The sequence below is a fragment of the Topomyia yanbarensis genome, chromosome 1, assembly GCF_030247195.1.
Source record: "Topomyia yanbarensis strain Yona2022 chromosome 1, ASM3024719v1, whole genome shotgun sequence".
Taxonomy (NCBI): Eukaryota; Metazoa; Arthropoda; class Insecta; order Diptera; family Culicidae; genus Topomyia; species Topomyia yanbarensis.
Genome location: NC_080670.1, coordinates 39860283 through 39915498, shown reverse-complemented (window position 1 = coordinate 39915498; position 55216 = coordinate 39860283). Strand labels below are relative to the sequence as shown.

Genomic DNA, 55216 nt, shown 5'->3' with positions numbered 1-55216 from the left:
TCCAACTAAAAAGCGGTCCAGTTGAAAAGTGTCCAACCAGCGAATCACGACTGTACTGAATTGAACAAGAAGTAATAGAGCGAGGCGGTGGTGAGGGTTTTTTGCAGAGCCGCATGCTCTCGTTCTCCACTTCTAGAACGCAATACGAGCTGCGGACGGGAGAGTTGCCAAATTATAAGCATTAAGCATTGACATGTATTTGGTATCCAAAGAGACGCTATATCAAAACTACGCGAATGAGTTTTGTCAGGTACGATGAGTATCGAAAAGGATTTCGATTCTGTAGAAGTAAGCAGTGAAATAAGACAAAAAAATCAAACTTTCAGATTCTTGAAAGGTTGTTCCCAACGTATGAATACCCCAGCACAAATATAATCGTTCGAAATTGTTTCTTCCACCTTGTAAGTCCACATGAGAAAGCATCGCCTAGTATGAAAAGGTTTCTACCTGAGGCACGCGTCTTGAGCCGGGAGTGTCCCGTGGAGGCCAGGAAACCGCTTCTAACGATGATCTGTAGAATTTTTTTTGATGCGCAGATCGAAACACCGGACACTTACACCTACCTTTCAAAAATGCAACAAAAAATCAAATTTTTGAAAATGATTTCCGGGAGGTTAAACACATACATAGAGTTCTTCGGAATGTTTTACAGGCGCGAAAGTCGATTTCTTTTTTGCTCAAATAATTTATTTACTCTTATAATATATACTTCCACTGTTAATTGTTGTTTCTGCTCGTATGTGTGTTTGAGTGGTTCTCTTTTATTTGGTTCATTGGTTTGCTTTATTGCAATACAGCCTATCAACCCCACCTATAATCGATTCATGATTTGCTACAGTCACACTGTCGTTTTATTATTTTTTGTGATTGGTTTGAGTCAAAGAAATTAGCTAAATTTATTCAAAAAACTCATTAACAGTCGAGACTAGGGGTAATAATTCTCAATATTTTGTTTTGTTGTCGGATAATTTAGAGCTACTTTATCAGGCTCCGAATGAAACAATGGAATCGTTGTAGAAGCAAATATTTTGCATATTTGCTGGCCGTTTTTCAGATATTAGAAATCTCACTTAGCGGTTCAAATGCAACTATTAATAATAGAATAAACAGTTCGTACTCGCTCTGTCTTATTTTTTCAATGCATACTTGTTTTTTTTCTTCTTGATGATCTATAATGTAAAGAACGTGTGCCTGTGATCGATTTGTCAGCTTGAATCATTTTCTTATTCAATCAAATAGCATAATTACATGCTGTTTTTCACCTTAATTGAAACTGTTTTCCGACTGCAAGCAGTAACAACATACAGAATGGTTATCGTGTGTATAAATATATCCTTTTCACTATTTTTATTATTTATTACTGCTATGCTACGAAACAAATCGCAATATATATGAAATTAATATAGGAGAACAAAAAAAACAAAAACAATAAATTACACCTATTTACAGTTGATAACATTGCCAATCAGTGGGACTCCACACTTATTATTCTTCTGCTACACTAGAAAACTTCGTATGAAGCGTGAATCGACTGGCTTGTCTGCTTCAAAAACGAATCTAAATATTGATGAAAATAAACATCTTTCAATGGACTAGATAAGAAGGAAGGGAAAAATGATAAGATAAACATAGGAATGAAAGGACAGTAAGACAATGGGAATTATAAACGAATTAACGAAGTTTTCGTTACTAACTCGATTGTTCGTTATTGCTGTCGGTGCGAATGTGATCTGTTGCTCGCAATCAACTTGAACTAGATTTGACAAGTATGTCTGTGAAATTTCATTTTTTGTATCCAAATAAATATGCAGATATAATTTTAAGCTCACTGCGTGCAGCGATATGACCTTTTCAGCTAACATTATTTCTGAGCATATTTCTATTTTTAGGTGTTAAAGAGAGGGATAACCAGGAACAATGTCTGTCTTAATACGTGTAAATATATATATTTCGTTTTTTGCTGGAATTTAAAATATATGCTTATATACAAATACACTATTTGCTTATACTTTTTCAATTCGTTCTGCAATCACACACCTTCGATTAACCCCCTTTCTTTACGCCATCATTCCAAAGACCATTTAGGCTTATCTGGATTATCAGTGACTGAATAGCTTGTGCTTAACTAACTATGTTCAATATCTCCGGAGAGATGTCACCGAGAAAAAACTCTACGACATAAAAATATAGCAACCAAACATTCGAAGCCCGCGTATTGCTGTGTCAGCAATAGACAAATTAGCTTCTGTTCAATTAAATCGAAATGTTACTTACCTACCACGTGTTCAGAATAATCCTGCGGAATGGTAATATTAGCGAGAGCAACGCTGGATTTCGGCAGGAAGAGACCTTCGCCGTTGTGTTTTCTTCTGATCCATCTGTGTATCGTCGAACATTGCATATTGCGAGTCTGGAAACAAAAGAGATAACAAAAATAATTTTAGAAATCATTCGAGATAATCTTTAATTCGCTTTAACACTGTGCTTCCACGGTGTGATGTCGTGTACTTTTGTTTGGCTAGTTCTATCGAATATTTTCCTGTCAGCGTGTTTAAGTGGTCGTTATCTGAGAGGCTCAGTGCAAGAATGAACTAATTTTTAGCCGGACTCGCTAAGTTCTTCGATACTTATGATTATAGAATGAAAACCGTACGACCAAATTGCTTAAATTGGATTGTCTATTTTACCCTACATCCCGTTAAAGTAGGAAGTTAATATTTAGCGAAAATCCATCCCACATATGTGTACAAAAACACCAATGCGAGCAGTGACACTTGTGAAAAATAGTCTATTAAGTAAGCTATTTATAAGAGCACCATAAAAATTTATCAAGAGAATCCTACAAGCTTTAGGAGTATGCCGAAAATAAAACTTTTTTTTTTTAGAATTTCAAGGAAATTCTTGGAGTTTCAGACAATTTATACGAAACTCAGTCTTACTCTGTTACCATTTTTAAAACATGACACATCCGCATCGTTCCACTTATGCCAGACTGCGTATTTTTCCGTGTATTTGATCCTCTCCTGATAGCAGTTTCCAGCTGTGCATATCAACACTGAAACAACGAAGCAGAGCTATAGATTGTTTAGTACCTTACGATTTGGCACTGCCACGAGAAACTTGGCCCTGGACCCACTGTTCTATCATCGATGCGTTGCAATATTTCTTATGGGGGGAAGCCCGTTTGGCATAAAGTCATTTGGCATAACGTCATTTAGCATAAAGTCGTTTGGCATAAAGCCACTTGGCATAACCATAACGAGAGTTGAGTGGTCGTTTGTCATAAAGCCATTTGGCATAAAGGTCATTTAGCATAATCGACTAAAACAAAACTGAAGATAGATTCCCATTTGGCATAATGCCCATTTGGCATAAAGCCATTTGGCATAATAACCATTTGGCATAAAGCCATTTGGCATAATGGTAATTAAACTTAATTACTCAGGTGTAGACCTGTAGGTCAATAACTGAAATAATAGGTCACCAAATCGGCAAAATTCTGGGATGCAGTTTCTCGAAATATCATTGCCCGAAATGAACTATACCAATTATCCGAATTTTCCGTAAATTCAATAAAACTACACTGCCCATGATCGCAAATCAGTCCCATAAAGACAGGAAATCCCATAGAAAACGGACAAATATGCAATCATGGGCAGTACTGCCATTCCACATTGCACTTTTTGAGAAGACCTATTATGCAGCCAACATTTTTTTAGTTTTTCTTTTTTCTTTGAACATGAACATTTTAATTTCATTGGTTTTAAATGCAACTAAGAATTTCTAAGCATTCACATTCTCCTGAATATTGTCAATTCTTCGAAAATATTTTTGATTTCGATTATAACTTACATTGACATTTTGCCTTCTTTTATACATATATAGTAAATTGTCATTAGCTTTTGATTATTTTGTTTTGAGTTTTTTTTTCTTTTAAATATGAACTATTCTTGAGATTTTTCCTTCTTTTGAATTTAGGCTGCAAACAAAAGTAAGGCATCGAAAGAACAAAAATTTGGAAAGCAAGATACCAATACCGTTGAAGATACTTTATATCACGAAGTAAATTTCATATTATATAAATAGTACAGTCGTGATTCGCTGGTTGGGCCACAGCCTTGTCCAACTAACGAATTTGATTCGCTAGTTGGACCGACTGACAAATGTCAAAAACTCTCCAAAGAAGATGTTGTCAGTGTGAATGCATCTGTTCACATCTCTAAATATTGTCAGTTTGATTGTCAAAGTTAATTTGACATGAGATTTTGACGTTCAGATGCTTTTTAGTTGGACAACGGTCCAACTAGCGGAGGTCCAACTAAAAAGCGGTCCAGTTGAAAAGTGTCCAACCAGCGAATCACGACTGTAGTTTAGTTTAAAATGGTAGCAATCCAAATATTCGTAAATTCGCCATACAAAAAATATTTCGTTTTCGCAAATCCCTCCAATTTCCTTGGCCTGGTCTGTAGTTTGAAACTAACAGACTATCATATGAATAATAAATTACAATTACAGATTCCTTGTTGAATGACATTTCACGAATATAGGGGGCAGGCATAACGTAGTTGGTAAATCGATTGCCTTGTACGCAGTTCATCTGGGATTTTTCTAACCCGAAGAGTTGAATGAACTTAAGATTAAAACCCCTATAATCAAAATAAAAAAATCACGATTATGTTAACTTTCATATAAGATGACCAATATTGTTCTAAATACAAAAGTTCTCAAAGCACTCAAAGCAATTTCATGCTTACTCTAGTTTTCTATGTAATCAATCTAACACTGAAATATTATTTTTCTCACTGAAGTTGATTCCTTCTTTCAAACATGAGCAGTTCTTGGAATCGCACTAAGTGCACATTTTGACGAAGGTTGATATCAACATTGCATTTAAACCAACACAAGCAACCAGCAGCTCGGAAAATACTTAAAAAGTACACATGTTCCTAGCGAATGTTCAAGCTTTACTGGAACTTGAAACTATCGGATAGGGAATCGGGTTATTTGGCATAACAGAAATTCGGCATAATTATTTTTAACTTCGGAAAACGGTCATTTGGCATAGATTTGACAAAGTGATAACACTGAAAGTCATTTAACATAGCGGACATTTGGCATAATTATTTGCATCTTCAGGTAATGGTCATCCGGTTCGTTCCCATCGTATGCAAACGTATCACTTCTCCACATCATGAAAACTCCTAAGCCCTAACTTCTCCACATCATGAAAACTATAAGCCCGAACTTTTTCGCCAGCGAATTGTTGCTTTTCATAACAGTGTTTCAATAACTGAAATAATAAGCAAAAATATACACATCAATTCGTCCCCAGCCACCCTCACTCTGACTAAGCTACCGACCGTTACGCTGTTGCAACAGCTTCATCTATCTATCTATCTGGTTTCGATCTTTTTTCCCACCATCAGCTACCGCCGGGCAGCTTGTCCAATAATAAAACTTTTCCGGTGGTGATCGTGAAGAGAAGGAGGAGAAGATAGAATGGTCACATTTATGCCTAGCACCATTCCATGTAGCATTTAAGTGGGCGTTCAATTTCCGCACTGTGCTGGAAGCCCAACTATTCGGGATTTTTTTTTTACGAGTATCGCTTATAAAATCCGATCTGTCGTTGTTTTTTTGTTATTTTATTACATTTTCCCCCCTACTGTCGAGCCCGGGCAGGCATGTTTGACAAGCTTCCTTCTTTATAACATGTAAAAATTACTACACAGCCAGCCCTATTAAGGTACTCTGACCCAGACGATAATTAATAGCATGATCATTACCAGGTTTTACCAAATTTAAGAAATGACAATTTATTGATGGATTTACACTTACTACTATCGGTTTCTTCACTGATCTAGTGTTTAAGGCGTACCTAGAGCAATGCGACTTTGCCGCATAACCGAGCTTGACGATCCAAGCGGTGCAAAGTCGCTGAGGATGCGCTGGGCGAGGTTGCCGTCGACCGGTTGCGGAAGCGGCGGCCCCTCGTAAGCACATCTGTGATTCGCTCATTTGACCGGATTATTCAAACATAGGGGCTATTAATTTGTTGTTTAATTAGTTTGGGTTTACGACAAGTTTAATTATAAATATATACTATTGGCAAACAAACTCCTCTGTTTCATTTGAATATGCAGCGAAAAAGATACGAAGTGGCACAAAGCCTCTGAGAATCCGCCGGTTTTCGTCAAAGACCTCTCACTAGCAAACCTGTGATCAACACGATTGTCTGGCATACTCAATCATAGATGCAGGTTCAGCGCTCACAGCTTTCTGGAAGTTTGAATGACAGATAACCATTTTGCCGAATCAAAGCCTATTTTATTTATTGTCATGCCAAACGAACTATTATCAAATAACGCATTCCCAACTTTCTTACCTATCGACATGTGTGGCGTGTTAGTTCGTATAGAGTGAAAAACGTGGCGTGGTGGTATACCGCTGGCATAACCAATTGAGATACCGATAGTTATCCGGCACTCATTAGCTCAGTACACTCAATCGCAGTTCTGCTCTCTCCACAATATATTTATATTCATTTAGTGGAAAACGGTTGGAGAGCTCATACGTGCTGTGTAATTCAAAATGTCCGATGAAGAGGATTTTCTTGGATTCGAAGAAGAGACTGTAGAGCCATTGCCAGAAATTCTGAAAAGTTCAAAGAATAAAGATGTGCTAAGCTACCGAGGATTTGTGTACTATTCTAACAGAAAACCGGTACGTATATTAGCTTGAAATATTTTTTCATCTATTGGTCACATGATCACATGCCGTTACATTTTCATCAAGGTTATGAACACATCACGTGGTCTTACAAAGTTTTTCATTGTATTCACAGGTGGATAGTATATATTACTTGGAGCGTAAAGGTAGAAGTCACTCGACCGGGAGCGTAGGTCGGAAGTGTCGATCCCGAGTGGTTACGAAAAAATGTGATGGAATACATAAATTAGTTTCCAAAACAGAACATAACCACGAATATGATCCAATCCACGTGTTACAAATCAAATACAGATCTGCATTAAAAAGAAAAGCAACGGAAGATCATAGTGGACCGGCAAAAATGATACGATTAGTTTCTGCTACTTTTCCAAACGAAGTTCAACAACGTATTTCCCCGAATGCGCAACGGAAAATAGTGAAGCGCGCTCGAGCCGGCTCACACAAAAAATATGAGGAGCCAAAAACGTTGAAGGAATTTGTCGTCCCGCAAGAGCTTACTGTTTCGATAGATAGCGATAAATTTCTATTAGCCGATACCGGTTTGGACAAGGACAGAGTGCTCATATTTACAACGAACGAACATTTAAAAAAATTAGCTTCTACAAAGTACTGGGTGATAGATAGCACTTTGGACAGCGTACCGGGTTTATTTCGTCAGTTATTTACCATTCATGGTAGTTGTGCACCTTCCAATGAACACACTTTCCCTATGGTGTACGCCCTAATGACTTCCAAGACTGAAGCACTATATAGGATACTGTTTGCTACAATTGTGGAAGCAGCCGAAAAGATAGGCATCGATTTAAATCCAGAGGTAATACTCTCGGATTTTGAAAAGGCCATTATAAATTCAATTATAAATTCAATTCGCGGCTGAATTTCCAGAAGCCAAACATAACGGGAGCTTCTTCCATTGGTGTCAAAACCTCTGGAAGAATGTACAAAGTAGCGGACTGACAAATAGTAGTACTCTATTTTTTGAGTATTTTAAACGGGTGCAGTCTCTTGCCTTTTTGCCAGCGGTAAAAATCGTAAGAGCTTTCGATGAATTGAAAGCGTCAGCACCCAAAGAGTCAAATTCTTTTTTCCGATACGTAGAAGAAAACTACGTGAAAGGCAGAGTTCGGCGTGTTACATTTGAGGGACGCGAAATTCGAACGGAACCACTTTATCCGCCTCAGTTGTGGTCGATATATGACAATATTCTCAGCAACATTCCCCGTACCACCAATCAAATTGAAAGTTGGCATAGCCGATGGAATACTGCTGTTGGGCGTCGTATTGGTATATACAATATAATAAAAGAATTGCGTGTAGAGGAGAAATATACAGCAGGGCAGATTAGTAGCTACCTCTCTTGCAACACTAGTAAAAAACGCAAAGTTACTAGTCAGAAAATTGACGAGAACATCAAAAAGATAGTGCACAATATGGATTCCTACACGAACTTGGGATCAAGAGCTCAGTGATGATAATATTGATAAACTATTAAATTATTAAACATTAAATTGATCAACAATAAAATATTTTTTGAAAGATAATTTTATTAACAACATTATTTCACTGAATCAAAACCCCTAAAAATTTGAACGAGTATTTTCATGCTTTATGCGGAATGGGTCTTATGCCGAACGACCATTATGCCAAATGACCATTATGCCAAACGACCACTATGCCAAACGGCCTTAATAGCATTCAATGCCCTGTACATTTTATGCCAAATGGCCATTATGCCAAATGACCATTATGCCAAATGACCACTATCAAATTAGTTCTTATGCCATATGGGCATTATGCCAAACGACTTTATGCCAAACGACGTTATGCCAAGTGACTTTATGCCAAACAGGGTAGCCCCTTTCTTATGGACTATTGTTTAATTATTAATGAACTTAATACAGCAGAATCCTTATGAAAGTGTACTCTATACACTAGGGGCCATATCGCAATCGTGTATCTATTATATTATATAATGACCGGAATGATCGACAAACAACTCTCCACATACGTATATCGAAGATAGAGGTTTCGAACTCCATAGGATCGAACAAAATTGTTCCCTATCTACATTATTTATTATGTATGTACTAACAAAAACATATCGTATTAAGAAAAAAGTTACTCACCAACAAGAAGGAGAAAACGTCCGGCTCATCACAGCATTTCGCCGGATACAACGACCTCCGCCTGCTCCGGTTTTTCCTAGGAACACCGACCGCCGTACAGATTTATAACCGTTTTTTTGATCCGCTTCACATCTCTAGCATTGGTGCGACAGCATCCCCCAACAAATTTAACGCCCAACTCGATCCACTGTGGTACGTACGTTTCCAGTGGAATACAATCTGCTTGGCCGGTCCACGAGCCTCCGTTCCACACTTCGCCGGAGTTCGGATACACTATCAATGGTATGTTTTCCTCGTCGACTCGCAGATCATTCACTGCCTTCAGCAGCGACAGTGTGTGCTGCGGGTGGACGCAATTTATTCCCACTGCCAGCAGATTGGGATTTTTCAGCAGCCGAGCCTTATTCCATAAACCGATGGCTGTTTCGGCGAAATTTTCACCGTGTGCAGTACTCATACCGTCCTTGCAATGCAAGGAAATCCAGAACCGCACCGTAGGATGCTCGGCTGTCATCAGATCAAGTAAAGCTTCAGCCTCACCGCGGCATGGAATGGTTTCAAGGGCAAGAGCATCGACGCCAGTCTCAAGAATGGCATTAATTCTAGGTCGATGCCATTTCTGGATGCGAGCGAGTGGAACGGTGTCAACGTAATTGCCGGTATACTCGGAACCGTCGTGCAGATGTGCTCCGTACGGTCCAATCGAGCCGACTACCCAGGGAATTTTGTGGGATATGTTTTCCAGCTTTTCGGCGAGATAACGGGAACGAGCTATTTTGGCCAGCTCGACGGACGATTTGATTAGTTTGATGCTGTCCTCTTCGTTCATATCGAGATAGTCCATGAAGCCCTCAATCGATGCTTGATAAGTGTTGGTGAGAATACAATCGGCGCCTGCCTTTAGAAAATCCAGATGCGTTTCGATGACCGCGTTTGGATTGGTTGCATTAAAACGGGAACTCCATAGAGGATCACTATCAATTACTTGCCCAACATGGGTCGCCAGTTGCGTAGAGAAACCTCCATCGATGACGATAATTCGTTTAGATCCAAGCTTCAGAGAGCGAGATTTGTCTCGCACGGGTAGTGTGAAGGGAGCGGAACTGAACGGATCATCTTCCAATGTGTCGGGTATATTTTCCGGAGAGAACTGGGTCTGTACATTTGTGGTAACTGTACTCACGGATGTTGCCTGTGTGCCTGACATGGGTTGTACCAGCGGTAGCGACGGCTGCCGAGATCTTGATTCCGGAGGTGTTTTAAGGCTTCCTTGTGATCCTTGCTGACGGATTTTGTCAAACTCTTCACCAAAGATGTGGTCCTCTGTCATTTGAGCGAAAGGAGTTGGATCGCCAAAAGGATTCCACGTTTGCTGATTGTTTTGTGTTGGATTTAATTGAGGATTGGAGGAGCGTGATTCAAATGTCGCCGGAATTGAATGAAGGTTCTGTTCCGAACCGTTACCACTTGGAACCGCATCCGGTGGTTGGTAATTGTTTGAGGCATCGTACGGCGCTAGGAATTGTGAAGTTTCTGTGGTGTATGCTTTGTTGAATGCTGAAGTATCACTCATGTTCCGTCGATGACCAACAACAGTGTGTTTAGATGGTAAATACATTCCCGTTACGCTAGGACCATTCCCAGCACCGTACGATGTTCCGGACTGTGAAGAAACAGATGCGTGAATAGGTGACTGAAGAACTGATGACGTTGACGATTCTCTAGTCGCAGAAGAACTGGAACGATCAGCGTGAGCCAGGGAGAGAGCTTCGGCTGCTTCTGCTTCCCGAAACGGGTCAGGAAAGGTTGGTTGAAACAGGTTACTACCAGGTATTTCTTGTCCCGGAGGAGGAAAGTTTGCAGTGAAGCTAGCCACAAATGCCTCTGGCTGGCCAATTTGTTCCTGTTGACTGACTGCTGACACTATGCCTGGTGTCGGCGAGGAGAGAATATTCTTCGGTGATGGATTTAGTGGTAGACCCAAAGAAAAACTATTGTTGACTGTTGACTGAGATGCCTTCGGACGCTGACGAGGAGCGACCGAAGTGCCTCCCTCAGCAAGAGGAGCTGCAGATTTTGTGGTTTTGCTGTTATTGCCCGGAATTGCCGGAACACGTTTCGATTCATTTTCGAACGGTGGAACGGTCAAAGATTCTATTGCTGGTACGGCAGACTTTGTCAAATTACGCACTGGGTTTGTTTTTCCTGCAATCCTAAAAGCTATGTCACAAACCTGGTAAATATTCGGACGCCTATCTGCGTCTGGTTCCAGCATGTATCGAATCAACTGATGCATTTCCTTGGAATACTTGGAGTTATCTGGAATACTGAATTGACCACTTTGAATAGCCAAAGCACTTTCGCCGAAAGGAAGTGTGAAGAAACAAAGCTTGTATAGCAAACATCCGAGCGCCCAAATATCGGCTTTAACTGTGATATCGCTCCCGGTAAATAAGTCTATCATTTCCGGTGCACGATAGGAGAGGGTCGTGTACTTTTGTATTTCTTCCTCCACCAATGTTCTACCGTGAGTATTGGGATTTAACACTCGAGCGGTAGCTGATCCGAAATCGCATAGCACAAAGTTTCCGATGTCATTTTGTAGAATGTTCTCAATTTTTAGGTCACGGTGAATAATTGGAGTTTGACACTGGTGCAGCCGAGCAACCGCCTCCGCTACATCACAGAAAATCTGCAGAACATCCTGCTCGCTGAATCCATTTGGTATACGAGCATTCATTAACGTCAGAAGATTTGTCTTGCAGTAAGGCATCAGTAGCAGTATTTCGTGTACCCCGTTACCCTTTGGGTTGATACTGTGGTCAATATATCCGATGATGTTTTTGTGACCACTAAGATTGCTCGCAATCTTAATCTCCCGACTACAAACACCCAGGTCATGTTCGTTGTTCACGTACAGCCGCTTTAAGGCGTATCTCTGTCCATTCGGCCCTTTGACTAGGAATACCACAGCAAAACCACCTTCGGCCAACACTTCCTCCACAGTAACCACATTATCCTTGCTGAGCTTAAAGGTTTTTCCTACAAAACTGTTGGTTTCCTTACTCGGTGTAGCTTCATTCTTGGTTTCGAACTTGGAGATCAATTTTTTCATTGCTCCCTGATTTTTATTTTTCTCGTAAGTTAACCGCTAACGTTTTTGTTATCTCAATCGCTTTTTCGCTACTTTGCCACTCCAGGCAGTTGAACTGTTTCACAAGTTTGTTTTCTTCTTCGGATGATTGCCTTTTCTTTCAGCTGACCTTGTTTCTTGAAAAAACGCAATGTTTGGTAAAATCTACTTCACAAGCTTCCTACGTATGTTCAAACATTGAACCACATTTTTCGACACTTCCGATATATCGTGCGAATTTGGATCCTTGGAATTGCAAAACAATAGATGACTCACTCCTTTTCTATTGATAACACTTTTGGTCTCTTATCGGAATCGACTTTTCTGACGCACCAGAATTCGATGAATAAAATAAGTGCGACACTTTTTTTTCCAAATCACACTAATGCCTGATGCTGGAATTAGCTCTCTTGCAGCAGCACGTCAAAGTTCCTTAGTAAATAAGTACTTTCCTTGAATACCATGGGTTATTACGCACGACAACAACGTGAATTAGCTACGGGGAGAACACTCCCGAAAATTCACCATCAATAAAAAGTCAATCATCTATCAGCAAAACTTGTGATACTATCGAAGCTGGTTGACAGCGAACTGGAAGAAAAAATGACAGAGCTTATGAAAACTCCGACAATGTCGGACTCAGACGTCCCAATCAAACACAGTTATGCCAACCGAAAAATGAGCCCGAATTACGATAGACGTCTGTCAAAATTTCAGCCAATGCAAACCGATTTTAACTTGGAAGCCAGCTAGAATTATGACCCACTTTCTGGATTGAATGTACTGGAGCCATACAAAAATCAGCTAGGATTTCTGAAAGATTTCCAACGACCACGGACTCAATCTGTTGTTGCATTTGAGCTCCAATCCATACTGACTGCATTCAGGATTCCGAATCAAATTTCGATATGGTTTGACCGGGAACAACCGATTGAATTAGAATCGGTTGTTGCAATTTGGCTGGAATCTATTCAGAATTGCGGAATAGGTTTCACTGGGTATTGTCAATAATAGCAGAACACTGTAAATAAACAGTGTGATAAGAAACCAAAGGCAAGAAACAAACTGTTCACAAAAAAGCTACTGCAGTGTATGCAGCTATAGTTAGTGCTCTTCAACGAATAACTCCGAAAACCTAAGAATTTCATGGATGGAATAACGAAGCGACCGGACAATGTCAGCAATAGTGCAGCTAGTGGCAGTAGTTTTCTCACCAACGGCTATGGGACCCAGTTTATGACGGTGGCTCCTCCGCTCTTGAATTGCGAAGACGAGCTCATCTGGCTTGATCTGAGCAATCCTGCTTTCCACAAGCCCGTCTACAACAGTTCGATTAACGAATCGAAAAGTTTGGGGAAAGATGCCAAGAACCTTATCATACAGTCCTTCCGGCAGGCTCTGAGCATACATGATCAGAACGAATTGATGCGGGAGCTAGAGAAGGACCCGGAATTGGTCTACAACGTGGGATTAACACCGGATAAGGTAATAAATGAATTGAGTTGTGATGAATGTTAAGAACGAGCAACATTTTAATATTTCGTTTTTTTTTGCAGCTCCCCGATTTGGTAGAATACAATCCATTGATTGCGATTGAAATTCTTCTTAAACTGATCCACTCAACGGAAATTACGGAATACTTCAGCGTACTTGTGAATATGGAAATGTCTCTGCATTCGATGGAAGTTGTCAATCGGCTAACCACATCCGTTGAACTTCCCACCGAATTTGTTCATCTATACATCAGCAACTGCATTTCTTCGTGCGAAGCGATCAAGGATCGTTACCTGCAGAATCGGCTTGTACGGTTGGTCTGTGTCTTCTTACAAAGTTTGATCAGAAATCACATAATCGAAACGAGTGAGTTGTGTATCGAGCTGGAAGCGTTCTGCGTCGAGTTCAGTCGCATACGGGAAGCAGCTGCTCTGTATCGGTTGTTGAAACAACTGGAGTCAGATTCCAACACTACAACAAATAAAATCAAATAGTTTGAAAAATTTACACAGGATTTATTGTCAATATTAAGTATGGCACTTTGTATTGTAATTTAATTATTTTGTTACAATAAAGGTTTGTTTTTATACCTTTTATATTTTCCTACCCTTCACTTGTATCGACATTCGATCATTGTAATCATGATCAAAAAACGCGAATTTGTAGATACGGGTATCAGTGAAATATAAAATAAACTGATATATAATATCAGTGGAATATAATTTGTATTTTTATCGTTCAAAAACTTTTATTTTACACACTCCTAAATGTACCACTTTCCGCCGGTCCAATGTATGCGGTTCAAAATCGTATTCGACTTCTACCAAAGTCCCTTTGGTAATATATTTGATTTGTTTCTCGGCTGGATCTAAATATAAAATGTGCTCTAACCGAATTGATGGATCATTTTTGTCCGGCTCCCAGTAGCTAATAGCGATTCGGCCGAAAATTTTAACTACAGAATCGATTTTTACAGGAGTCTTTCTGCCAACTAAGCCCAGCTGACGTTCATGAAGCCAGAGAGTTTGTCTGGAAATTTTTTCGTTTAAAATCATGTACAACCGAGACAATTGACAACCCTTACGAAACTTCACTTTGGGTGTTGGTGGTTTTGGGTAAACCAAGTCGCGATTAGTATAAAGTTCGGAAGAATGCTGGTTACTTTCTGGAACTTGCTGAATTATAATATCATCGACGTCCTCGATTTCATAATCCTTTGGAGACTTGCCTGAATTTTCAATTTCTACTGGTGGACTTGACTTAAAGGTTTCATTTAAAGATGACCATTTTTCGCTTGACGAAATCCGGTTTGCTGCAATCGTTTTCTTGGGTGATTTGAATGATTCATTCAATCTTTTCCAAGCGGATCCCTGCTGATTAATTGGTGTCTTCGGAAACCTCTTCTCCAAGTTGTTTTCGTCAAATGTTTTTAACCTGTGAGATTTCTCTGAAGTTGGCTCACGTTCAGTAGCATTTGATATTACAAATACATCGTCAGTTATCCTTCGAATGCAACGGTGTGTTCTAGGACTGCAGAAATCCAACCTTGTCACTTTCGTACGTTTACAGCGGATGGATTCGCAATCCGATTTATTGAAGGATTCAGTTTCGAGGATTTCTTCCCTCTTCATACCAGATGGTTCGCCATCGGAAACGTCTTCGATGTCCGATAGAAGGTGCTTAGAGGATGTTTCTTCTTCTATTTGCAGTGACGGTGCACAAGATTCCAATGTCACTTCTTTGCTTCTGTTAGTGAGAGTAATCGTTTTCTCATCGTCCGAAGCGTCTTCGATCGTCGATTCATCATCTAGCAAGGATCCCTGAAATACAACGCATTAAGCACTAATTGTAAAATAATATGAGCATAGCTTATACCTGAATAGAACGGAACAGTTTCTTGCTACAAGTAGAATTCTCGTCGAGTTTGGAGGTATCGTTTTCTATAATTCTTTTCCGCTGAGCGAGGGCTCGCGATGCGCTACTTGTTGCCCGAAGTGGAATTTTGCGCGTTGATTTCCTATAGCTTGGTGTTGAGATGAGCGAATCGAACGATTTCCAACTTTTGTTCATTATTTCGATTTAAAATTTGGCCTTTTGAAATCAAACGACGATTTTGGGTGTTTTCGAGATATTTCATGACAGACTTGGATTGGACGACGAAAAGTTCAAAACAAAATTCGATCCTAAAATTTGAAATAGGCCTAACGGTCGGACACCCAGTAAAGTTCAGCCGGAATTCTGGCTGGTTTTTAATTTGTATTTCGATTCCAGTGACACAACGTACTGTCCTGTCACCAAATTTTCTGGTAGAGACCGTTCTGCCATATTGCTGTCAGTCTTGGATTAGCCGCCCTGTCATATTTCTGCGCGTATCTTTCCGGTCAAACCATTAGGAATTCGATCGGAATCCTAAATGGAGTCAGTATGGATTCCAACTCAAATGCAACAACCGATTCTGAAACCGATTGAGTCGGAATCGGTTGTTGCATTTAAGTTGGAATCCATACTGACTCCATTCAGAAATCCGAACCGGTTCCGGAATGTGTTTAACTGGGCTGTCGGGTTAGCTGAACTAGGGCGAACTCGGTTTCGCTCGCGTTTTCTGGCAAATTGTGACAGGAACCGAGCAAAACTCGGAAATAAACCGTGCAAAGATCTTGGCAATTCCTATCTGGTAGAATTTTAGCACGAATCGAGTAAAACATCTGACTAAGTTGTGGCAGGAAGCGTACAGAAATCCTGGCCGTACGTTCCTGGCTGGATTCTGGCTAAAAGTGAGCAGCATCGTTTAGTTTAACCACTTCTGTTAGAAACGGTTGTTGCATTTGAGCGAATTCTCGCACAAATCGCGCGAAATGCTGGCAAGAAACTATGCCAGAACCAATTTCGCTTTGCTCAACTTTTGCTAACTTTCTGCTTGTTACGGTGACTGGGATCGGTTGTTGCATTTGAGTTGGGGTTAGAATCCGTACTGATTCCATTCATGAGTCCGAATAAAATTCCGAATGATTTTACCGGGAGCCGGAATACTAATTAAAACCAACCAGAATTCCGGCTGAACTTTACTGGGATACTGCTCGTCGATTTCCAACAGGGATGCCAGGTGCGCAGATAAATATTAAACAAATTTTGTTTCAGAGGTTTTCAATATGCGTGACGAACGACATTTTTTTAGTCACGCAAATAAAAATAAAGTAAAATTAAAAAAAAGATTTTCAATATTCTGCACAGATTACTAATACTGTTCAGATTCCACAGATTTCTGTTTTAATGCACAGTTTTTGTTATAATCGTTATAATGCTGATTTCTCAATTTTAGTCCTCGTGCTCAAGATTGAGACAAACTTGTGCATTTTTTCAACAGATTTTTACGTATGAGTTACATCACACCAAAGCAGGCATCAAAAACTTTGATTAGTTTCGATAAGGTCTTGAGCGTTTTTTCAAAACGTCATATCTGCAATGAGTTACTCTCTTTGTTTACTTTCTCTTCTGTTAATAATTCGGTCACTTTAACATTTATCCCTTAGCTCTTTGCATAATATGCTAGTTAAAACCACCGTCTTTCGATCTGTACTGTAAAATAAGTGAAAAGTGTTATAGTGACGCCGTAAAAATCGAAAGAGAAAGTATAAACAGAGAGTAACTCATTGCAGATATGACGTTTTGAAAAAACGCTCAAGAGGTAAGCAAAGTTTTTGACAATTCTTGAGCGTTTTTTCAAAACGTCATATCTGCAATGAGTTACTCTCTTTGTTTACTTTCTCTTTCGATTTTTACGGCGTCACTATAACACTTTTCACTTATTTTACAGTACAGATCGAAAGACGGTGGTTTTAACTAGCATATTATGCAAAGAGTTGAGAGATAAATGTTAAAATGACCGAATTATTAACAGAAGAGAAAGTAAACAAAGAGAGTAACTCATTGCAGATATGACGTTTTGAAAAAACGCTCAAGAATTGCTGCATTATTGATGTTACCATGACCGTGTTTTGTAGAAAGCCTTTAATTGTTCTCAAAAAGGACAATAAATGTTGTTAGCAGTTACTTTATTGAACTTCATTTGTTCATTATCATATACCTACTATCCTGTCTTTATGTGTTTAAACCTGCTGCGTATGATGGGGGTATGTGCTTAGAATTTCTTAGTATATGAGCACGAAATTGCTACTCAGATTCCTGTTCTAGATATATAATCGAAGCACAGTATGTTTTATGTGCTGCAAGCAATTCATTTATAACACACTATATGTTGATAAACTACGGTATAATTATACAATATTATTAAGCTTCCTTCCACTTCACTTTACTTCCAATACATTCTTGTTGATTCCATGTAGATCTCCTTGAATATTGGACGGACCTACCATTTTCTGCATTATACGTTTATTAAACATCTTGAAAATTGTTCTTCGCTTAAAAATGGATTTATTAGACTATCATTATGGTCCGTGGACTATTATCTCTTTTATAAAACGCAGTGGAATTTTGCTGATGTATAACTAGGCTTCAAATGTTAGCTTTAGTGGCTAATAGAATTGTAATTCATACTAGTGGCTGGTGATTGATTGGAATTTAGACAGGTTTGGTACATCAAAAACGTAAAATATAATTAATATTTTTAACTTAGTATCACCACTGTTGTAAACATAAAATGCACTAATACACTAATCCTTTAGACATCATCAAAGAATCCTCGCGGTGCATTGCCTCCGCTTCTGTTGCCTCGTCCGTCGTCGTCATCATCGCCGAATTCGCTATATCCTTTGAAACCAACGGTAACGTTGGTGCTAACTCCGAACCGTTCGTTGATCTCATCCGTCAAAGACCGGTTCAGATCAGTCCCCCCTCGTCCATTGGTACTGTAGTCAAGACGATCGCCATGTCGCACTAGATCATCGTTCGGGCCAACCGTACCGGTAGCTGTATCCAAATTCCTTGACTTGTACTTGGCAATTATGTTGCCGACGCCACCACCTCCATTTCCGCTGCTGTTACTACCAATTCCCGAATCTCTTCCCAAATTGCTGAGAATATTATCCCGCCGACGGGCAATCGCATCCTCGGCCCGCTGACGCTTTCGTTTCTCCCGTACGATCAAGTCTTTACCTTCCTGGACCAATTCTGTGGCGATGGTTTCATTGAGCATAAATTGCTGGAAGCCAAGAGCATTAAGAGCACGACTTCCTAGTGAGAACCAGGTGGCCAAACAGAAGGCAAGCATTACCATTGGAAAGTAGATGTTAAATCCGTCGGAAATAATCCCCAGCACGTCCATATGACCCATAATCTGAGTATAGTGGGTCTCCTGAATTCGTTCCTTAATTATATGTGAATCCATGTGAATCATACCGAGAAAGTTCAAACACATGGGTGGTGTCAGACGACAAAGTAACATTCCACTGAATATCAGACTGTATTCATTTGTTTGATGATGTGCTGCCAAGTAGTATAGATTCAGAAATTTGATACGAAACACAGTTGAATAGGCACAGTAGCATAAATAGCAAAGGGTCATCATCGAGAAAAGTTCGATCGTAACAAAATCATAACTTCCTTTCGCTATCTCCAGCACGTTGGCAAAGATTGACAACACAGGTTCCCGATTGAAAAAGGTCAGCTCGCTCCAGACGACGGTAAACGATAAAAACCCAGTGATTATAGCCAATGCCTTGAGAAAAGGAGCCTTCATAACACATTCCCAGTACCATTCTAGTGTTGGGCTATACATTGCTCTGGTCAGACCAGATCGACTCCTGGGAAACTCCATTTTGAAGCGATGATCCAACGATACAGCGTTTTTAGCAACGTCTTCCAGATGAAGAACTTTGTTCACCTGAACATTCCAGAGCGCTTCTGTTCGCTGGAAAGTTTGTAGAGATTTAATAACCTGCCGATGAAGCCTAACTAAAGCTTTCTCTGACGGAACAGCGACCGGAGATCCATCATCTCGGCTGATACGACGTGCTCGTTCCATTAATTCGGTTGGGACTTTCCGTAAAATAGTTTCCACAGCCGGTCGAAGCTCGTGTCGTGCAGGAATAGCTCGACTAGCTGAGAGCAAGCTTTCCAGAACATCATCCACATGCTCTTCAGCTTCCGCTTTCTCGGTACTCAGTTTAGACAATTTGAAGTAGGCATACTGCAGAGTAAAACCAGGCTTTGAATTGTTCCATAGTCCTCGGGGAACTTCTACCAGAGCGTAACCCAAAAGCAACACCAACAGGAACAAGCCCCACGTGTTCGATGCGGACGAAGCAATTGCCTTCAACTTCTGCCAATCCAGAGAGATTCCGGGTTGCAACGCGAGATAGATCAACAAAATACCACAGATAAACAGGTACGATCCATAGTAAATTGCGTTGTCGACCAGGGCGGATTTTAGTTTACCTTTGATAGTGAAATCACCCGCCTTCAGGTAGGACTGCATCAGTGGCATTATTAACCAGGTTAAAAACTGCGACGACCAGTAAATGATGCGCCAGAGATTCGGAAACACTTCCTCTTCCACCATTCCCCATGGGCGCTGGCAGGTACTCTCGTTGCCTCCATTAGCAGCCACCGTTGCAGATTTTGAAGTTGTATTGTGTTCCAAGATGCATTGCCGGTAGACGGTCTAGCAAACGAAATACGGAAGAGAATCGAAAATATAAATGAATATTTTACACTAACAACAGCTACCAATTTTTCAAAAATTACATCTACAACAATCCTAAAACTGACAAAAGTATTATACTCACCGAAGTGACGTCCAATGGAATAGTGAAAACGATCAGAAAGGAAAAGCTCCATGCAGTCAGCACCGAAAAGGTCACAACTGGATGTTGGCGCTGGATGCACCCATATCGGTACAGGGAAATTGATGCTAGTAGTAATGCTAAACAAATGGAAAATACCAAGAGGTAAGCCATTTTCTTTAGTGTCGTGTACTATCGATTAAGTATCGGGCTAGATATTTAGAACTTCTCAGCAACGGCTGTACGGGCTCTTGTTTCCTGTAATTGCCGGTGAGCTTCTTGTTGCATCTTCTCGAGCTTCTCTAGGCTGAACGACTTCAGCGGCAGAAGCTGCGGTTTGCACAGCTGGAAATCCTTCTTTTTCTCGTAGAATAATTTACCACTAGTGGGCAGAATCAGCGTAATTGGTTGAGTAGTAATGTTCAAACGCTTTTGCGGCAGCTGGTGGTGCAATTGGTTTTCTTCGTTCGGTGTTGTTGCACTTTCAGTTTCTGGCGTCAATGACATTGCGACTCATTACGCGACGCTAGAAGAATCCTATAAATTCATTATGTAGGTACTGCGTACAGTAGGAGCTTATTGATTTTTTCAGATCGGGCATAATGCAAAATAGAAAAATATAAGAACTTATTTACCTTTACCTAACGGTTTATAATTTTAGATGCATAGTTTTTCCTATTGCCAGAATTCGCGATATAAGTGACAATAGCAGAAAACACACATAACTGACAAAAAACAATTTCACAGAATTTTCAATCAGCCGAATACGATGAATACAGTTGCGAAAATTCCTGTTTTCTTTTTTATCTGTCATGACATTAATGATAAAAGTCAGTCCACACATAGGCACCGTAGTTAAAGAGGATCGAAAGGAAGTAGAAACTTTGTCGAGGGATAGGAAGTATACAAATCCAGTTGTCCACGAGATATTCTGGTTGCAGTTAAAAACTGGAAAATCCATTCTCGACAAACATATGATTACGGCCTAAAAGCCAACTGTCAAAATCCACTTTGAATAGAAATTCCGGACAAACCGTTACACGCCAATCACATATGTTGGTAGTAAACGAAAGAGAAAAGTGTTCTCTTTCATATTGCCCATCCTATGAATTTTAAGACTCTAGCGCGTGAGATTTTTGACAGCTAGTTTTCCTCACTCACTAATACTCATGCAGAATTTTGACAACAAAATATGTCGTGTCATTTTTTATCGATTAGCATTGGAAATTTCAATTAAGATTAGTAGATTAGTTAAAGATAAGTAATATCTATTGTTGGTTTTATCATAGAACGCAAAACGGATGAAATCGTCCTCTTGCGGAATCGGTTTGGAGCTTCAAAGAGGCATTGCCACTCTACTTTAGTCGCATGTAAAAATCACTTCTCGTTTCTAAAAAATGTTCGCCAGTAGGCAACAACTGAGTGAATTGTTCGGCAGTATTTCTGGAGACCCACTTCCTTGCTGGAACTATGGCCCTTAAAATCCTTTATCGCAATAGGCAGCCAGCAACCAAGCAAATCCTTCCGGCAATCTGCTTTCACTTTGTTGGTGATCAACATTTTCTGCTTTGCTGATATCCATCCCAGTATCGGACAAGCTTAAGTTGTATACAATCATTCAGATAACAATGAAGCAGCAGGAGAGTCATCGTAACGCAAAAGATCGTCCCGAGAATAGTTGATTATATTTAAACACTCTCCAGTTTCCGGATCCGTATCCGCGGGTTGTAAATCGTCCGTAATCATATGTTGTTTCAATCCGTGTTTACAGAGGCTGAAAACGGTTCCGCAATAACATAATATCACATATTTTATTTAGCCTTTTGTTATAAAAATTGAAATTATTGAAAAATATCTGCCTAATCTAGCAGCAGCAAATTGCTAACACAAAACAAAAAGAACTGTCAGATAGGGTACGAGTATACAGAACGCATATGTATATGTGTAGTGAGGGAAATGCACTGTGCAAATATTTTCAACGCAGGAGTCTTGTTAGGTGCAAAATGCGCAATAAACTGTTGTGAACTGTGTCCGACTAATAACGGTTTGTCTGGAATTTCCATTCAAAGTGGATTTTGACAGTTGGCTTTTAGGCCGTAATCATATGTTTGTCGAGCATTCAGCGAAAATCGTATTTCCATACCGTTTATTCAAAACGTCATATCTGACAAATGTAAACAAACTGAGTTTATTATGACAAATACAAGCTAAGAATTGACTCTTTATCATCTACAAATAATAGAAAAAATAACTCTTCACGTGATAATTTAATCTTAAGTCAAAATGTCACATATTGTATATCAAAGTTTTGCTAACATTTTGTAGATGTGATTTTTTGCATTGTGATGTTTTACCAAGTCGACTGTAGTTCCCGCATAAATCTGTACCATATGGTAACCATTGTATCAAACGTCGAAAAACCATTTTCAATATGGTTCGTTCAACAATAGATTAACCATTGCCTGGTATAATATCGAACATAACCATGCTCATGTCGTTTTTCCATGCTCGACAATACAAACAACGGGTCGTTAAGAACAGTCACCATACCAAAATATGCGATTTTCCTTATACATTTTGATAACCTACCATTCAAGAACTATACAGATTATGGTGGCATGCAAGGTGACAAAAGCTCAAGTTACCCACTTGAAGCTTTTGTCACATGACGTTCTGTCAGATGACATCTCCGAGCTTTTTATAGCACGTTCCATATGACAGTTCTTACTGTCAACTGCCGTCCCGTGAATGGCAAATTGTTTATATACAAAGAATATTTCGTACGTATATCACTGCGAAATATTCTTTTTTAACATTTAGATCTAGCGATGTATAAAATATTTGGCGCAGAAAAAAAACGTCTTCCCTTTCACATTTCAATTCTATCGATTGATGAAATTTCATTTTGTTACACGCAATCTTCTGATGAGAGCTTGGTTGAGACTAACTGGACTGTCCTCTATCCAATTGAGCTATCGCGGTAATATTGCAAGATGAGGATTTTTGATCATGTTAGGGATCATCCATAAATGACGTAGCATTATATGGGGGAGGGGGGTGTTTTGTATTTTGTGATTATGTGTGACGACAGGGGGGTAGGGGGTCTTGTCATGCTACGTAGCTTTTTAAAGGGGAATAACTATCATCGTTTTTTAGTTTTTTTTTTAAATTTTGCGGGGACGAGGGGACGAGGGTAGAGTTACCGTCAAGCTACGTAATTACCAGGCGGGGGGGGGGTATTTAGAAGTTTGTGACGAAATGCTACGATGGGGGAGGGGGGTGTTAAAAATCGCTCAAAAAATGCTACGTCATTTATGGATGGTCCCTTAAGCTACAGGTTTTTGGAGCAGCGTGAACAGATATGCGAATATCAAAGACCACCAGAGCAACATCAACCTCTAGCACAAAAGTACAATGTAGTATACAAATCTCCAATATAGGATACACGGAAGGTATTGGAAATGGTAACTAAAATGAGTATGGTAGTATAATAATTGAATTATAATGGTGGAATGTATCAGTAGTATTCCCAATATGGTGAGTATTATACACAGAAAAAAAATGTTGGCAAAAATAAGAGTTTTTCACTCTTAGCAAAAAACAACCAACGCATACTCTTAGTTTAAAAATAAAACTTTTGTTTTGAGTACTATTCTTCATTTGCTTAAAAGGAAAACTTTTACTTTGATTATTATTCTTGGTAAATTTAAAAGTTTTACTTTCAACCTAATAGTTGGCGTGGGTTGTTTTTTGCTAAGAGCGGAACACTCTTACTTTTAACAATACTTTTTTTCTGTGTGTATGAATAGTTAGGAAATGTTTCCGAAGATTTCTGGAATGGTATTTATTTATACGGGTTAGCATCTTTTTCAAATACCAAACCTCATATCTACACTCTCGATTGCAATTGGCGATTTGGGGCAAAACCAAATTTGTCATGCGACACCTATGATTCAGCGCATTAACTGGCAAAGTGATACAGTTTGCCTTTTTTCACCCGCAAGTAAGTCGTAGCCTACAACAAAACATTCAATTTCTTCTCGGAAAAAGCTTACCACTTCCAAAATATGAATGAAACGAAAAAGAAATTTAGTTTTATTTGCAATTATTTTGAAATTACAGGCATTTGCAACTATTTGGCTCATACATTTCTTCGAAATGTAATCGGGATATTATTGTGGTTATAAAAAATCGTTCCATAAATAAGCCAAATATATATTCTTTTCTCGCGTGATCTGGAGAGTTTTATGAATTTACATCTCATGAAGGTTTAATTTAACTTAGGAGGAACGGGAAATGATGTTGCGGCGGCTACGGTGCTCAACAAATTACATTTCGGAACAGCAGACATATAGCTCTGCCAATAATATTAGAAACCACTATGTTTTACACCCTTTTCGCTAGATGTTTACTCGTCATCTTATAAAATGATGGTTTTCCTTCATTTTCATAAACAATTGTCAACAAATTGGTCGGTGATTTGGTGTTTAAAAGTTATTTTTTACCAATGTTTACAGAAAATATATGCACTATGACAGAACAGAATCAAATCAGCAACACTTTGCTTCCAGCGCTATCTGTGAGCGGTTTCGACGTAGAATCGCCAATACAGCATAGGAAACACATCACATCTACAAGCCCGCCTGTCAAAACGTCATGTAAAATGTACCATCTACAAACGGTTTTGCCAAGACCACATATGTAAAAGAGCATAATAGCAAAAGCGATCGGCAAACTGTAATAATATAATTATTATCAATTATCTCTATATTATCCTCGGTAAAACCATGTAATATGCTTATACGATCCTACAATGAGTAAATGCAGAGATAATAGTTGAATTAATAGCCTTCTATGTACTTTAATTGTTAAATAAATTTAAAAGTTACAAGGGAATTTTCACACGCGATTTCTCCGTTTGACGTTTTTGTTAGAAATGATGTAAGGGGCCGTACACTAATTACGTAAGGCTTTTTTAGAGCTTTTCAACCTCCCCCTCTCCCCCCCCCAGATACGAGTTCGTAAGATTTTGGTGAACTCCCCCTCCTCCTACATAAGGTCTTATCATGATTATCGTAATTAAAAAATCGAATTGTTAATTCATCAAATAATAAGATAGCGAAAACGATATGTATAGAATTATTACAAGAAAAATCATGACAAAATTTAACTGTAATCATCTGCAGAATTTTAATTGCATATCAATCTCGCCCAGTAGAAATAATAACTGTTGTCAGATATTCAGTAACTCCAATTTGGTCCGCATGATCTGCTTTGCTATATTCCACTTCCTTTGAATCTATTTTCTTGTGATGTAGAATTTAAAAGACTTTATAACCTCTTCTGGCATGAAATTATTCTGAGTTCCAGCTGTGACTCTTATCGTACGCTCCGAGTTAACCATTTTCGAATTTTCTTGTATTAAAATACAGTTCACACTCTGGAAATATTCGACATTCAAGATCTTTGACAATCGCATGTTACAACATTTTCCAGATACCTTGCGGGTTTGAATCGAACGTTTGAAAAGAACAAAGTCGGTCTAACAACACGAAGGGTATCAACCTTGGGGCAGATCACTCTAGGAATGTATAACAAATTTGCATCAAATTAGAAAAAATGCATTTAATTTCCATTTTTTCATCAACTTTGCACTCCCTCGCACAAAAGTTTGTTTAACAATCGTCCTACGCTGATCCACTTTGTTCGACGTTGTGTTGAATATAGGGCTAGTTTTTTGTTGGGTTTTGACGTCTTACACGCAACGCAAAATACATTGCACGCAACGCAAAATACATTTTGAATTTCTATTTGGATGGAAAGAAATGCATTTAATTTCGCTGATTTTTCAAAATGCATCACAAGTGATCTGCCCCTAAGTATCAACACTTCTTAACTTGTAAGGCATTTTGTGACTCCAGTTCCCGAGCAGAACAATGTACAACCAAGACCCAAAAAATCACTCATATTGTTTGATATACAAGGATTATATGGTACAAATGAAAATAGTTCCCTTTTCTTATTAAAAAGAATATTTTCCTTATGGATTTAATTTTTTAAACTTGTTTTATGATATTACGTAAGAAAGGACAAACCCTCCCTCCCCCTCAGATAAGAATTTGTAAGATATTTTGAAACTCCCCCTCCCCCCATATGCCCTTACGTAATTAGTGCATGGCCCCTAATGAAAAACAGCTCTAGATTTTCTCTTGTTCTATCGGAAGTTGTGCGCATTATTTGCACAATGATGCCCTCCCGTATAAATAAATATTGTCGCGCTTATAATAAAATCTCACATTGCGGGCGTCTGAAAGGCGCATCAAATATAGCCGCAGTTGCTCCGCAAGCAGATTTCAGTGGAGCTTTATTTTTCTGCCAGCTGTGTGCTTTTCGAAAGCTTCAAGGAAAAAGCTGCCTATACATTTATATAGGCGGCTGTCACGCGCCTATCTCAATTGAGCTTTCATATAATCGCATATCGAGCGATTATCCTGCAAGGCACAATACCATTCCAAAAATCTTCGGAACCATTTCCAAACTATTCGTATAATGCTCACCATATTGGGAATACTGCTGATATATTTCACCATTATAATTGAACCAACGACACGACTAGACACTTGTATTCCAAAACTGTATCTCAAATCTGACTACCCCTCAGTGACTCAGGTAACTGGTACTGTCAAATTTGATATATGGTTAGAAAATATATGAAACTAGCAGCAGTAATGAAGCTGTTATTTTTTCCTAACAACGATTATACACCGTTGCAATCCCTGGTTACGCAGACGAAAATAAAGCAACAAAATAATTAAACCGTCGACGTTGGCTGCAAAGGTGAAAAGTATATTCGGTAATAAACTGCAAAATAAGCGCTGCTTTCCAGAGGTGAGTGATTTTTAAATTAAGAACTAGCTATTTACGACTCATCCTACTTTCAGCACCCTCGAATGGCCGAATGTTTTGTCAGACAAATCGCTCCCTAAAATCAAAACGTCTTCCCTTGCCTAGTTCGGGGGATAGTGCAGCAAAAATGTTAACGCGAATTTAATGTATTTGGTTAGCACGACATTAATCGATTGAACATATTAAAGGTATAAATCAAGCGTCTTAGGCAATGATGATTTTAGTATCTTATAAATAAAAACAAAATATGATTAGAAGTTCACATCCAGCCCGATGGCGCTTTATCGTGTGCACGGAAGTCCACCTGATTCAGAAATAGTTGAACAGCACAAAGTTATCGCTCCCGGCATGAATATGGTCAAACTGGTCACTAAAATTTACCCCTTTTATAATATCTGCCTGCATGGGTGACAGATCCTAGTGCTGTGTTTGATGCCCTATTTCCTCGTTTTCGCTGATCTCGCCAGCGTTGTCTAATGCGGCACACGCTGGTTAAAGTGATGGGGCTACGATGACGTCGTTACCGCATATTTTGCAGGTAGAGGTAACTCTCGGTTCATTGACTGAAGACTTGTGTAACGTGTTGCGTACCCACGCTCCAGCATTTTCTAGAAATTTTACAGATCACCAATCTTACCGTCCTTGTTAGAACTTCCTGGGCCTGGTTCTAAGTGGCCTTCAGATGAATGAAAATCATGAGCTGAACTTTGAAAGATATGCAAATCTACTCTGTTGTACAAGCCGCTCATTTTGATCCGGCAGGTTATCACTGGAGTGATTTAATCACGATTGAACGAACGATTGAGCTGTGTAGCTTGGGTTTTAGTCTCACTCCATTTGTGTATTGAGTATTAAAGATTTGTGAAGTGACTACTGAAGGTCAGATCTTTGTTTGCTTCAATATCCTTTTCATTGTCCGACCGATGCTCCCCTCACTCCATCGAGGCATCTTACTACAGTCGGCCCTATTCTGCGCGGCGTGTGACGTGAAACGACTAATCTCACCTCACTCTACGTGACTTTTCTCACCCAATTCTGAAGAGTCCCTTCGGGTGACGTAAGATGCCCATTTAACGGCAATGGGGAATCTCACCTCACCCGAGTCGACTCTCAGAACCGGGTGAAAATGTCACGTAAAGTGAGGTGAGTTTAGTCGTCACACGCCGCCCAGAATAAGGCTGAGTGTTCTCTGATACGTGAGATATCGCTTGGAAGGTTCGACACACTTAGATGGTACATGCAGCAACAGTTGAATTCACTATCTTAAACAATAATGTTGTTACTCGAATATTCGTAATCATTAATATGCAACTTACAATGAGATAAAAAATGGCTTTCTGGTTCGGGCTCGAATGATTGAGTCCCAACAACGAAAAATTTTACTTAACAGATTAATCGTGCATACACTGCGGAATTTTCGAAAAGTATAAAATAGACTAGTTACAATATCCACTGTTGCTAAACCGCTTATATTTTTCATATGTGATTCAAGGAGATACAATTTTGTCCTTGCAAATTGCTGCTACTTCAGTGTCACTGTCTGTTGCGACCCACTGATAGAAAATTGACCGTCAGTACCCACTGGGATCACTCGTTTAATGGTTCGTTAAGTTGCGGCAGACAAGCAGCCCTTTGCAATTCTTACTCCAACTCAACGCCGCATTCGATACGTTTGGGGCGACGAGGAACCGCCATTTCTACCGATTTCCGGAATTCGATGTCTAGCAACAGGACTGCTTCCTCGGCCAACGGAACGAGAGCAACGTTTTCCATCTTCCTTTATATTTCTTCTTCTGGGCAATTGTTTGGTTTGGGGACTTTGGTGATGGAGGTCCGATTTTAATGCGATTTTTTGCCAAAGGGGTGTATTTTGACTAAAATGGACCAAGTCTGAGAGCGGAAGTGTGAAATTTTTTACCAGAGTTTGATAAACTGAAAAAAATGAGTGACACTCATAGCAATGACAGTGCTTTAACAAGCGGACTTATTCAGCGGAGTAACTGTGGTGCGGCTTGGCTGCATATCCGAGGACAGGGATCCGAAGCGGCGTGGGGCCGCTGAGGTTACGTTGGACGAGGCGTTGATCAACCCGTCGAGGGAGTTGTAGGGAAGTCTGTGGTCCTCTCGTTTGCCCGGTTTACCCAAGTGTGGAGGCTATGGCTGGTTTTGGGGCCGACTGAGCGGCGGCGAGGTCGGACGGTGCACAGAAGGGCGATGTGGCGTGGCCACGCTGGTCTACCGAACACTAACATTAGTCAACCGAACACTATTTGAATAAACCGGGCAAACGAGAGAATCACAGGTTTTCTTGCAGTTTCAGCGACGGGCTAATCAATACCTCCTTCAATAGAACCTCAACGCCGTCAGACAGTACATAAAAAGGCGATGTGGCGTACCCACATTAATCAGTGTTCGGTTGACTAGTGTGGCTACGCCGCATCGTTTTCTGGTGTGCTGTCCGATTTCGCAGCCGCTCAGTCGGTTTTAAGTGTTTGAGTGGGTCGTGCAGCGAGAGGGTCACAGGTGTGCTTGTGGCTCCGGCGACGGGTTGATCAACTCCTCGTTCAATGGAACCTCCAGGCTTTACGCCGCTTCGGATCCTTGGCCTAGGATATGCGGCGGAACCGCATCACACTGGCTCCGCTGCGTGAGCTCACTCGTTAAAGCACTGCACTATTATTGTTGCGAGTGTTGTTGAGTGCAACTTATTTTTTCAGTTTATTAAGCTTTGGTTGGGAATTTTGCATTTCCGCTCTCGGATTTGGTTTGTTTGGGTTGGAGTACACCTGTTAGACAGTAAAGCGCATCAAAATCGGATCTCTATCGCTGGAGTCTCTAAACTAGACAATAGGGATCTTTAATTTGGAAAAAATGTGCCAGTTTTTCATATGTATTGGTAGCGAGTGTCCTTACGAGTACACTCATATTATTCTTAAGCCTTAATTATTCTTTTATGATTTTTAAATTTAAAAAAACCAAATTAAATTCAACCAGCAAACTGACAGTTGTCCTACTAAATGACGTTTCTGCTAATGTCTCGTTCGCCTCATTGTTAACCGGGACAGCACCCCACACAACATGATCTGGTACTTTGTCAATCCGCTAGCAGCCTGCCATCCCAAGTTTAATCTGCAAACTATGGTAGATCTGATAAGGCAACCTATAGAGTCGTGCAAGTCTCATGGGTTTGGATGTGTTATTGTCCTTAAAGGAAACAAACTAAAAAATGTTTTTTCAATAGTTTCGGGCCAAAAAAATTGAAAAAGGACTGAGATATTAACTCACAGTACTAATCTGCATCAGAATATGCCTTAACCCGCACACCCCTAAAGATCCCTATTACCTTCTTCTGGAATCAGAATTACATTAGTTTAATTAATGTATACAATACAGAAATTCGACCTCATTACCTTCTTGTGCTCAACCTCAGGTGATGGATTCTTTGAAGAATAACCGCTTATTGTTTCTACAACCGTTGCAGGTTCCTCGTAAGAAGAACGGGAGTGCTTACGATGCCAATTTTTTCTTCAGTTTTTCCTGTAACTAGGCAGTTGATGTTTACATACCATGGTTGCTATATAGCAACTGAAAATCAATAAACAAAGAAGTGTTGCCGAAGAAATATTTTTTTCGTTCGAATCAAGGGGTCACTCAATATACTGGTAACTGGCAGTAAATGAATCGGATCATTTTTTTTCACAATTTTTCATCAAGTTTCAGGTCGTGTCGTTGATTGAACTGTTATACTACCATACCCATTTTAGTAACCATTTCCAATACCTTCCGTGTATCCTATATTGGAGATTTGTATACTACATTGTCTTTTGGCGCCAGAGGTTAATATTACTCTGGTGGGCTTTGTTATTCGCATATCTGTTTACCCTGCTACAAAAATCTGTAGCTTAAGATGGTCAAAAATCCTCGTCTAACAATATTACGGAGATAGCTCAATTGGATAAAGTGTCAGTCCACTTAGTATCAACGAAGCATTCTTCAGAATATGGCGAGAGCAAAATAATATTTCATCAATCGATAGAATTGAAATGTGAAGGGAAGAGATTTTTTTCTCCAGCTAATATTTTATCCATCGCTAGACCTAAAATATGCATGCCACCATAATCTGTATGGTTCTTGAATGGTATGTTGTCAAAATGTATATGGAAAACAGCACATTTTGGTATGGTGACTGTTCTTAACAACCCGTTGTTTGTATAGTCGAGTATGGAAAAACGACACTGGTTATGTTCAATATTATACTAGGCAATGGTTAATCTATTGTTGAACGAACCATATTGAAAATAGTTTTGAAACGATTGATGCAATGGTTGGCATATGGTACACATTTATGCGGGCTATAACGCGCACTACTTTACTGCCGTTGATGTGTGTGAATGCTTCCATTTAACTGCATGTAACTAATCTTGACGTTCCGTACCGGTGACGGAAGCTTTATGTATCGTGTGAATCGTACTTTACACGCAACGCAAAATACATTCTAAATTTCTATTTTGATGGCAAGAAAATGCATTTAATTTTGTTGATTTTGCAAAATGCATCACAAGTAATCTGCCCCTACCAATCAGAATCTGGTGGACATTGTTGAAAATCAACTTTCTCATCATGTACACTAGTTGCATTTTATTGCGCACGCTGAAAATAGGAGAAATGTTGAAAGGCGCAAGTTTGCTATTTGGATTTTCAACTGCAATCAGAATAAATAATTTTTCGCAAATGTTCGTTGTGCATTATATGCTACACTGATAAAATCAAGTACCCATTAATGCGTAGAAAACTACTCATTTTCAATAAAAGTAGAATAACCCATTAAATGGGTAAAGCGTTTGTACTCATAAATGAGTATAGACCTTGTACGTCAACCTGGGTATGTTTCACCCATTATTTTTCGCAGAACTGTTACAACAAAATGCGTAAAAATACCCATTCATGAAATTCGCGCCAGAATGAAAAATACTGTCAATAGAATTATTTCTGAATTAAAAAAAACATAAAATAACATTCATTTCACATTATAGTTTCCTTATAAAAGTATAAGAATCTAGATAGAAATCCTATTCTAAAACTACTTAACAAAATAAAACCGCCAACTGGATATATTTTTGATGGCTGGATCTTTTGGCTGCTCTAAAAATGCCGAACTGGCGCATATTTTAAACATCCTCAGTAGTCTAAACAGACGTTGTTTTCGGAGCATTGCCGAAATGTTTCGTTTCCGCCACGGACTCCGATGCAGGGCGATAATTAGCAGGTTCTACTACGATCCTTAGTTTGCAGGTTAACTCGCTTGAAATAATGCTTAAGGATTTTTCACCCATTATCAAGATCAATATACCCATTGACATTACCTCATCGAGTAGTTGTGAAATGGATAAAAAGTACTCATTGTTAGAAACAAAAAAATACCCATTTTTTGACAGCTCGAATAACTTCCGAAAATGGGCAATTTGAATACATAAAATGGGTAAAGTTTTTTTACCGTGTAGTTTTCTCGAATGACTAAACGGCGCCCTTCTGAGATGTTGGCATCAAAAGTACATCGATTCCTATCCCTTTTGCATGATTATAATTTTCAGCCAACCTAACTGTTTTGCTTCTCGTTGCATGCCTCTTTCTGACAGTTTGTCATATTTTCTGCTTTCTTTCCTTCCGACATCTTGAACTACGTGAAACACGCGTTTTTCGGGTGTAAAGAAATAAATTGTGAGTTTCGTTGATTTTGCCTTACAAAAAGTTTTTATGTTATGTAGAATCGGAAGCTGAATTAGTGACGATTTCGTAGCTAATTTAAAATAGTGTATTTACTCTTTTTCAGTGAGATGAAACTGAACAGAAACGTTTCCTCGTCGCGGCGCAAGAGCCGCAAACGCCATTTCCAGGCCCCATCCCATATCCGAAGGAAGTTGATGTCTGCACCACTTTCCAAGGAACTAAAACAAAAGTACACCGTACGCTCGATGCCGATCCGTAAGGACGATGAAGTGCAGGTGGTCCGCGGACATTACAAAGGAAACCAGGTCGGTAAGGTAGTGCAGGTGTACCGTAAGAAATTTGTCGTGTACATTGAGCGGATTCAGCGCGAGAAGGCCAACGGAACCAATGTGTATGTCGGTGTGCACCCATCCAAATGCCTGATCGTCAAGCTGAAGATGGACAAGGATCGCAAAAAGATCCTTGATCGCCGTGCGAGCGGACGTCGGGCGGCTCTGGCCAAGGACAAGGGCAAGTACACTGAAGAATCGGCTGCCGCTTCCGCGATGGAAACCAGTTCGTAAACAATTTGCCGTTATTTTGTACAATGCAATGGGCGCGAGGTGCTTGGGCTGTTGTTGCATCTTAAGAAAGTAAACAATAAATTAAGAGAAATCTAATGCTTTTTCTGTGTTTTTAGTACCTGGAATTGGAGAAGCTCCCTAGATATGCTCTTTTCGTGTAGCTTTGCTGGCTATCACACAGGTATCGCTAGAGCACCATATCAAGGGTTCCTTTGCCATCTGATACCTCATGGTATCAGCTGACAAAGAACACATTGGGACACTGGTTGTTTGGTTTTCTGATTGTTTAACATTCAATGATTTCGGTTTCTTCCAAAAAGTAACTGGAACGTGCAGACTTTATCAAGGGCAATTTGTGTCATCCAACAGCAAAAAATTATACCAGACGGGAGCAATACATATGTACGAGCAATATGATGCTGTAATCAAGGTTAAGTAAAGCTTCTGACTACAACACGAAAAGACGTGTCAAATTATCTACAATTCATGGAATTTCATTCGAATAGCTGTAATTCATTTGTGATGCGATTTTTTATAATTAATGGTTTTATTAATTGAATGGGTATTAAGGATCAGTTCAAAGTATATATTAAAATAATACTACAGAGTTATATGGTACTGACTAGCAAAAACTATTGGTGAGTTATTTTTATTGCTAAGTAGATAAATAAAATATTTTTACGCAGTTTAGTTTTGTAGTAAATAAACTCATAAAAGTAAACAATTGCTTAATACAGTACAGTTCATATCTATACATCGAATTTTAAATTAAAGATTTCATGTGTGTTCGATACGAACATTAAAACTTGCACTAGTTTTACACTTTCAGTTTATATTACAATATTCACCGTTATCACTGGTATGAGTCGCAAATATCTTCCTACTTTCAGTACTAGCTATTATAAATAACATCAATGACAATAGAAAGTTATAGAATTTCACAGAAATTTGAAGCACTCTATTCAATTTTTCGTGTTGTGCGCTACCTGCTATTGATTTGCGCCTATATAGACATACGCTTCAAACTTATCGTACTGGTAATGATATCTGCTGGATGATAGCCTTGATCCAAAAGAAATTCATTTTCGTGATTCGTAAAACTGTTCCCTCCCAAGCATGTGCACGAACAAACCGAAGTGTCTTCCTCCTCAATTTCGGAACAGTAGTTCAGATTAGCGCATGATAATAATTTTCCAGTGGATTCACACTCGTAGTTCAGCCCGTCAACGGACGACTGCATCTCGGCCTCTTCCCGACGGATGTCTTCTGCGTTCCTATAAAAAAAAATAAAAACATATCGTCAGTTAGTACGCATCACACGTGACGATCACTTACATTGTCATAAATCGTAGCACCAGCAGATTAATGCTGGCAGCCACGACAGCCAGTCCAAACAGGATAAACACTAAACTGAGCGCCACATAGCCAGGCTTGTTGATTAGCGCTTGATCATTCTGTAGCGCTACATAATCTCCGAATCCAATCGTCGTCAACGTAACGAAGCAATAGTAAAAGCTATCGAAGTAAGACCACCCCTCGTACTTGGAAAAGACGGCCGCTCCAGTCGTGATGATAACCGAGGACAGCAATCCGGTGGCCAGCATCAGATTCATCTCGGTAGCCTCTGTCTGTTGACAGCGGAGATATCTTTTCGCCCGCCGTATAACTACCGAGGCAAACTTGTTCAAACGTTCGCCGATGCTCTGGAACATGACTAAACCCAACGGGATACCTACCATGGCGTAAGCCATGCAAAACGCTTTGCCACCGATCGTAACCGGTGTCGAGTGACCATACCCGATCATGGCTAGTACGACGGTAGCAAAGTAAAACGCACCGGCGAACTTCCACTGGGGTCCTGCCTTGTGGGGTTTATTTTCTGTTATCACTATTTCGATCATGTGGTAGTCCTCAGCTGTGATGTTGTACTTTGCGACGAAGTTGGCTTTAACGCCTGAAATGAATATTCGAAGTTTAACGGTTACTGTTACTGTGTAGCAAATTCTAGATTAGCAAATGACCTGCGTCAAGCCAAAGCGAACTGAGCGCCATATTTTTTTCCCGGTATTTTTAATGGAAAAATTATTTTTTCGATAATTTACCATTATCATAGAAAGTTTAAGGGTACTTATTTGCTTCCGATTACTATTTCAGTTCTCAGAAATAAATTGATGTAAGTGTTTATAGTGCTACATTGGATGCGATAGCGATTTTTAGAAAGGTACCTCCAAATGGCGCTTGGTCCTCTTTGGCTTAACACAGGCCAAATAAGGTGCTTTTCAATACAGAAACGTAAATGTTTATGTACTGTATTGATAGTATGGAATAATCAGTCTCGCGAATGACTGAATGGAATCAATGAACAACCCTTAGAGTCACATTGAATACCGATTGCGGATTGCCTATGCAGGTTTTATAATGGTCACACCATTTACGATGAAATCGTACATCAACCACAACTTGTACCAAAAGATCCGCCTTTCATTGATGATCTTATCAAACGTGTAGTAGGAGGAAAACTACCTTCACAACATACGAAATACTTGATAGCAGTTGAACATTACGTAGAAATTCTGTACATTGCGTTGTAAGACCCGTGTTTCAAAAATCATCATCTCGAGTTCAGTCTGATGATAAATTTGTATTCAAAAGAATGTAGAGTGGTTGGCAGAGGATGATACTGTCGTCTTTTAAGTGGAGCAAACTTTTACAACTCGATAGTCACAATCGCTGTGCGTGACAATTTGCTTGTCCGGCTGGGCCGCACGGCAGTCGGGATATCTTTCTACATTGTTATCAGTGGTACTGTTCACCTAGTGATACTTACTCTTCAGAAATTCCCAGCGCCGAGCTTCTGTTTCCGACTCAAGGGCATCAAATACGGCGGCTCCGATCAGTAGATAGGTGAAGGTGCAAACCACCAGGGAAAGGGTTCGAATATTTTGCCGTTTCATTATTTCTTACAAAGTAGCGTTGATCGTTTGAATTATTAACCAATCAGGCGTATGATTGGTTCGAAACTTTTTAGAGCCAAGCAAACCTTTGGCGAACTTGGCATTAACTATATTGATTTAGGTCATAAAATTTTGTGATCCTAGTTGCACGTTTGTGGTAGAGTTGTTGCAAAGTTCAACTATTTATTGCTGATTTGGCACAACTGGAAGTTCGTATTTAAAAGGAAGTAGTTCTTTTATGATGATAAAAGATACATTTTACAAGTTTTCTGTCTGTCAGAACTTATCACTATAAACACCATAATCACTTTATTCGAGTATTTTTGACAGGAGGAAAAATCCTTGATCCTTGTGATTAGAATGTGAGAGCGGAGAGAATTATTTATTTTACTCACTCTTTTGAGATATCCCGCTCAGTTCAATATTTCCGTTGCGTTGATGTACACGTGTTTAATAAAAAAAAACTATATTCTTGTGCATTGTCCTATTAATTTGACCGTGAAACTGACTAACCTGAGTGCATTAATAATGCTGAATATTATGAACCATAGCAACATATCCGGGCTAAATAATAAGCGCACACAAGCCAAAACGAAACGAGCGAACTAAGCTAGTCCCGGATTGACGCTGGATTCCAGCTCAAATGCAACAACAACCGACTGTGGAACCGATTTAGTCAGAATCGGTTGTTTTGAGTTAGAATCTATATATAATAACTCCATACAAAATTTTGAACCCGTTACGGAATGGGTTTAACTGGAATTCTTCGCACGCCCATATTTATTGTTTTGTTTCATAAAGCCCGATTCAGACGATACATGAGCTTCAACGTCACGACACCATTCCGTCAGGATATGTTGGATGCCTTTATCGTGTGGCCATTCACATGTTCAGGTACGTCAAAACGTATCGTACCGAAGATATTGTGCGTGAATACCTCCCGGATGGATGGTAGATCCAGAAGCTGGTGGTCCTACCAATACCAGGGAAACCACCAGGAGATCCAGCATCTTATTGGCCTATATACCTGCTGGATACTCTTGGTAAGCTTCTGGAAAGGGTCATACTCAACAGGCTGACGTCTTACGCTGAAAGTGAGAACGGACTATCCCAGAGGCAGTTCGGGATCCGGAAAGGGATATCGACGGTGGACGCCATCCACACAGTCATCGCGAGCGCGAAGAAAGCATTGAAGCAAAAGAGGGGTAATCGCTATGCACTGATAAAATCAAGTACCCATTAATGCGTAGAAAACTACTCATTTTCAATAAAAGTGGAATAACCCATTAAATGGGTAAAGCGTTTGTACCCATAAATGAGTACGTCAACCTGGGTATGTTTCACCCATTATTTTTCGCAGAACTGTTACAACAAAATGCGTAAAAAATACCCATTCATGAAATTCGCGCCAGAATGAAAAATACTGTCAATAGAATTATTTCTGAATTTAAAAAAAACATAAAATAACATTCATTTCACATTATTGTTTCCTTATAAAAGTATAGGAATCCAGATAGAAATCCTATTCTAAAACTACTTAACAAAATAAAACCGCCAACTGGATATAATTTTGATGGCTGGATCTTTTAGCTGCTCTAAAAATGCCGAACTGGCGCTTATTTTCAACATCCTCAGTAGTCTAAACAGACGTTGTTTTCGGAGCATTGCCGAAATGTTCCGTTTCCGCCACGGACTCCGATGCAGGGCGATAATTTGCAGGTTTCACTACGTTCCTTAGTTTGCAGGTTAACTCGCTTGAAATAATGCTTACGGATTTTTCACCCATTATCAAGATCAATATACCCATTGACATTACCTCATCGAGTAGTTGTGAAATGGATAAAAAGTACTCATTGTTAGAAACAAAAAAATAACCAACAGCTCGAATAACTTCCGAAAATGGGCAATTTGAAGACATAAAATGGGTAAAGTTTTTTTTACCGTGTGCGCCGTGCTAACGATAGACGTGAAGAAAGCGTTCAACAGTGCTAGCTGGAGAGCGATCACCGTAGCGCTGCACAGAATGCGGGTTCCGGACTATCTCTGCAAGGTTCTGAAAAGTTACTTCCAGAACCGAGTATTGGTCTACGAAACCAACATGAGGCAGAGGTCGATTGGGGTCACTGGGGGAGTACCTCAGGGTTCCAGACTCGGCCAACGCTCTGGAATATCATGTACAACGCAGATTTAACACTGGAACTGCCAAGGGCAGTTGAGATCGTCGGATTTCCAGATTATAAACACTCATAGTAATAGACTCGCGGATGTGAAAACCGCAAAACTGGCAACTAGAAAAACAAGCGCGTTAAACTGGCATCACCCAAAAGTGTGCAAGCTCGAACGTGCTCGACTGTATTCGATCACCTTTTTTTTATTAAAATAATTTTTCAAGTGGTTCAATATGTGAATCAAAAGAGAAGTTATACGTTTGATACTGAGCAACAAAAAATTAAGAAAAGCAAAAAAAATCCAGTTTCTTTAAAAAAACACAAATTTGATGAAAAAGAGCATAAGTAAAATGTTTTTTATTCTTTTATATAGAAAACAATAAATATCTTTCTGAATAACATTGTAAAATACTAACACGAACATGAAAAGTGAAGCCTACTGTGAATAACAAAATATTTTTTTTTATATAAAATCGCAATACTTGTTCTGCTTATTTGCATTGTATGACGTCATGCTCGTTTGGCTCCGAATTTTGACAGTTTGTTTGGCTCGATAAAAGTACCTCCGCTGGTCTACACTGAGCAAAATTTGCTTTGAATTTCCATAAAAACGTCTTATGACTTTCAGACATAAGGATTTTAAATGGATTTTATAAGTTTGTCTTATGATTTGGAGGGGAAATTTTCCAAATCCATCTCTTATTATTTTCATAAGACAGTCTTATGAAATTTATGAAAATGTCCGAATGAACGCCATAGGTGCCTATTTATGAAAATTGCTGATATTTATAAGCAGAAAATATAGTAGAAATAATGATTTCCATAGAACAGTCTTATGAAATTCATTACAATGTTCGAATGAATGTCATAAGTTTTTTTATGGATATTATTATACATTTATATAAAAAATAGAACATGGCTGACATTTCTCGAGCATTTTTAGTAGACAAAAAATCAACAGTAAAAATCAACCTTTAGAGGATTACAGGTTTTACACCAACCGACATAACCCCAAAATGAGCCAGATGAACTTCGTTTAACAATTTTCGGTGGTTTGTTTACATGGGAGTACGTGAGTTTGAAATTAACAGATGGGAACCCGTTGTACTCGAACTCGCGCAACTGACAAAGTAAACAAACCACCGAGAATTGTAAAACATGAACGTCATTCATAATGAGTTCATTAGTGTGGTCATCTTGTTGAACTAAATTCGGGACAAATGAACCGCCAAGTGTAAATCCCTTCAGAAGATTGAAGAGAAAACTCACTAAATGGTAAAATTTGTACATAATGAGCAACGATTCGTCAATATTTCGTGGGAAACTGGGCTTAGACAACTGAATGATAATGATTGTTACTTCTCAAATGATTTTGATAATCATAAAATACGCGTCAGACACTAATTATATGCACAACTTATTTCATTTCAAATAATCGGATATCTTCTGTAAAAATCATAACCATGTAAACTGATTTAATGCTCATAGTAATTTATTCAATAACATAAAAAACAATTATTTAAAATTTTGTAGCAATTTGACAAAAATCTTACTTCTTTTGTTTGAAACAGCGGTAATCAAAAAGTTCTGGCCTGAAACTATTAGCTTCTGGTTGGCCGTGCAGGCCAGTACTGAATTCATAAGAAACAATTATGAACTTTTCACAAAAGTGACGTTTACGAAAAACAAAATACAATTTCATAGAATCAATAACAGATTTCATATGGGTTCCATAAGAAAAACTTATGAAATTCTTAAACGCATGTATTGGAGCGAAGTCATAAGACTGTTTTATGAAATACATTGTCTGTACGTCTATGGAGTGCATGAATAAAGATAAATGAATTCATAAGCCTGCCTATGACATTCTAAAGCGTTCAATGGCATCGTCAGAAGGCTGGTTCATATGTCGAGACTTATGAAATTCCCAGATGCTTTTTGCTCGGTGTATTACTATGAGTGTCTATATTCCAGATGATGTTGTCCTGACGATAACCGGCGAGACGCTTGAGGAGGTGGAGATATTGACGGCAGAGATAGTAGGCATCGTGGAAACCTGGATGGCTGAGGTCAAGTTGCAGCTGGCTCACCCCAAGGCCAAGGTAGTGCTGGTCAGCAACCGTAAAAAAATCCAGCGCATCGAGATCAGCGTCGGGGAACAATTCAACCCATCGATGCGTGCGTTGAAGCACCTGGGTGTGATGGTCGACGACCACTTAAATTACAACAAGGGGGGTCCGAAGGGGTATGCCTGGTATAGCAGTGAACAATATCGTCGAAGAGATGTGCCACGACGAGCGTATTCTGGACGCTGTCAACAGAGTAGTTACTAGTATACTCTTTAAGCTGCCGTGGACTACCCGACAGAATCGTGACGAAACTGAGAGCTAATTGGCTTATGAATCAAACACCGGCACCGATAGAAATTCCGTTGTCGGGTAGCTCTCAGTCGGAGTAGGATAATACCTGAGTTGATTTCGATAAAGCTGGCAGCTAAACGGCTCAAGAAAGCGGGTATCGGTGTCGGGAGAAATTCCTCCTTCGGGGAACTGTCGGTCGGTGTAGCGGAGTTCACCATCGGGGACTATCCAAGAAGATCGTGTAAGGCCGGGCGCTGAAAGACTCACGGAAACAGGAGCTAAATGGCTTAAAGAATCAGCACCTAAACGTTTCACGGGGACGAGAGCTGAACGGCGACGCAATAGATGGAGACAAGAAGCAAGAGAAGAGTCGAGAGTTAAATTAAAGCTCAAAGGTCGAGCCATTTCATGAACCAAGTGAGGTTCCGAGATAGAGCAGAAGAAAGAGGTGCGAAGAAAGTACAACGAACCCCCTCCTACGAAGTAATACGTTGACGTAGTTCTGTGGGGAAGATGGGTGTAAAGAGTAAGGAGTGTCTTTGGTGGTTAGGCACTAACGTAAGTCGTGAGTCCCACACAGTACCAACACACTATAGGCCAGGCTTTTGTAGCTTTTTAAACCTTACTTTATGAAAAACACAGATTAAACTGCCCCTTTCCTTTTCCCTTATCTAATTACTCTCGGAAGTACCCGTACACCATCGTTGGTTTGATACGACTTCAAGGCGACACGAAACATCTCTATCCTATGAGTTAACAAACGCGGGGGCTACACGGAACGAACATCATACGCACAACTTTGTGTGCTGCCGATCCGCATCTGAGCCGTAATACGAAGTTGTCTAAGTCCCTGCCGGTTCGAGGAGGACCATCCGGCGCCTCAGTTCCTGGCTGTTCGAGTCTGTAATCGATGACGTTGAACATGCCCCCTCCCCTGAAGCGTTAAGTTAATATTTTTCTTCTCCCTGTCCTCATTGTTCACAGTCTCTCTTCTGTCTCTGATACCCAGATGTTCAAATTTACCCTCTCCTGAATATCTTACCGTAGCATATTTGCAATCCCTGTGTTCCCTAGTGCCTAGTTTTAATTATAATTAAATTCAATAATCTCGTTAAAAATGCCCAAATCTAGTAGTCTTAAAAATAGCTCTCTAATTAATGACCCCAATAATCTCTCTTGCCAAAAATGTCAAACTGTTTACCACTTATAAAAATAGCTAACCACTCTAATCTTAATAAAGTTCGGTTAAAATTGTATTAGTTCCAATATGAAAAAACTATTCCAATGAAAGAAACTGAAAATCTAAAACAAAAAAAATTGGCACCGATAAGCTACGCAAATGTGATCTAATAAAAAAAACTTTGTATCTAGTTGTAATTTTGTCTTCACTGAAACTTTCTGGAAAGGAAAGAGGGAAATAAGCAATAGAGTGCAATAAGTTTGTTCCAGCACCAGGAGAAATTGGAAGTGCTCTGGAGCAACAAGGGGAAAATCGTTCCTGTATTCTTTTCTTCTGGTAGCAAACTGGTGCCCTATTATCACAGAATATTTACTTCTAGTCACTAGGTGACATTGAGTCTGTGAGAATAGGGCCCGCGGAGTAAAAAAGGATAGTTTTTTTCTCCGAAGTAATAAGTGTATACTGGAACAAACCTAATGAAGCCCTCTCAACTTACAAGCGAAAACTTCTCTATTTGTACAAACATTTTAACTGAAGGGACAGCTGTTGCTTATCAGTTTGACAAACAATCAAATAAGACTAGCTCTGATAGGCTGTCAATATTGAGAAACACTTGAAAAGACGTTCAAAATGCGAAGCATCTAAAAAGTTGTTGGTTTTCAAAATAAAACAACCATTGAATATTAACTAACGAAATTTATTGGAAAGCACGACATTCTTACAAACTTACAATAGTACGCCATTAGTCCATGCCTGGATCTTATCGTAAGACACAAACATTGTGATTCTAAAATCAACATTCTCGCTAGCATCTACAATAATGAGCACTCCAGTACTTTGCGGGTAGTTCTGGCACAAACAGAAAAAAATTTGAATGATTTCCGTTGTACGTGTATCTTTTTATTTCAGTAAATCACGGTTCAAACTCTAGGACTATCGGTGACACAAATTAGACAGGAATTTAAACAGCGGAGAAATCCCACTGCCACTAGCACTCTGATCCTTGTGTTTACATGTGCTGTTTGTCGAACAGGAATTCGCCCAGTTTGGGAGCACTCTTCTTCATCTTGCTCAGTGTGGAGATCTTTTCGGCCAGCTCGCGCTGTCCCTTATGTTGCTCATCCAGATACTCGCCGGTCAGGTAATCCGCCAACTGTAATACATAAGTGATTAATCATTGACGGCGGAAAGCGCAGAATAGCTAATCTTACATGGAAATCGTTGGTGCCTTCTTCGCAGGCCTTGATCACCTGGCGAATGCTGTGCGTCACTTCTTCTTCCTTCTTGAGTGCAGCGCGCAGGGACGATTCACCATCGGTTCCGGGTGGGACTTGGTAGCTCTGTAGATCATAAAAAACTGTTAGAGCAACATATTTTTTTCAACCAATCCCGGTAACTTACGTAGTCAAGCTTGAAGCTGGACTTGTCGATGGGTCCGTGACCGCGCATCAGCGCGTACTCGATCAGCTTGATACCGTGTTCACGCTCTTCGCCGGCGGCATTGAAGAAAAATTTCTCGAAGCCAGGAAGGTTAATTCTTTCCTGTGCGAAGTAGGCCGCAAGCTTCAGATAAACTATGGAGGCGTCGAATTCCTTGTTGATTTGTCCGTGCAGCGCCCGGAGGCACTGGTCATCCATGGCGTTCCATTTGTATTCAGCCGGGGAGGGTGAGCCTATATAAGTGAAAACAATTCTCATTACTTTGATCCATGAACTAAAGTCTATTGAAATAATAAGGATTTAATTTTGTAGTTGTTTGAAAATAAAGTTTAACAGCGTCTGAAACTTCGCTTACCAATACATCCTAGCGCTACAGCTTTTTTCTCTGTACCACGTTTATCGTATCAATATTACCATATTATTGAGTCTAAATTAGGCTTATCTGTGATCAGAACCTACTGAAATAAAGGCTAATGCGATAGATGTTGAGGCTGGCTTGTGAGGCGTTATCACATCACGTAGCAGTTTATCAGTTCCAGTTTCAAGAATGCCAATAATGAGTGCACAATATATAGCAGATACTAAGTATTTTGCACACATCGCGACGTGAGATAATTTAGTAGTGATTTTCAACATGCTAATTTCTATCATAACAGCAAATTCAATTTCACGTCAATGTGATCTTCACATTGGCGTCTTTCCCAGATCGGCACCCAAAGTAGTTCAATAAAAACAAAGGGTTGAATTAAAATGTTGAACATATCCCCGTCGCACATTCTAAGTATACTAACTAAAAAGTTGAATCTATCGCATTATTCTGCATTCTGTATTAGGTAGACTTTGGACAATTACAGTAGGTTTATATACATTTCTACATCAGTTTCCAGTGTACCCTACAGGTAACTAAATTTAGGCAAAACACGCGGTGTGGAATTTCAAGCAGTTTGAACCTGAACAGAAAAGAATTGAAATCATGACTAGCAGAACCTGTTATGTTCAAGTACGACTGACAATGGACATGAGGTTTATTCGTAGAAAGCACGATCACTAAGTGCGTAAAATTATGTTTCCATTCAATTAGCTTTAGAATTAGTTCATAATGCAATACCGGTAGACCACTTTCGCATTTCCTTTTGTAAAGTGTTCGATGGTGCAAACGATGTCTGTGAAACTAATTCTCAAGTGAGTCAGTCTTAGGTCCACTGCCGGTTTTGTACTGCTAAACCCTATAGTAACTCAATCATACGCAATAACACTCAGTGCTCAAGGTTCGAGACAAAGAACTCTTTGTCAGGCGTAAGTGTGAGTGACTCATAGCAGGAAAGCCATTTCACTAGATCGATGATTATGCCATGGGAGGAAAATAACAAATAGGGACCAAGGAAATGTACGTCGTAATAAGGAATACATTATTTCCACGTTCAATTCTGATAAATTTATTTTTGATCGGAAACTCACCTGTCTGTTCCTGAGCCTGGGCCGTGTCCTGGTAAAAGGACAGAATGGCGACGGCGATGGCTACAGCTCCGAAAAAAATCGACTTCATCATTTCTTGTCACTTGTTATGGTACTGAAAAATTCACGGAAAGTAAGCACTATTTAAATATACTTTTGGCAGCAGATGCACTCACAAGCTAGGCTTTGATTTTCAGAATAGCAGCTTCTCTAGCTTTTAACGATGTCAACCTTTATACACACTGGTACAGAAGGTATGACTTGTACTGCAATAGAATAGAATAGTTGGAAACTCACTGCTTTACATCCACCTTCTACGGCGTCCGGTACTTGTCTGATTTGATTCGAGACTTTAAACTGGTCATTTATCAGAATATGTGGAGCTCATGGTTGCCTGAGATTGTGGTAGTGCGAGCGGTGATCACTCAGCCAGTCATCAAGGAATGGTTTTCCAGAGAAAAAAATGGTTTTGCGCACGAACCTATTACATACTGATTGGCAGGCTTGTTGGGTAAACTCAGCAACCATGTTGGCCGTGGTTGTTTGCTAATCGATGATAACGAATCACCCGCAGTGGAACACATGTCCCGCTGTTTATAGGGCAACGAGTATAGAATATGGTTGACGCACTCACCAACACCAGTGTGTAAACAAGGAAAGTTGTATTTATATTTCCGATGACAAAAACCTTTCAAACGGCAGCGAGTGCCTTCACAACAGATCAGATATTCGAGTAAGTAAGACGTAAATTTTTCTGGTCCGTCTAAATTGGATCGCTTTTAAAGCGTTTGTGTGTTTAAGTAATTTTTAACTTCTACGTGTTCCAGCTCACACACTGATTTTGTCGGATCAAGAAGATTCACAAAATCGTGCGTCAAAGCAGTGTATAGCTAATAATTGATTGGTGGAATAATTGAGATTGACAGCGAAACTTTTCCCTGTTTGAAATTCTAGTAAAGAGTAGAACATGAAATTCTTCCTGCTAACCGTTGCCCTTGTGGCCGGCTTGTCTACGATTCAGGCTGACCAATCTAACGGTAAGTCCTAACTTACGACTTTCAATCTTACATCTAGTAGTATTGAGCTATTGTCCTTGTAAATCAATGTAGTATATACCACATTGCTTGTAAATCAGTACTTTGATAAAGAATTGCCACTCGCCACTCATTTAGGGTAAACTAGCCTAACGTTGAACTTTCTTTACTTCCCCTAGCAACCGATATTTCCAGCTTTACCGCACAGTTTTCGGCAATCAACCACATCAAAGATGATCTTCAAACATTTACCAACCAGCAATTGGAGAAATCTTACGACTTCCTGTTGCTTTCTTCAACATTCGACAAATACGAGTTGAATCGCCCAGGTTTCGAAAAACTATACCGGAAAATCTCTGATAAGGCATGGGAGGATACCGTCGGGTTGATCAAGTATCAAAGCAAGCGTGGTCTATCCGTGTCTTTGGATGGCACACAGCATGTTGGTAATGCACCGCTCATATTTACCACGCTAATCACTTAAACTAATTTCATGCTATTCTCATATTTTATCCTAAAACAGTTAGTCAACTGAACGAAGGAAAGGTAGGCAAAGCTAGCCTGGTCGATAGTGATGAACTGTCCTCACTAAAGCTGGCACTGGGTTACGAGAAAATTCTGGCCGACGAGAGCCACCGTATCCACAAGAAGATCTCGCACGCCCACGATAAGGGTGTGGCTTACGATCCCGATGTTGCTCACTATCTGGACGAGGAAATCATCGAGTACCAGAGTGGTGTGATTCGCAAGCTGACGGGCTACATCCACAATCTGCACAGTATCATCGAGGAGCCCAAAACTAAAGATATGGGTATTCATATGTTCGATGAATATTTGGACAAGGTTGAATAGAGCGTTCCATAGAATGAATAAGTGATTTGACTAGCTGTAGAAATAAAACATGGTTTTCATCGTATATAATGGAGTACAATATCCTGTAATTTTTTTCGACTGGTTAATAAAATTATGATTGAAAACTATCTTGACTGGCCTAGTAAATATTGTCATTCCGAAGTTGTACGGTAACGTAGTTATCGAGCCAGAAGAGTAAGCTCAAACTTACCGTATAATAGCCAGTGTAAAATCATGATGTCCTATTGCTCACGTTGCACACGATGTAAGATTTCTACGTTTGGCCGAATAGGTTGTTATATTGATACAATGTCGTCGTCATTTTGCAACGATAAGCAATCCACTTTGAAGTTATCAGTAGTACGTGCACTGCATCTTTCGATTGTCACAATTTTGATGCACTTTATGGAGCTGATTGGGATCAAATATGTACTCAGATTACCACGTTGCCGTTTGGTCAAATATATACTTATTTCAGAAGAGCCGGCATAGTTACGCAGATATAAACCCCGGGAACTAGTTCAAGCACCGGCAAGGAAGTATCAACAGCACTAGTCCCATAACTGCCTTTTAGCTTTATGCTACATTGTCCATAACGGCAGAAAATTCGTTCGTTCGAAAATTGGATAAATTGAAATGTTTGTGTAACTCTTATCAATCAGTGTATTGTTATTCGAAGATAAACTTGCTGCTAATTGATCGGTAGCGAGGTCCCACACTATTTTTGAATGTATTAAGGATCCATCATTGGAAAAATTTGACTTCCAATATGAACATTAGTGATGCATATCGATGGATATTGATGAGAAGTTTATGTTTTATGCAAAACTAAAAACTTCAAAAGTTTAAAAATGGCCATTTTTGGCATTGTGCTGACTATAACAAACTAAATTAGCATTAAAAGGCTTAAATAAATAAAACTAAATGCAATAGACAATAAATACAACATTTTCGATATGTTTTATCGAAATGAAACATTGTTAATTTAACGAAACTGTGAAAATTTCAATATTTTCAATTGACTTGTGTCAGTGGTTCCGGTTGGAACATTAATGAAAGAAACAGTTTAAATTTTTTTACCAACAAATTTTCACCCTAGTGAGAAATTTTGGTTTTTACCAAATTTTCCTCCTTAGGGTGAAATATAGCATAGCAGTTTAAATTTTTTGTTTTTGCTTATATTTTCAAAATCTGTTAGCTAATTTTTTTTGGCCCACTCTAGTTCCACATGGTAGGATCTTTGATCAAATAACTCAATTAAGATTTGCTATTTCGACCATACAGCTTAATAGGTCAATTGAATGAACACTGCCGTAAAACCATGTATCGTATAAGATCATCCGCGCGGTTTTACTCCATTATTAACCAGAATCCATATTGTCATTGTCAAATGATCATAGAAAGCAATACGTCGGAGGATAATGGAATCGGTATTGATTGGATGTTGACACCGGCCATCTGCAAAAGGAAGAAAGGAATGTTAGTCCGAAATATGCGGAACTTTCTACGTCTCCATATGTATTACAGGATGCAGAAATTTTATAGAAAGTGTGTGAACAATGGCATCAAATGAGGACGAACATGGAAAGATGTATCGTCATATATCTACTCTTGTATCGATTTTGTTGGCTGTTTTCGGCAAATTTAAAACTATGAAAAACGAAAGAAATGCAATTGAAAGATGGATAGGAATTCATGAGCGAATCAGTTATAAACTTAGAACGGAAAACTAGGACTAGACAGGCTCATATGGATATTATCGATAGGAAATGTAAAGAATTCTTTGCCTTCTGCTGGTAGGAGTTGGGCGTTTCATCCAAGTCTACCACATGGTCGTTGATAGAACATTGCTCATGTTTTACCACGTTGGTAAAAAATACTAGTACGACCACGCGATCATTCTTTCTTCTTCTGCAAGCATCTATCCGTGTACGTATGCATTCAATCGACACCAATCTATTGGTGCCGTACTGATCCTATTACAATTAAACTACTTATTGATATTTTTTTGCTCTGCTCACACGGATGGCCGAGAGCAGTTAATGATACAGCTCAGCTAGCAGAAATCGAATTTTTATTCGAATGTCCATATGAGCCTGCCTAGAATACCTATTCGTCTCTCAATTTCATTGCTTTCATTTCTTCTAGTCTTAAATTTGTCGAAAATAGCCAGCACAATCGCTACCGTAGAACCTTGTGGCAATTAAAACATATCTACCCTTTCGAACTTGTGTTTATCAACATAATTTTTTCTACAACTAACCTTTTTTATCACAGGCAATTTTTAGCGAAGGTCTGCTTATCAGAAAATATATTGTTGCACATACAGAGTGTAACAGTAACGTTAACATTTTACGAAAAAGAAAAAAAAATGGTTGTCCAGAGTTTCCCATCAAAGTCTATTTTGGTAGTATGCTTATTGGTCCTATTGAAAAAACATGGAAGACACCCACATGTGTATGAATTGCTCTGGGCAGTCAGATTTCGAAATATTTTTTTGAGATTGTTTGTTGTATCATTTAGGGCTAGCAAGTAAGTCGCATGAAAATATTTTATCAATTCGATTGTTCAATTAATATGTGCAAAAGCAGTCCATTCGTTTGTTACAGTTCACATTAAAGTGATATAATATATAGGTAGAATCCACTAGCAAGAAAATTATATTAAATCTTGGAAAAGACTGATAGACCAGAAGATATAGATACTAATTATTTAATAAAATACATTAAGGTTCAAATAACTTTCGGTGAGCGTCTACATGAATTGAACGCTTGATAGTATGCGTTGGAAAAAATGCGTTTAACTTTGTCACCGATTTATCCAAATAAAGAATTTATTAAACGCTAAAAGAAGAAAATCAGTCGATTTATTAGATTATCGCGATTCAAATCATGCAAAATAGTTGGTGGAAAAACAATTGACCTGGTGGAATGGTGCTTTTGAGAAAGTGGCGGTGATTTTTCGTCACACCACCACACTGTCCCGGGGCACGCAACACAACAGCGTAGTGAAAAAACCAAAGCCACTTTTTCAAAAGCACCATCCCGCCCGGTCAATTATTTTTGCACCAATTATTTTGCATGATTTGAATTCTGATAATCTAATAAATCGACTGATTTTCTTCTTTTACAGTTTAATGAATGCTTTATAATGATAAATCGGCGGCAAAACTAAACACATTTTTTCCTACGCATACTACCAAGCGTTCAATTCTAACACATGCTCAAAAAAGGTAACTTGAGCCTTAAAACAATAAAAGGAAAAAGGAGAGAAACCTCGTCTTGAGACATTGGAAACAGGTATTGTTTTTGCTTCAGTCTCCGCCGTTTTCGATTGGTTTTGTTGGAATAGAGATGATACTGTTATAAATCTCCTATTAGTCTACCAATAGATAAGATACCTTATATGAAAATTTCTGTGTAATAAAAGCGTATTCGTAAAACAAAACTATATTAAATATATATTATATATTATGAAATTTTCATAATATTATGATTTTCAAAAGTTACGTGTCTCGTTTGCTACCCTCTTATTGTCGTATACCCTATTGGAACACAACGTCTGCCAATCTCGCTTCGTTTCAACTGAGTTACCATCAATTCCATGCAATGCACACATACTATCCAATATTCATTGATTTGAGAACTTGTTTACCAAATGCCTATAATACTAATCTATATGGCACTCTCGGTGAGCCCACTCGTTATGTATATGTATTGTGTTTTGCCTTTTCCCGTCAGCTGTTATCGCCTCCTCCACCTCAACGCAACCATTTTCTTCTAGACGTCTCTCGACCAATTCGGCCGCGTCGCGCAATGCAATGCAAGGAAAAAATGGTTGTATATATTTACTTTCGATTGATGCGATGACTGGGCGCTTCTCGATGGTTGTGGTGTCGTTTTGCAGCCGGGCCCAACCATGATTTTGTTCGAAGAACGGAAAACCATGCCATGGTTGGTTTTTTCCATGACGCGAGCAGCGCCGTCGGGTCGCTGTGTTGGTCGAGGGAGACAAAAAGTACAAACCATTTTTTCCCTTTTGCGCTATATGAATGATGGTTTCGTGGTTCAAAGTATTCGTGCAAAATGTTGTTATACGTGGTTTCGAACGGGGAATTTGATGGTATTGAGTGGATGGTTGGCAGAGGCGTTGACATCGTGCTGCTATCTCATGGTTACAAGGTAGGAAAGGCTAGTGTTTGTCGATCGATATTCATGGTTTTTCATGGTTTCGAAGAATGATGAAATCGATTGAAATATTCATGGCTACGTTGAGTTTAATAATAGAAAGTATAGGAAAAGTTACTTTTTTTTATTGGAGACGGACCATCACATTCACATGGGATCACATAGGAAAAGTAACTGCGCACATGCAATAAATCGAATATTGAAGCCAAGATTTTCTTTAAATAAATTATATCTATTAAATTTTCGTAAAACGCAATATGTGTGGTGTATTAAATTATCGTAAACCACAAAGTATAGGTATTAATTCAAGCTCACGTATAGTAGGGTGATGAGCCTATTTGCGCCATGTTTTTATTATCACCCTACCCATTTGAAGCCGTTGGTTAGAGCAGTGTCTGCCATCTTTGTTCAACGCATTGAGTCAAATGGTAGCGCAACAATAGGGGCACTCGATTCGAGTTTTCATTGTGCTCAAACACGAGAATTTTATTGTTTCCAATGCATTTGTGTTATTCTATTGGTTCTTAACAACGAAGCAAAGCGGTTGATGTCAATTTTTACGCATTCCATTGATTGTATGGCGAGAGATTACCGAATTAGTGAGGCACCTTGCTTAGTATGGTGAAAATAGGCTCATCACCCTATTTGGTTTTAAGAATTAATTCGAACAAACGGAAAATAATTTTTAGGCACTTTACTTTTTAATCGGTTCGAATGCCGAACTAAAATTTATGAATTTAGAACATGTCTAGAAAAACCAATAACTAAATTTATTTTTTTTGCATGATTTTCCACAGGTATCTAATTAGTGTCAGTTTTATTACAGGAAAACCCGATTTTCTGCTTAAAATTTGTTAGACAAATTTGAAACTGAATAAATCGTAGTTAATGAGTTAAAAAATGGGGAACAATATTTTAAAGCATTTTTAAGAGCCGTGTTTTACATGGTGGAGTGACATTTTTCAGGAAATTCTTCTAATCTATTAATTTTATACAGCCATTATGAGCATAAAACAAAATAAATTCATATTTTCATTTAAAAAATCTGCGAATTTTAGAATCAGCAATTTCTGGAAAAAATCCATCTACCTAATCCATCTACCATCTACGTTTCAGAGTATTGCAAATATTGTTCAAAATGAAAAAGAAAATATAAGCATCGAAAGCAGGAGTCGGTTAGGGAAAAGTAAAATGAAAGAATACAAATGAGAAGAATGGATAAAATAAATCGAAAAATGAAGATTGTATAAAAATTATGAATAACGAGTAAAGAAAACTGAAATAAGGCACAGGAAGGATGAAAAATAATGAAAGAGTAAAGAGACAACTTTATTGGCGATTTGCCGCAAAACTCAACTTGGTTATGCGACACCTATGATTCAGCTCATGAACTTCCAAAGTGATGTAGTTTGGTTTTTGACACCTGCAAGTGAGTTGTGGGAAACCCAAATATGAATAAAATAAGTTAGAAATTTAGTTTTATTTGCAATTCTTCGGAGTTTTATCCATTCAAAGCTATTATACATTTCTTCGAAATGTAATCGTTGTATTACGGCGATTATAAAAAAGCTTTTCGTAAGTAAAATTTCAACTGGAAGCCGAAACCCAATCAATACCAATGTTAAACTTCCTGATATTTTGAACTACGTAGGAGAATCTGTTGGACTGTGTATGATGCAAAGCATATAGTTTGCAAAGGTTACACCAGCAAAAATTTATAACCTGATTCGCTTCGAACACTACGTAACAAAATCTTCACACCCTGGAAAGATGCTGCATGAAATCAAGTTTAAGGTAGTATTTCTGAATGAGTCCTTTGCTGCTCATACGAAGCAAGAACCGCTTGGTGCAAACATAGTGGTTCATCTGAACCGGTAGCTATGCCATTATACTATGGATTGCACAGATTTTTTCTGGTCGCCCATTTTACTTAGATTTCAACAAACATAGTAAACGGAGAAAGGTTAATAAACGGCAAAAAAGTGCTGTTCAAGAAAACCAACTCGTCTTCTTCCCACTGACACTGGGAATTTCCAATGACCCCGACTTATTCTTTCCTCTCGTGGTCCAGAGAGTTTCTTGAATTTACAGCATCTCATAAAGGCTTTGCTCAACTTAGTAGGAATGGAAAATGATGCTGTGGCGGCAGCGGTGCTCCACGAATTACCTTTTTGAATCACCCACATGTAGCTCTGTGGATAATAACAAAATGAAATCAGCAACGCTTTGCTTCCAGCGCTATCTGTGTACGGTTTGGACACTGAAACGCCAATACAGAAATATGAAAGAAAATCGCAAACGAAAAATTGAAAGTCAAAATAAAATCGGAAGGAGCAAAATGATAAAAGAGATAAAAGGTTAATAGAAAAGTGAAAAATAAAACATATTCTCAAAAATTTTTAATTTAATAATTATTTATTATTTGACGCGGCACATTGTTTAGTTCGAAGGTGCCGTTTTTCTCTGCGTCACAAACGAAATTTCTAAATACAAAAGGTTTACAATTAGACATTATTTTAAATATTTTATAACTAACTTGATATCATGGTGAACAAAAAAATATATTTGTATGTGACAATTGTAACCCCGTTGCTCCCTATTCCAAGGCACACTACGACGGCTTTCCCCAATCAAATTCAAAATAGTGAACATTTGCAGCCATCGAAACAGTTGCTCGCTTTCACTAGCACACAAGCGCGCGTTGTTATTGGGTTCGAAAAGAACAGATCCGGTTCGGCTTGTGTTGTGTGCAGAACGGGGTTCGCCAGCGTGTTCAGTTGAGAAGAGAACGGTCGCTTGCTGTTGATGAGTGTTTCCCGGTTCGCCGCGTGCGTGTCACGGGTTTGACAAAATGGAGGCGATTTCGATTATTGGCGGAGCGTTCTTTTGCAGTTAAAGTGCAAATGTCGATTGAATGCGTAAGAACCTCGGTATTACTTCTATTTCGATTTTGTATGTTCTGGTCGTCCGCCGCTTTGCGTCACCTGATCTGGCAATGCAACGTTTTTTAGATCGCTCTCTGGATGCACCGGAGGAGTTTTTGGAGCCTCATGTGCGCGCTGATTGCTAGCGAATCAGATGGTTTGCGATTATCATAGGGTTACTGCGCCCTAATTTATCTTATCTCCTCTATTCATCCCGCCCATTTGAACACATTAGTTAGAGCAGTGTCTGCTATCTCTATTCAACGAATTAGTTCAAATGGTAGAATTAATAAGGGTACGTTGTACTCGACTTTTCGATTCGCTCAATCGCGAGTTTTTTGCATTTTCCAGGTAAAAAATGGAACGAAGCAAAGATGATGATACCTGTTTAAACGCAATCGCGTCATTCTAAGTCGATTCATCAACGAAATAGTGTGACATCACAACTAATGATATGAATAAGGGCTCGTTTACCCTATAAGTTTGTTTTTCGATCTCTTCAATACATTTCACGCCTTGTAGAACGCTAACTTCGTATGTTCATTTGTCACTCGGAAACCGCACCTCCTTATATTATTTCAAGGCACATTACGATGACTTTCGAATTATATTCAAGGTCAATTCAACTTGCCTACCACTGAATCAATCACGATTGGATACACGGCAAACGCGAAACAAGCTACTCCCCGGTCAAACCATTCGGAATTTGATTCGGAATCCTAAATGGAGTCAGTATGGATTCCAAATCAAATGCAACAACCGATTCTGAGTCGGAATCGGTTGTTGCATTTGATTTGGAATCCATAATGACTCCATTAAGCAATCCGAACCGGTTCCGGAATGAGTTTAACTGGGTCGCTTCCACCTGTAACCCGTCAGGGTAACAATTTAGCGCTGGGTGGAAATATACCTATTTGTGCGTACTCTCTCCGTAGAGTGTATTGTTATTGCAACATAACTCACCGCTGCTCATTATGCTCGTTCATGTTTTTGATGTAAATTTCGTTTAAATAATAGTCCATGAACGTTGTTATTAGTCCAGATAGGTGTAGTAATTTTTGTTGTGTATTTGTAAATAAATAGCATAGGGTTTAGTTAGGTTACCGCTCTCCTTTCGCTGCAAAAGTGGTCTGACTATGCTGTGCTATAGCGATGACAGCTATGCGGCGGTGCGTTTTTTTGGTGCTTGTTTTGGTCGAGTGCGGAAGGCGGCCATCGTGAAAAGGCAGAAAGTGACGAACCAC

General features: G+C 39.2%; 9 protein-coding genes across 14 annotated transcripts; 3 read left to right on the top strand and 6 right to left on the bottom strand.

Moving 5' to 3' along the window:
• Positions 1-677: 677 nt before the first annotated feature.
• LOC131677417 (serine/threonine-protein kinase Nek8) lies at positions 678-12569 on the bottom strand. Of its 3 annotated transcripts, none has more exons than XM_058957226.1 (3): positions 8856-12569; positions 2275-2410; positions 678-2218 (listed from the first exon to the last, which is right to left on the bottom strand). In XM_058957226.1, exon 1 carries the CDS (start codon positions 11968-11970, stop codon positions 8932-8934), a length of 3039 nt encoding a protein of 1012 aa, XP_058813209.1. In that variant the 5' UTR covers positions 11971-12569; the 3' UTR covers positions 678-2218; positions 2275-2410; positions 8856-8931. The 3 variants fall into 3 exon arrangements, with proteins under 3 accessions (XP_058813209.1, XP_058813210.1, XP_058813208.1); XM_058957227.1 differs by having other exon boundaries at positions 2279-2410; XM_058957225.1 differs by having other exon boundaries at positions 678-2410.
• Positions 12570-12978: 409 nt separating this feature from the next.
• LOC131677414 (CCR4-NOT transcription complex subunit 11) lies at positions 12979-14096 on the top strand. The gene is made up of 2 exons (XM_058957222.1): positions 12979-13473; positions 13545-14096. The coding sequence occupies exons 1-2, from the start codon at positions 13135-13137 to the stop codon at positions 13974-13976; spliced, it is 771 nt and encodes a 256-aa protein (XP_058813205.1). The 5' UTR covers positions 12979-13134; the 3' UTR covers positions 13977-14096.
• LOC131677413 (uncharacterized) lies at positions 13977-16154 on the bottom strand. Of its 2 annotated transcripts, XM_058957221.1 has the most exons (3): positions 15358-16154; positions 14567-15302; positions 14331-14511 (listed from the first exon to the last, which is right to left on the bottom strand). In XM_058957221.1, exons 1-3 carry the CDS (start codon positions 15550-15552, stop codon positions 14474-14476), a joined length of 969 nt encoding a protein of 322 aa, XP_058813204.1. In that variant the 5' UTR covers positions 15553-16154; the 3' UTR covers positions 14331-14473. The 2 variants fall into 2 exon arrangements, with proteins under 2 accessions (XP_058813203.1, XP_058813204.1); XM_058957220.1 differs by having other exon boundaries at positions 13977-15302.
• A 1363-nt stretch (positions 16155-17517) lies between these two features.
• LOC131677412 (LMBR1 domain-containing protein 2 homolog) lies at positions 17518-20396 on the bottom strand. Its single transcript, XM_058957219.1, has 2 exons — positions 20226-20396; positions 17518-20101 (listed from the first exon to the last, which is right to left on the bottom strand). The coding sequence occupies exons 1-2, from the start codon at positions 20394-20396 to the stop codon at positions 18161-18163; spliced, it is 2112 nt and encodes a 703-aa protein (XP_058813202.1). The 3' UTR covers positions 17518-18160.
• Positions 20397-20441: 45 nt separating this feature from the next.
• On the bottom strand, positions 20442-21037 carry LOC131677415 (BBSome-interacting protein 1). Of its 2 annotated transcripts, none has more exons than XM_058957223.1 (2): positions 20858-21037; positions 20442-20759 (listed from the first exon to the last, which is right to left on the bottom strand). In XM_058957223.1, the coding sequence occupies exon 2, from the start codon at positions 20727-20729 to the stop codon at positions 20442-20444; it is 288 nt and encodes a 95-aa protein (XP_058813206.1). In that variant the 5' UTR covers positions 20730-20759; positions 20858-21037. The 2 variants fall into 2 exon arrangements, with proteins under 2 accessions (XP_058813206.1, XP_058813207.1); XM_058957224.1 differs by having other exon boundaries at positions 20864-21037.
• Positions 21038-32723: 11686 nt separating this feature from the next.
• LOC131677411 (large ribosomal subunit protein uL24) lies at positions 32724-33514 on the top strand. Its single transcript, XM_058957218.1, has 2 exons — positions 32724-32846; positions 32959-33514. Exon 2 carries the CDS (start codon positions 32963-32965, stop codon positions 33416-33418), a length of 456 nt encoding a protein of 151 aa, XP_058813201.1. The 5' UTR covers positions 32724-32846; positions 32959-32962; the 3' UTR covers positions 33419-33514.
• Positions 33515-33968: 454 nt separating this feature from the next.
• LOC131677410 (potassium channel subfamily K member 9) lies at positions 33969-36689 on the bottom strand. Its single transcript, XM_058957217.1, has 3 exons — positions 36246-36689; positions 34754-35372; positions 33969-34692 (listed from the first exon to the last, which is right to left on the bottom strand). Exons 1-3 carry the CDS (start codon positions 36370-36372, stop codon positions 34422-34424), a joined length of 1017 nt encoding a protein of 338 aa, XP_058813200.1. The 5' UTR covers positions 36373-36689; the 3' UTR covers positions 33969-34421.
• Positions 36690-42958: 6269 nt separating this feature from the next.
• LOC131677409 (ferritin heavy chain-like) lies at positions 42959-45402 on the bottom strand. 2 transcript variants are annotated; one of them, XM_058957215.1, is made up of 5 exons: positions 45273-45402; positions 44979-45090; positions 43482-43753; positions 43292-43420; positions 42959-43233 (listed from the first exon to the last, which is right to left on the bottom strand). In XM_058957215.1, exons 2-5 carry the CDS (start codon positions 45067-45069, stop codon positions 43090-43092), a joined length of 636 nt encoding a protein of 211 aa, XP_058813198.1. In that variant the 5' UTR covers positions 45070-45090; positions 45273-45402; the 3' UTR covers positions 42959-43089. The 2 variants fall into 2 exon arrangements, with proteins under 2 accessions (XP_058813198.1, XP_058813197.1); XM_058957214.1 differs by having other exon boundaries at positions 45152-45321.
• Positions 45403-45564: 162 nt separating this feature from the next.
• Positions 45565-46989, top strand: LOC131677408 (soma ferritin-like). The gene is made up of 4 exons (XM_058957213.1): positions 45565-45708; positions 45803-46012; positions 46189-46455; positions 46533-46989. Exons 2-4 carry the CDS (start codon positions 45943-45945, stop codon positions 46859-46861), a joined length of 666 nt encoding a protein of 221 aa, XP_058813196.1. The 5' UTR covers positions 45565-45708; positions 45803-45942; the 3' UTR covers positions 46862-46989.
• The last annotated feature ends 8227 nt before the right edge of the window (positions 46990-55216 follow it).

Excerpts from the sequence above, each read along its gene's own strand:
- LOC131677409 (XM_058957215.1), bottom strand. The coding sequence starts at position 45,069 with ATGATGAAGTCGATTTTTTTCGGAGCTGTAGCCATCGCCGTCGCCATT. Across the intron at positions 43,754-44,978 it reads CCAGGCTCAGGAACAGACAG|GCTCACCCTCCCCGGCTGAA; the intron begins GTGAGTTTCCGA and ends TCACTTATATAG. Across the intron at positions 43,421-43,481 it reads CCAGCTTCAAGCTTGACTAC|AGCTACCAAGTCCCACCCGG; the intron begins GTAAGTTACCGG and ends TATGATCTACAG.
- LOC131677411 (XM_058957218.1), top strand. The coding sequence starts at position 32,963 with ATGAAACTGAACAGAAACGTTTCCTCGTCGCGGCGCAAGAGCCGCAAA.
- LOC131677412 (XM_058957219.1), bottom strand. The coding sequence starts at position 20,396 with ATGGCTTACCTCTTGGTATTTTCCATTTGTTTAGCATTACTACTAGCA. Across the intron at positions 20,102-20,225 it reads TTCCATTGGACGTCACTTCG|ACCGTCTACCGGCAATGCAT; the intron begins GTGAGTATAATA and ends TTCGTTTGCTAG.
- LOC131677410 (XM_058957217.1), bottom strand. The coding sequence starts at position 36,372 with ATGAAACGGCAAAATATTCGAACCCTTTCCCTGGTGGTTTGCACCTTC. Across the intron at positions 35,373-36,245 it reads GCGCTGGGAATTTCTGAAGA|GCGTTAAAGCCAACTTCGTC; the intron begins GTAAGTATCACT and ends TATTCATTTCAG. Across the intron at positions 34,693-34,753 it reads GTGCTACGATTTATGACAAT|GAACGCAGAAGACATCCGTC; the intron begins GTAAGTGATCGT and ends TTTTTTTTATAG.
- LOC131677414 (XM_058957222.1), top strand. The coding sequence starts at position 13,135 with ATGGATGGAATAACGAAGCGACCGGACAATGTCAGCAATAGTGCAGCT. Across the intron at positions 13,474-13,544 it reads TGGGATTAACACCGGATAAG|CTCCCCGATTTGGTAGAATA; the intron begins GTAATAAATGAA and ends TTTTTTTTGCAG.
- LOC131677408 (XM_058957213.1), top strand. The coding sequence starts at position 45,943 with ATGAAATTCTTCCTGCTAACCGTTGCCCTTGTGGCCGGCTTGTCTACG. Across the intron at positions 46,013-46,188 it reads TCAGGCTGACCAATCTAACG|CAACCGATATTTCCAGCTTT; the intron begins GTAAGTCCTAAC and ends TACTTCCCCTAG. Across the intron at positions 46,456-46,532 it reads GGATGGCACACAGCATGTTG|TTAGTCAACTGAACGAAGGA; the intron begins GTAATGCACCGC and ends ATCCTAAAACAG.
- LOC131677415 (XM_058957223.1), bottom strand. The coding sequence starts at position 20,729 with ATGTCATTGACGCCAGAAACTGAAAGTGCAACAACACCGAACGAAGAA.
- LOC131677417 (XM_058957225.1), bottom strand. The coding sequence starts at position 11,970 with ATGAAAAAATTGATCTCCAAGTTCGAAACCAAGAATGAAGCTACACCG.
- LOC131677413 (XM_058957220.1), bottom strand. The coding sequence starts at position 15,552 with ATGAACAAAAGTTGGAAATCGTTCGATTCGCTCATCTCAACACCAAGC. Across the intron at positions 15,303-15,357 it reads AACTGTTCCGTTCTATTCAG|GGATCCTTGCTAGATGATGA; the intron begins GTATAAGCTATG and ends GTTGTATTTCAG.